This window comes from Ixodes scapularis, unplaced genomic scaffold (genome assembly GCF_016920785.2).
Source record: "Ixodes scapularis isolate PalLabHiFi unplaced genomic scaffold, ASM1692078v2 PGA_scaffold2__306_contigs__length_199485367, whole genome shotgun sequence".
In the NCBI taxonomy this organism is placed as follows: Eukaryota; Metazoa; Arthropoda; class Arachnida; order Ixodida; family Ixodidae; genus Ixodes; species Ixodes scapularis.
In genome coordinates, this window is record NW_024609857.1 from 46,304,613 (window position 1) to 46,376,701 (window position 72,089).

Consider the following 72,089-nt stretch of genomic DNA (forward strand, 5'->3'; position numbering starts at 1 on the left):
TACCATTTACTTTCCTGATTGTTTTCGGTATCGATATTCCTGTAAAGCAATTGCATTTCCTCGCGTTTCGTAGAATCAACAAAGATGCATCAATTTCCAGCATTTGTAGTATGGACCGACACGCCCATCAACAACGTTGCTATCTTAAACCACCTCGCCTGTGCTCTGACTAAAGCTTCAACACATCCTGCATCTCTCATTCATCAAATCACGAAAATATTCAAAAGTCTCTAATGCCTGCTGGGACATTCAACAAATCGTTTCCAGACACATATCTACATTGAAATGTCCGTGCACCAAAATGTCCGTGCACTGACACGTCCCTGTATCGAAACGTTTGTGCACCAAAAAATGAGCACCGAAAAATCCCTAACCGACACGTCCTACACCGAAATGGTCAAATCCCTTATTCGGTAGGAGCCTGGTTGAAATACATTTTTATTGCATGACAACAGAGCCCCAACTGACGTGAGGACGAAATACTTGGAGGAACCCTGCCTGAAACGGCCTCGCGAAGGCACCAAGCAAAAAAGGAAATAGGTAAGAAAAAGTGGGCCAGTTCTGAGGGTTGCAGATAGGTGCCCGAGCCTTCCGCTAAACGGTGCGGTGGAAGACGGGGTCCAGGCTTGTAGTTTGGGTGTTTGTTAGATTAAATGTATATCTTGATACTCCTGATATCGTGTCATAATTCACTTCCAGAACTTCTCTTATCTAAACGGACTGCCGCCCGTTGCGAGCTCTGCCCAACAAGCTGTAGGACATAATAGCTGATGACGACGAATATTTTCGCAAAAATATCACGTGAGCCGTAGTCAAACTATGTGTCACCTAAAGGTGGGTTATGTATATGCCGCATGTTAAGCATGTATTTGCTTTAATTTGGTGACTAATACAGTTGTGCAGCCAATAAGACGTAGGCAATAATTGAGGCAAGCGTCCAATAGATGCATATATGCCGGAGCCCCAAACGCTGAAGCAAATAATAAGTACAGTGTACCTAAAAACTCTCTGGCTAAGCCATGGTCATCAGAAAATAATTCACATCTAAAACTTGCGAACGTATTGCGTCATGTTGTGAACAAACAAAAAAGCAATAGTCGGCTCAATTACACTTGGCATGGCACCGCATTTACCCATATCCTCTAACATTTAGTGTTTGTTGGTGTAACGGTGTTCAGCACATCCCTATCCTCATTTTATATGAAACAAAATTATAAGGAATGATATTGTAATAAACAAAATAATTCTACTACGTCTATACAATTAACACTGCATTTTATTCCCATCACCGTAATACACCTCTGTGAAACACATCTATCGGTGTTCTAAATGAACTATCGGAACTGACGTCTCGACCTCGCTGGCCTCAGTCTGATGCTTTAATCTGTGCAACTTTCGTCATAGGTGTAAAACTTCTGCTTTGTGCCGCAGAGAAGATCGAAGATGAAATCGCAGCACGTCGCGGTCTTTCCCAAGGCGCTCTCAGGGAGGTAGAGTGTGCACGCCTCATCTGCAACGTTCAAAAAACCGTAATTGGTATTTTAGTGCCATTTCAATAAAAAAATTAGCACAAATGTTATCCTAATGTCAAACACTTCTGTAATTTCGAATCAGTAGAATAATTCAACTTATTTGCGTCGATTTGCATTCATCATTCAAAATATCCTTCCACCAGAAGGAATATGACAAGGCAATCACCGAGATCTCCGAGGGACATTAAAGAATACGGTAAAAAAAATAAAAAGCTTAACATGGTTTACGCAAAAGAAGAAAAAAAAACCTTCATATTCAGTGCATCGGTGCATATGGCGTTTTCGAGAAATAATTGGCTTCAGAGTCTCGTAATTTTTTTGTTCTTCGGGGGGTCACGTGACCTCGGGGGGGGGGGGGGGGGGGGTTGACGTGACCTCGGGGAGGGGGGTCGCGTGACTTTGGGGGGGAGGGGGGTCACGTAACCCCCCCTCCCCAAGGTCCTCCCGAGGTCCTTGGGTGGGGGGGGGGGGGGAGGTTTGCGGTTACGTTGACGCCGCTCAAGCCGGAAACGGACGCCTAAAGGCCTGTCCAAACAGGATACTACAAAACTCACGACTCCGGCAAATCGTGCCGCGCTCCGCTTCCGGCCGTCGGAGGGAAATTTCCCTCCGTCAAAGCTCCCGGGGGGAAACTTCCCCCGGTCAAATCTCCCCCTCGCTTCCTCCACGGCGGCCTTGCTCTGCTCATCACGTGGGTCCGGAGAGCCACTCACACGCTCTGTTGGCTGTCGGTCAATCGCTCAAGGCCTCCGCTCACAGTACGGAACCGCGTCGGACGCCATCACGACGAAAGTGAATCTCGACAAAGAAACCAGATCCGAAGCGGGCGAAACGCACCCTTAGACGCAGGAATGTCCCAAATCCACCCGAAGCCGGACCCCCTGGCCTTTGAGCCGAGGCAACGGCGGTACGCGAGGTCGTTGGCGAGGTGAGCATGACGCAGGTGGCGTGTGATGTCAGAGAAAAGTGGAGGAGGCGTGGAGAGCAGTCGTGATCGTGAGAATTTTCACGATTCCTGCAAAAATTTTCACGACTCCGACAAATCGTAAAAATAAAAGCGTCCGCTTAGATTTTCACGATTTGTCGGAGTCGTGCGTTTCCTAGTGTCCTGTTTGGACACCCCTTAAGGGTTGCGCTCTAAAATGACGACGTACGTGTCAAATATCGACGAAACCCGCAATACATGCGTTGCATGAAATAACATTCAGCAGAGCAAATCAACAGCTCAATAAAAGTCTTGTAGTTTCACTTTTCAACTCAGAACCTAAACCTGACTTCAGGTGCCAATAAAAATTCATATGGGCTACGCCAAATTCGCAGCTTAAAGGGTAACTGCAAAAAAAAAAAGGTGTTTTTTATACAGCCTAATTGGGACAAGCATGTAACAAAACAAATGTTCCGCGAAAAAAAAAAATTTTTAGCAATATTTACGTCACAGGACGAAATTTAGTCGGAGTCAGAACATCTCCACATTTGAAAGTCCCGCTCTTTCGACCCCCGCGGAGGAGAACTACGCCCCGCCCCTCACTCTTGGATTTGCTTTTTTGTGTTGACTTGGCTGCTGAGTAGAACGACGCAGCGTATCGACTTCCGGTTAGATCTGGCAACAACGCGCGCTAAACATGGCGCCGTTATTGTTTTGGTACGACGGTACACTAGAAGCTGTGGGGTTTGCGAGCACATAGCGAGGACGTGACCGGAGAAGTGCCCCTGTGATGTTCTCGGAAGACGGAAAGTATCATTCGTAATCGTCGTGTGTGCTTTGAAAGCGAAGGGAGTCACAGGGTCCACGAGTGTCCAACCACAAGCCAACGTTCACGACAGCGCTGCGTTGACTTCGGCGATCTCGTTCTGTTTGGTGAAACACGGCGATGCGACAAAAAACTGAAACGTTCGTGGTGTGTGTGGTGCAGTGCTTGGAAGTAGACAGTGGAAGATTCCCGACGCATACCGTGAGTAAAAAGCTGCGGGTGTTTTCAACAAAATTACGTCGTTTTAATTGAACAATGAGCTCCGAATTGTTGTCCTAAATGTGCCGTTTTTATGCTTCGTGTTGGACTGCGTTTGCACAGTGACGTGTTGCGCTCATCGTGCGGTGTGAATAAATTTGGGCAAGATTCCCTACCTGCCCCCAGATGCATGAACTGAGACCATTTTTTACACAGTGAAAATGGTGCTTTTTTTGTTATTTTGGGAAGAGGCGTTGTGCATTTATTACGGTACAATCACTTGAAAGCAGGGTGTTGGAACGAAATGTTTTTCGTTCCGTTTTCATTTTCGTTCCGTACAAAAAAGTTCCGTTCCGTTTCCGCTCCGGAACGAATAATAAATGCTCCGCAACGGTTCGTAACAGTTTCTTTCTATGAAAAAAAATCGCAACAAAAATTAAAAGGAACGTAACGTTTATTTTTACACCAAAAATAGATAATTCAGGCGCTCTAGAGGAATCCGCGGAAACGACATTGCTTCTGAGATCATGTTCATTGCCTTGAGAATGAGATCATGATCAAGGCACCGAGCATGATCTCAGAAGCAGCACGTCATCAAGTGTGCTCGGTGAAAGGCAAGACCTCTGGTCCGATAAAATAAATTTCAGCGCCGAGAAGGCCCTGAAGGCCTTTAGGGATGAAGTACACTTTTGCAACAGAGTCTAAGACTGCCGTATCCGTAGAAAAACGAAAGATAGACTTCTACAACGCCGGGTCACAAACTTCCCGCGCTTGCCGTGATCTGTTGTCTGTCTGTGTCGTCAGAAGAAAGCATGGAGGAAGAGGGTGCAAGAGCCAAGGAGAGCATTGCGAGCGTGTGGAGGCGTCGCGCCACCGCGCTCTCATTGGTGGGAAGCAATGGCGCCTTGCGTCATGTTTTTTGTTTCTCGTTGTATTTTTGTCTTTGTTTTTGCTATGCTTGTTCGCCCGGAGTTTAGACGCGGGAGCGATGGCTTGCTTGTCTTCTCTTTAATTATTGTACAAACCAACGGCTGTCTCTTCGCTGCGTGAAACGAATTACTGAAATACCTGATATTTCCCCTTGAACCGAAAACCGATAAGAACATTTTTCGGTTTCACTCCGGAACAAAATAATAAATAACGTTTCGATTACGTTTCCGTTCCGCCCAAAAATATCGTTTTTTTCGTTTTTCGTTTTTGGTTTTCGTTTTGTTCCGATACCCTGCTTGAAAGTTCAGAAATTGAGGAAGGCGAGCAAGCTTCTCGAACTCTGTCTCCTTGCTCCCTGGCACTGCCCCTAGTTTCAAGTTTCAGTAGACATACCTACTAGCAGGTACAAACTGCTCTAAAGCAGGTAAAATACTGGGAAGTCGGGACGGTGCGGACTCCGTGTTTCGCGCTTTTCGCAAGGTGACTGGGGAAGTGCTTTTGCAAGGTATGCGGAATATGCAACCGATTTTGCTATGCCCGTCGTTTGCGTCTCTCCAGCAAAACGAATACGATAATCTACAAAGCCGCGATCACAAGCCAAGATTTACGATAACGGTACATATTCATTCAGACAATTTACGTAAGATGGTTCGAAAGCCGAGAAAATCTGTTGGCTAACACAGAATTCGAACGTCCGAGGGCTTCTGCGGACAGCTATTACGTAATCACCTGGCTGTGCCAGGTTTTTTACGTAACAGCTGTGTCTGGTCGTGGACGTTTGATGCACCCCGGGCACCCGGTGCGAATCTCGACGGCCTCCGGAGCGATATGACAAGAATGTAACTGGACACGTTTGTCGCTACGCGAACGCTCGATTGCCTCCAGCCAAATAGCATTCCTTTCGGGGCGATATAGCTGCTGGAAGGCTCGCTGTCGGGATCACTCATCTGACATCTCCGAAAAGTCAGCATTTGAACGCGCAAGGAAAAAAAACAAAAAAAAAACACGCCAAGCAAGTTAAGAGGAAAACGAAAGAACCGCGCTATGAAAGCCAAAACCCCGCATCGCTTCCTATCACTAACACCTCCGACAGGTGCTAAACACACACTACTTCACTTCATGAAGTCTCACTCAAGCACCTGGGTCAGCACGAAACACTGATCACTTCGGCGAAACGATTAGTCGAGGTAGGCAAGAACAGCGCCAAGACAGGCGGGAGCAGAGACTTCGGCGGCCATGAAAAAATGGCGAAGCTTTTGTTTGTTATGGTATGAATCCAAACGAAAGTGCCCGTCTTGTAAACCTTTTGTAAAGAATAATAACTTTCATTACATGGGTTATTCTTCAAACGTAAGAATATGCCGCTCAAAAGGAAATTGCAACATATAACAAATGTTTAACAACCAAGATCTAAGCTGCCAATCAAACTCTTGGCCAATGAGAAGTATAGCTGTCGATTGAGATTCAACGTCACGGAATCCCAACTTCGTGGCGAGCAATTTAAAACGGGCGAAATAGCCGCAAACTAAAATCAGTCTCGCGCAATAAATATTGCTGTAAATAATGTTTTTTCTCACGGAAAAAAATTTTTTTTTTTTTTACATGCTTGTTTCATTAGACTGTTACCTTTTAAATCATCAAACACGCCGACGTTTTGAACAAGCTCAGCCTCTCCTCAAGACGTGAGCTTTTTTAGATGCGGAGCATCTCTTGCTCGGGTCTATGTCCCGCGGCGTCGTAGTCCGCACTCACACTACACATGCGCAACTCTCCTCCTTCCCTCTCTCCAACAGCTGCGCGTTACTCTCTCCGCTCTCTCTCTCTACCAGCTGCGTGCACTTCGCGTGCGTTCGCTTCTACTCACACCGCGCGCGCATGCGCAACTCTCCTCCTCTAGTCTCCTCTCCTTCAAGTGAAAATATAAGCAGCGGTAGCGCGCTGCGCGCGTTCAAGGGCAGAAAGTGGCCGGGTGGGCTAACGCGTCTCAGCTCGGAGCGTTGTGCAAAAACTTGCACTGGGAACCTCATGGGTTCGAGTCCCCGCCGCCCCCGCCCGTTTCGATCTGGATGAGTTTCGTACCGGCACGCGTTCGTGTTTTTTCACATTGTGAGCAGGGCACGCGCAAAGGTAATAACACATTAAAACTTTGGTTTCGGCTATTTGGTCCATGGTAGGTATAAGGTTTAAAGGCGCAAACATACAGGGGCGATAGAAAATAACACAAGCGACAGGGACAAGGCGCTTTTTAAAGGGCCTATAGTAGAATAAATATGCCTCATTAAAACTTGGTTTGGGCTAATTGCTTCATGGCAGGTATAATGTTTAAAAGCACAAAAAGCCAGGCACGATAGAAAATAGCAGAAACGACAGGAAGAAGGCGCGACAGGGACAAGAAAAATAACACGAACGCACACTAATGAAGCTCTGTGTAGGTCCTCGAGCTAGAAACAGATAACAAAGGCTGGGCTCTTGTTTCCACATAAACGCATTGCGTTTTAAGGGGCACTGATTCCTACATTATATAGCTCGATCTTAAATCACATCACATTTCCAGGGGCGTGGATTTATATATATATATATATATATATATATATATATATATATATATCAGGGTGTCGAACCGGAACCGAACCGAACCGAAAACCGGAACCGAACCGGTATTTTTTCCGGAACTGAACCCGAACTCGAACCGTTATATTGTTATCGCGATAAACCCGAACCGGAACTGAACCGGAAAAAATAACGGTTACCGGCTCATGTCAAAACGGTTCGGCCACGCGCTGTTGACAGTGAATGTGCTATCAATGCAATTTGTTTTTTAAGTGCCGTCAACTGACACACACCTCGCTTACATATTTTTCTTCTCCACTCAGTCTTAGGAATATAAACGCTGCATCCATGAATCTTGACAAACGCTGCATTCATGAATCTTGACATAGGAACCAGTATTGCGCTGGTCGCGGCTTGCACGGAAAAAAGAGAATTGGAAGGCTGTGCAAAAAAAAAAAAAATATATCGCGTCACGGGATTGTATTTTCCTACAATCTCGTAAATCCTAAATGCTGCTGTGTGCTCATTTCAGTACATGTTTCTAGAAAGCGCGAGTTCTTGAAGCTTGCTTCCATCGGAATGAGAAAAAAAAAAGGCTGTCGAGTTTGATAATGTTTGAGGGAGAGAAAGAAATTTTATTTACAGTTGAAATGAGCATTCATGAATTATATCTGCTCTTCGCTGACCCAACCCCCGGTCAGAGTATATCGAGCTATGAAGTGTCAAGATTTACATGCCGTATTTTTTCGTACCGGAAACTCGATAAATGCGGGGGAAAAAACAGGGATACAAACCCTAGTCGCTCGCGGAGAAGCGAAGCTGCGCGCACTTTCGAATTTGACAAAGGATCTGCCGAGCTTCTGTTGCTTCCGTCGCCTGCCCAGCGTAGTCATGGGACTCAAGCGGGCGCGTGCGCTCAAACCAACGCTCAGCAGACGCTGGAGTTAGCGCCCGTGACAGACAGCCCTGTCATCAGACAGTCGTTGTTTGCCGCTTGCATTAGCTACAGGCTTTTATAAACGTTATACACTACTAGTTTCGACTACTTTTCATTTGTTTTCATCGGTGCCCGTATTATACATGAATAAACGCGCCAGAGCGAATCGAATTCTACGTACGCTTGCCGTGACCCGTACACCTGTGGGGTGTGCACCCTCCTCTTTTTTTTTCTCTCACAAACACGCCGTTTGTCTGTACTTATTTTGCGCTGGCTTTCCGACGACGCTTTATTTGTAATTTATTTTGATGTAGCAATTTGTCATTTATAATTTCCGAACCGGTTCGCGAACCGGTTCAGCGCCCCGAACCGGTTTGCGAACCGGTTCGCGGATCGAATTAATCGAACCGGAACTGAGCCGGAACAAAATAAATTTACCTGAACCTGAACCGTAACCGAACCCGTATTTTTTTCGGTTCGACACACTGATATATATATATACTTTTTCAGAATGTCCAGGCGGAATCATGAATTTGGGTAAAGAATTTGGGGCATCTTCATTCGCTTAATTTCACTTGTGCATATCCCACCAGAGATCTTTTGTTCAACTCGTAAGAGATCTAGGATGTTCGGCAGTCATTATCTCATATCGATAGGGTGATACTCCGCCTATTATTCCCATGCGTTATCACTAATGCGAAAAGGATGCCCCGTTTAATTTACTACAAGTGTGTGTAAAGCTAAGCAGACGAATATACCGGGATTAACGAGGATATTGATTGATTACAATGCGAAGAGCAAGGAAATAAATTCAACCTGAGTGCACCCCCCCAACACACACACACACACACACACGCACATACACACACACACACACACACACACACATTGTGGTAAATATCTATATCGGAATTACAGCCCAAAGTTCAGAAGCAATTCACTCAGTTACACCCAATCGGATTTATTAAACGTTCTTATTAGAGCCTCGTAGCGGAGGGCGACGTGTCATAGCTGCCTTAACTTTTTCGCTAAGAGATTGAGCTCGCATATTTCGACGTTTTCTTCGAGAAATGTGAGATGCCACTAAAAAAATTCTAGACATATTTTCAAAGTTACCCCTTCCAATTCTAAGACTACTCCTTGATGCAGTCGGGACGCCAATCATTAGTATTATTTGTGGCGGTTCGATTAAAAATGGAACGATTGTATCAGGCCTTCCAATGCATAATGTTTACATACTGTGCGATTAGTATCACTGTTTCAACAAAGAACCATCATTCACTTTTCAAGAGGATCTCCTTCAGTATGTAAACATACTGTAGCAGCATCCAGGACTGCATACTTTGCAAATTTTTTTAATTGTCATTTGATAAGCCAGTAAATAGGATTATTGAGACGATGTTGCTCTTTTTTGGGGGTTAGCAGGGTGTTTAGGCGTTGATGAAACCTGATACGATGTTAAATATCAGTTTTCATATAACTCCTTAACACGAAACTTAAAACCCATCAATGCGAATAAAGTCACTATTGGTTCGCGTGCATTTACAATAATAATTTCGTTTTTTTTTTTTCTACACATGGATTTACGAGTATGCCATTCAGGTTCCAATAAATGCGGTGTTTTCAGATGTAGCATATTGCGAATTTACTTTGTTCACGATAAGGAGCCATAAAGCATATTAACTTATTGCTTTATTAGAGCAATTCAAATGTAGACAGCGATTGGACAGTACCTCTATTGGTCGAGAATATCATTTTCAGTACAGTTTAACACAAGCAAACGCAATGAAGTGCTATGGTGCTATATTGTCCTCGTAGGAATATTAGAGGAAATGTTACGTTTAATTTTTTTTCCTTGGCAGAGTTTTCAGTAGAAAAAAAAAACATTTAAAAGGTTTACAACCTCACAAAAAGACTTACCACTGATGTAGTTGTTTCTGAACACCAGACACTGCTGGTGGTGGCAATCTAAGTACGCGATGTACATAAGCAGTGAACCGTTTTCTGAAAAACAAAACAAAGAAAAATTGGTTGGTTTCCAAAAACATATTTTTTAGAATTTGATTAAAATAAGTATTCCAAAACATTGGGTCTCCAATCCACGCTGTGAAGGAGGTTGGTCAGCGGAGCTGTGGGATCACCTGCAACGATTGCCTACTGCACTATACGAAATGCCGCCGCCGGTCGCTGCACGCCGCCGCTGGTCGTATTGCCGTTTCTTTTCCTTTTGCCGCTCCTAGTATTCACGCTGCTCCTCGGGAATCCTAACAGCGCGTGTCCTATTCATCGCGGTGCTGCAGCAACAATGAAATCAGTAACTCTACTCCTCGTCATCTTACGTTTTACCGCAGTGGATGTTTCGAGCCATCGGAGCCAATCAGAGGCGGTGTGAGTGTCACTTGACCTTAGACGGGGCACAGCGACGCCCGGAAAGCGCATCACGGGCCACAGGACGGGATTGGCTAAGATAGCTCGTAGGCATCCGCTGCGCCCGGAGGTAAGGTGAAACGGGGTATAGGCGGGTTCTTGTTTTATATATGAAAGGCTAATGACGTCACTCCCCACGTCGCAAGCTGCCGTCGCCGCGGCAGCTTGGGCAACAGTAATCTTCACCGGGTACGTATGCGTTGAGCGTTACGTGCTTCGCATTGTTTCCAGGAGCTCCTTATCATTCGTTATACGAAGTGTCTAGCTTCGCTCTAAAACGACTTTTAAATGTATCCTTTTTGGTAAGACATAGTAACCCTGGAGCTAAGGGACAAAAAGGGACGGACTTACACGATTTGGACGTAATCTGGGTTACGTCAGACGTAATGTCCGACCGTCCAAATCTCCGCCTTCCCTAGGTTCACGGGGGAGAGAGAAAAAGGCGGGGGGGGGGGGGGGGGGAGGGTTGGGTATACGGGTTTCAGTGCTCCTTCCGGACGTAACGCTAGCCACAGCGTTCATTATATGGTTAGGATGCTTGTTTTGTGCTCATTCTTTACTGAAACAAATGCTTTGCTGTATGTTGTATGCGTGCTGTCTGTACTTTTCGTTTCATTCTTCTCAAATCTTTTTTTCCGTGAGAACGCCGACACGAAAACACACGCGGGGAGAAGGAACGTGCTTCTTATTGTTCGCAGGTGCCGTTATCATCCATTATGTGGTTTTCACTTCACACGAGGGCTTCGAATGACGTCAACCCCGAAGCAGCTGCAAACCTAATCTTTACCGGAACGCGTGGGAGGGTGTTCCTGTTGTTTACATTCGCCTTATCATCCGACATGTGGTTTTGATGCTTTTTTTGTTAATGCTTCTTTTGTGTTTCGCTATTGAAACGGACACTGAGCTGTAGGCTTATATGCCTAATTTTAAAGGAGATATGCTTTTTTGCCTTTAATGTTTTGCCGGGAGTTTTTTCTTACAACGCCAACGACGCGAAAATTTCCTTGGATGGTAGAGGTATACAGCTTCGCTCTAAAACGACTTTTAAATGTATCCTTTTTCGTCGAACCCTGGAGCCAAGTAACAAAAAGGGACGGACTTACTCGAAACTCTGTCGGTAGTGTCTGTCCGTTTTTTTTTGTCCCCTAGTTCCAGGGTTACTACGTCTATCCTTAACCAGCTCGCCTGCCTACTTGCTTTAACTTCCTTTCTGGTGACGTATTACACCCCAGTATTGCGTGTTGACATTCATACCTCACAAAAGGGGCTGCAAAGACGAGCGATACGTTACGTAACATGTCCATGTAATATTTCAACGCTTAGCTGTCCGGGTTTTATCAGCCTAGGTACTACTTTATGAGGGCATACTTACCACCCTCGACTTGAAAGTATTCCAGATTATTTGTAGCATATCCTTCAGACGCCACTGGGGTTGAGATTACCTTCCTGTGGAGACAACGTAAGTAAACAAATGCATATTTTGAGTGTATATAACTCAGTTTGACAATATATCCGACGAAACGATATACAGATGTAGTTTACGTGCTCTTCTTCTAAACACCTACGTGCGACATTGATCGTAGGCGTGTTGGTCTTCCAGCCGTCATCGGGCGGCTCCTTCGCCTTGAGCACAAAGCGATATTTTAAAAGAAACAGTTTTGTACTTGTATTTACCTCCAGGAGGACAAGACAAACATAGCTGGTTCATTGATGTATTTAATACGTTGAATATCAAACTGCGTTAACTGTAAACCTGAGTCAGCACTTTGTGTGACCGAAATTTCACAAATATTATCCCAAAATCCTACGCCGTCAAAGGCTTGAAAAGACGACAAGCACAAACTTTAGTTGAATACATTTGAGCATGTGCATCCGATTTGGTCATGCACACGGTATTTCACACCTTGGGAGGTCGCTTGTTGTCATCATCGCTTCTTGTTGCCCTCGTTTGTTGTAGTTTCTCATCGTTAAGCGCCGTCGTCGTCGCTATAGTCCATCAGAGCTTAAAAAACGCAGGGTCTGGCCAGTCCCGTCAATCTCATCATTGGTTCGCAGCCAATCAGAATATGGCATTAGCCAATAGGAACACCGAAGAAGAAGTCACGAAGAAGGATTGAGTGAAGTTAATGGGCCACACCCTGCATTTCTTCTTCCAATGATTATAACATTGCTTGTCATTCTCGTCGGTTGTCCACGTCGTGTTTTGTCCTTGTTTTTTTCGTCGTCATCGTTACTTGTCGGCATTCGTCACCGCCTGTCATTGACATCTGTCGTTGTCGCCTTTGGTCGTCTGTCGTGGTCGTCGTCATCCGTCGTCATCATGTTCTGTCGTCGTGGCTCGTCATTGCTGTCGACACTCAGCACTTCCGCCGTAATTTCACAAAATAAAACGTTGGCTAGTGCAGTAAAACTCCAAATACATCCTTTTCATGAACTAGCGCCTACCAAGTCACAGAGGTACATCCGTTGTCGGAGCAGGCAGAGCGACTGGCCCGAAGCTTCCAGCTGCTGCTTCCTTTAAACCACTTACACTCTCAAAAACATTCTCACTTCCAGAAGCTTCTAGAAGCTTCGCGTAATCTCTTACCCCAAGCGTAAAAGTTCAGGAAGCCAGAATCACCTTTTCTAGTCAGTCTCGCCCTAGCTCTTTCCCAAACATTATAGGTCGAATATCCTAGATGCCGAGAATAGTAGATAAAGAGCCGAGCGCCATATTGCCGATTCGTTTACTGATTCTTTCTCACGATAGCCAGTTGTTACGCCGACGCACCGTTGCTCGCTGCTGCCGCTATCGACGCTCGCTGCTTATTTCTCCACGTGTATTCTTTCTTTGTTTGTTTCGGGCAGAAATTCGACAATTAAACCTTAATTTTCAAATTTTTGTTTATTGTCTCGTTGTTTTCATCTGTGACATTTCCTCGTGAAGGTGCAGGCTACCGCAACCCATGAAGCGCAGCTCTCTGATGTCCAGCAGTGCTAGACCGCTCCCCGCCGAAAGGTGACTTCTTGAGTAGGAAATCGTCACACGAGGAAGCCTCCGCGTTCAAGGCAAACCCCCGGAGTTTAGTCTCCTGCCAGCCAAGAGCAAGAGCAACCCGTCGACGAGACCAGCCATCAGCACCCAGTCGCCACGAAACTCGACCGTTCCATCCATCGTCTTCATGGCTGTCGTCCTAAGCAGTCCGATGCCATGCCATGGTGAGGCTCACGAGGATGCGGAGGACTGCCTCCAGCATTATGAACGTATAGCCAGTCATAAGAGATGGGCCACAGAACAATGCCTCCAAAATATATAGCTCTCCCGGGAGAAAACTCCGAGGCACTGGTTCGAGAACCACGAGGCTTCGCTTACGTCGTGGGAAACCTGCGTTACCGAACTGAAGTCCACATTCACAAATCGGCATCGTAGGCAGCGGGCCAAAGACCTTCTACGCGTGAGGACTCAAGCACCCAAAAAAAGATCTTCACCAGCTTTCTCGAAGATGCCCGGCGGCTTAATACCCGTGCAGACCCTCTACCCACCGAAGAGAAAATACTGAGCGCACTTATGAGAGGCGTGAAAAGTGACATCTTCGGCGGCCGCGCCCGCAACGCTACCAGCGAATGTCGAAGGGTTAGATGCCGAAGCAGCAAACATTGAACGGGCGCTAACGGCCCGAGCTCGCCACTACTATCGGCTCAACGACGTCTCAACTTTGGCATTGGTGCGCTCCCAGTTTAGCGCCAGCGCCGACGAGCTTCGCGAGATCATCCGCGACGTTGTTGGCGAAGAACTCAAGAAGATGGTGTGTGGTGCCGACCCCCCGCATCACTCTCCATCGCCGAACTCGTGCGGAAGAGCTTCAGGGAGCCGTCGAACCACGGGCTCCTGTCAACCCTGTGCCGCTCGCTTACGGCACAGGGTTGACCGACTCGCTTACGTCACAACAACGACGTGAACCTCCGGTTCCGCAGTACGACCGCCCAGATCAACCTTCGCCAAGGAAAACGAACGTCTGGAGGATGGCCGACCGACGCTTGCTGGGTTTCCATTACTGGGAAGCCGACCATGTGTACCGACAATGCCCTTACCGGCAGGTCGGACTTCGTGGGCTCAGACCGGTCGCCCCTGCCCAAGGAACGGAGAGCGACCTCGTGAAATCGACGAATACCTCCGCCGGTCGCCATCTTCGGGACCGTCTCCCCGCCGCGGCTTCCGTTCGCCGTTACCCCGCCGCCCAGCATCAACTCCAGGCAGTTCTCGCTGTGAAAGCCTGTCACCCATTTTTCGCCAAAAAAACAAAGAGCGCCAACCCCTGGAGGTGGAGTTGCCGTAGGCCGACGATCTAAAGATCCTCCAAGAACTCCAGAGGGTTCCCACTGTTGCGACCCCACGCGTTGAAACGACACTTCTGCGACAGTGCTCAATAACCTCAACATTGTCATCGACGGCCACGAAGCTTCGGCACTCGTGGACACCAGTGCGGTCTACTTTGTATTGAGGGAGACACTCTCCCGAGACATGCGGAAATTGACGACGCCATGGGACGCACCTCAAACACGAATCGCCAGAGGGCACCTCATTACACCAGTTGGATGGTACACCACTCGCGTCGAGATTCACGGCGAGAACTGCCTGGTGAAATTCGTCGTTCTAAAGGACTGCGCGAGGAACGTTATCCTCGGGATAAACTTTTTATGCGAATAAATTGCTGTCATCGCCTTCGGGAAGAACAATTTGTAGCTCTGAAAACCTGCCCCAAGATCTGAGGACTCCCAAGTAACGGCAGTTGCGGTCCGAGTCCTCGCCGACCATGAAAACCTGCAAGCAGATTTGGGCACTTTTGTACTTCCACTGACCAATGCAGCCACATGAAGGGAGGATTTTTTGGAAGGCAGCGTTGAACTGATCCTGGGAGGAGCAATTCGAGTCGCAAAAAGTATTGCGTATTTTCAAGAAAGACGTCCAGCAGCTCTTATAACGATCTTTAGACAGAAGTCGCAAAACCTAACGAAGGGTACCGCCGTGACCGTGGGCCACGTCGAGAAACTTCAAGCATCATTCGCCACCATTAGCCCTATCTCCGAGGAACCTTTGACGACACTGTCCAACAGCACACCGCCTTCGCAGGTTGACGTGAACCCCGAGCTGCCCGCTTCAGAACGGCGGTGCCATAGTGGAACTTCTCAGCAAGTTCAGCAAATGCTCTTCATAAAGAGCCGAGTGCCGTATTACCGATTTCGTATTGCCAGCAAGTGTCGTACCGCGTTCCACGGGGTGGCGTCCGCTTCCAGAATACCTCTGGTGGGATACATTCGTTTACTGTGCAATAATAGGACAGATAGGGAAGGTCAGAAAGCCAATGTGGAGTGGTGGAGTGGTCAGCTCACCCGACCGGACATTGGGAGGCCCAGAGTTTAAATCTTGGCTCCGCCGTTTAGTTTGGTTTTCGGAGGGTTCGTAAAACTTTGATTCTTTTATTCATTAGAGTAAGTACGGCTCATTCATCTGCATATGTTCGTTTACACACATATATATATATATATATATATATATATATATATATACACATATTGGCACATATTCACACACATATATATATATATATATATACACATATTGGCACGGCTTATTTCCTGGCTTCTCCAAAGTTCTCTTCCTCGATCTCTGTCCCGAGCCCCGCTTCTTCCCTTTTTTATTTCGCCGTTATACTCGCCCCCCCCCCCCCCTCCCCTCTATGAATAGATAAGAATCGATTTCATGGACCGAGTTCAGGTGCATGGTGTGTCTGTGCCGATCAACGCGGGACGTAGTGCTTAAGGTGCCTACGATGTGCCGTGAATGTTGCATTTTTATTATGGGGACTGCCAGTAGAATCACAAACTTCAAATGTCATGGGACTCAGCTGACGAAGAACCTCACAAGGACCTCTGTAGCGTAGGAGGAACTTTTCAGCCCGGCCTTTCTTTCGAAGAGGTCGGCGTACCGAAACCCAGTTTCCACAACGTACAGGAAGGGGGGGGGGGGGGGGGGGATGATGGAGCAGTGCGTTCCTGAGTGCGCACCGGAGCTCGCAACATGGAATCGCGAGCTGTCTTTTTCACGGTTTGGAAATGGCGTCGAGAGCTACTTGCAAAGTCCTCTGCTCTTAGCTTCCAAACGGCATTGTCACCGGATTCGCAGGGCAGAACTGGTGACCGTCCATACACTCCTTGGAAAGGGGTAAACTCGGCTGTTGATTGCTGAGCACTGTTCATTGCAAAGGCTGCTTATGACACGAGTTCGTCCCAGTTGTTCTGTTGTTCGTTCACGTAGCTCGCGAGTATGCCGCTGATGGTGCAGCTGTCCCGTTCAACAAGACCAAGACCATTTGTTTGCGGATGGTATGGCACTGCTTGCGCGTGATGGATACCATGAGCTTCCATTTCTCTCGCCAACCGACAGGAAATGAAAGATGAGGCGCGATCACTCACGATGATACGAGGTACATCATGCCGAAGAATAACTTGTCGTAAGAATTGTTGGATGTGGTCGACCGCGGTGCTTGGAACTGCACGTAACTCTACCCATCTACTTAAGCAATCGATGGCGACGAGAACATACTTGTAACCACTTGGAGTAGGGGGAAACGGGACGAGATGGTCAATGCCGAGAATTTCAAAGGGTGCTTTAGGCAGTGCTACAGGCTGGACGCCACAGTTGACGGTCGGGTTCGCGATTTTTCGTGACTGACATTAATCACACGACGCTATGTATTCGGCAACGTCTGTGCGAACTCGTGGCCACCAGTAGTGCTCCAAGATCTTCTTTGTAGTTTTGTCTCTTCCTAAATTTCCAGTGGTTAGGTGGTCGTGAAGCAGGTGGAGCACGCCGATACGTAACTGCGTGGGTACAAAGGGCAACCAACCTTGCGTTCCGCGGTGGCAGAGGAGCCTATGACAGACACGATAGGGGCGGCGAAGACGTCGTTCCGCTCTATAAGAGAAGGAGATCCCAATCGGGAAAAAATATCTTGAACTTCCGGATCTGAAGTTTGAGATCCAGCTAGGTGCACACAAGGGTGCAAAACTGAACCTCTTCTTTGTTCCGTTCTTCAGCCGGGGGCTATCGGATTGTGTGAGAGAAAATCGGCGTCCGTGTGACATTTTCGACCTCGATGACAGATATTCAACTGATACTTTTGGAGTAGTAAAGCCCAGCGAGCAAGCTTGGGGGTAAGGTCTCGTTTCGACAGTAGCCAAAGTAACGCAGAGTTGTCTGCAACGGCTGTAAAACGATGACCATACAAGCAGGGCCGAAAGTCTTGAACTGCCCAGACGACAGCTAGGCTTTCGAACTCCGATGAATGGTAGCGTTGTTCGGCATCGGTGAGGCGCCGACTGGCGTAAGCGATTACTCGTTGAGATTTGTCGGGGTGTTCTCTGGAGTAATACAGCTCCAAGGCCAGTTCCACTGGCGACGGTGTGAACAAAAGACGGGAATTTTATGTTAAAATGGGCTAATATTGCTGCGCTGAGAAGGCTTTCCTTAATGCCGTTGAAGGCACGTTCCTCGTTTATCGTCCATTGCCAAAGGTTGTTTCTACGAAGTAGGGGTGTGAGGGGTGTTGCACAACTGGCGAATTGTGGTATAAACTCGCAAAAATAGGATGCAAAGCCGAGAAAGCTCTTGACCTCTGAAAGGTGGCTTGGTCTTGGATACTTTGACACCGCTTCCAGCTTTGCAGAGTCGGGTTTGATGCCATTCTTGGTGATAACATGACCAAGATAGAGAACTTCTTCAAAACCGAAACAGCTATTTTGAGGTTTGATTCGTAAGTTCGCTCGTTGTACTGCGTCTAAAACAAGCTCGAGTCTGCGGTTGTGCTCTTCAAACGTCGTCCCGTATGCAATAATGTCGTCAAGATACACCAGTGCCATAGTCCACTTGAGGTGGCCTAGAATTCTATCCATAAGGCGTTTAAAGGTAGCCGGCGCGTTACAGAGGCCGTATGGTAATCTTGTAAATTGGTAAAGCCCGGCAGGACTTATGAACGCCGATTTCTCAGCATCGTCGGGGTTCAGAGGTACTTGCCAATATCCTGACAAGAGATCAAGGGTTGTGAAGTAACTGGTGCCTTGTAGTCTGTCTAGTGAATCATCAAGGCGAGGTAGGAAATATGCGTCCTGTTTCGTGATGCTGTTCACCTTCCTGTAATCAACACAAAACATACAGTCCCATCTTTCTTGCGTACCAAGACGACCGGTGACGACCATGGGCTGTTGGATGGTGTGGCAATTCATCTATTAAGCATATCGTCAACCTGTGTTCGGATCACGGCAGGCTCTACTGGAGCAAGGCAACGTAAGGATTGGTGAATGGGGGCATGATCGCCAGTATTAATGTTGTGTTCTGCAAGATGTGTGCATCCGAGTTCGTTGTGAGTTAGTGCCCCACATGCCCGGTAGGTTGTGATTAGTTCTTTGAGAGATTCAATCTGATGATTGCCGAGGGTTGGACTAAACTGGAAGATATCCCATGTTATTTGTGCGTATTTTTTAGGGTTGTTCTGTCAATCCTGGTTGATCGATCGCCGCTGTAAGAAGTTCTGTTGGAGTGAGAGGAAACGACTTGCCGACATAGTGCCCTTGCTGCAGAATAATTGAGTTATGCCCGAGATTCATCATCAGGATGCTGAAATGACCTGCTATACTTGTAGTTAGCGTTTGCGATACTGCCACTTTGTAGCCAGGTTTTGAAATACAATGTCACCGTTAAGATCGGGTGGGTTTGACCGCACTTTGATCCACATGGCTGTCCCTGGTTGTAGCACTGTTGTAGCTGCAGTATGAATATCTCAGGTTTCATGTTTTTGAACTGATGATGATTGGAGAGCACATGTGTAGTAGATTTCCCAATACACTTGCTCTGTGAGATGCAGACGATGCCCAGAGAAATATGAAGTTACTACAAAAGAGTCGAAGCAGCAAGAAAAACGCATAAGATGCCCAGGAAGTCATAAAATACGACCATAACCGTCGAAGTAGCGCATACTCATGACATGCGCTTTGATCTGATGGCAGAGTTTCTTGACAGGCCGTAGGAGGTTCCCAAGAAAATAAGCCGGTTTTAGCACACCAGGTGTATCCAAGAATTAAAGGACACACACAGTTTGGAATTACAACAAAGTCTTCAACTGATGTGCGACCAAATACTGTAATTTTAGTTTCACTTTTCCTATGGTTGGCATGCTTTCCCCCTGAGCAGTTAGTAGAACTGGGCAGTCTGGGAACACTTTAATAACCAAGGAAAGAAGGGACATATCAATATCATTCACAGCTGCTCCAGTGTCAAAAAGTGCGTCCACAACCCCCCAGTTTTCAACCAGTACAGGATGGCGGGGAACCGACGTTAACTGGTCTGTAACTGATACGAGGGGCCTTTGAGGGGTTATAACCGGTGCGGCCCCCAAGGACCGGGAATAGCGTTTCCCGATTTAGCATGAGCAGCTGAGCATTCGGATGCAAAATGACCATGGCGGCCTCATCGGTAGAACGACCCAGCGGTATTGTTCCGTGAGCGAGCAGACGCAAGCTGAGAGCGCGTGTGCTGTGGAATTCTCGATGGTTGTACTGTAACTCCAGAAAGTGCTGCTGGTTGCATGCGGTTGGTAGCCCATTGAGCAGCGCGTTCATCTCCATGGCATATCCGAGTGCGGCTCGCATTGTTTCTGGATTTGCAGTCTTACAAACTTCTGGACCTCAGGGTTGCCTATGGCATCCACAAACGCGGCTGTCCCCACAAGATTCAGTGTATCGGACGTTGCCCCCGGGGAGGATTTGTAGGTCAAACGCTTTATACTTGCAGCGAGTTCTGGAAAACTCTCGCTTGCCTTTTGGCGCCGCGAACGCAATTCTGCATACAATGTTTGCTGCAGATGTTCATTACCGAAACGATCGCGCAAGCTCGCAATCAATGCTGCGTAAGTGAGCCGGGTTCGTTGGAGTACATGAAGAACGCTGAGAGAAGGGCCATCTAGTTGGGCGATGACAGCTCGTGCCTTCTCGTCTTCAGTCCAGTGGTTTGCATCGGAAATTATGTCAACCTGTTGTAGGTATAAATCCAAGGGTGTTTCGCCATTAAATGGCTGTAACTTGAGACGGGGTTCACCAGAAGATGTAGTCGGGGGGCTTGTGAAAAGAGTCTGCTCAACTGCGAGGACAGTTGGTTGCGCTGTTTGCTGAAGTGTCTCCAGAGCAGCTACTCGACGGTAGATGTCGGCATGACTTACGGTTAGAAGGTCCGAAGATTGCTGCGTAGCAGCAATGATCGTTTGAGCCTGCAGTTCCAACAGTCTTTGCAGCGTCTTTAATGCCACCGCTGTCGTTGGAATGTCGGTTGGTGCGGCCACCGATTGTAAAGAGGCTTCCTCTCTGCTGGGCTTGGGAGGGCAGCTCACCGGAAGGCGTCCCTTGTACCGGCAAAGGACCTCGTCGGGTTTCGGTCGGCATCCCACCGGTGCCAGCAATTCGTCACGGTTTATTTCCTGGCTTCTCCAACGTTTTCGTCCTCAATCTCTGTCCCGAGACCCGCTTCTTCATCTTCCCTTTTTACTTCGCCGTTACAATATGTATAGTCCGGCCTTCCTGACGAAGGCCGGACTCCGACCGAAACGTCAAAGAATTAGCCTTCCGTTGTTGCTGTTTTCACCAAGGGTTCTCTTTTCTTCTCAGTTATATACCCACGCCTTCGGCCCCCCGCCACCATGCCCCGTTACATATATATATATATATATATATATATATATATATATATATATATATATATATATTCCTACGAGGACGAAGACGTCGGGCTGTTTCGGCGCCACGGGCACAAGTCACCGACTTGTGCCGATGGTGGACATTTTCGAATTAAAAGCCGAACCTCAAAATGGACGTCTCCTTGCTTGGTCATCACGTTACTTCGCAGCATCAGCCAACTACCACCGTCCGGAATCGCCCAAGGTGAGCAGCAAGCCGCTCTACTTCGCACGGGATCCCATCCAGCTTCGCCAAAGAAATCCCCCCCCCCCCCCCAACTTCGCCGACTTCGAGACAGACGACGTCGAGGACTGGCTTCGTACATACCAAAGGGCAAGCTTCATGATGCCTGGGACGACACGTTTAAACTCGCTAACGTCGTGTTCTACCTCCGTGACACCACCAAGGTCAGGTTTGACAGCCACGAGGACCATTTCAGCACATGGGATGCCTTCAAGACCAAGCTCTCCGACGTCTTCGGTTGCCTAGTAAGCCGCAAGGAAAACACAAAACACGCGCTTGCTTCTCGTGCACAGACGGTGGGCGAGTCAGTAATCACTTACATCGAGGCCATCCTAGCCCTCCGCAGACGCGTGGATTCTGCAATTCACGAGTCCGAGAAAGCAGCACATATAATGAAAGACATCGCCGAAGACGCGTTTACCATGCAGGTATCGCACAACCCAACTACGGTAACTGAATTAAAGTACGAGTGTCGACGATGGAACGCGCATAGAAACCGACGCATCGCTGGTCAAGCCACCGTTTTCAGGCTTCCAAACTGCGTCCTCTCGGCATCAGCTCCGACTAGTGAACTGAAGACCCTCATCAGATACCTCATCAAAGAGGAACTCGGGCTCCTGTTGCCGTCGGCCCAGCTTCCTTTCGCATCTGAACAGCAAACCACGACCAAAGACAGCCTCAGGCAGCTCATTCTCGAAGAATTATGGGCATCGACTCGAATCCTCACAGAAACTCTGTGCGCTGCCTCACCTGCACGCTACTACCAGAATTATTTCAATCAGCTTGTCGGGCAGCCAAAATATCCTAGTCAGCGTATTAACAACGGGGATCGCGGTTGCCACCAGCAGTATCTACAACCCACATATCGCCCTGTTTGTTTCCATTGTAGCATCCGGGGACATGTTGCACGCGACTGTAACCGTCGCCAGTGGGACACACCTCGACGTGTCTACGCGTTACGACCGCCAGCTACATATGACCTCAACGAAAACCCTTACAACAACCGAGATCTCGGTGATCGGGACACGAGGTACCCCACCAGATTCAGCTGGCCACGACGTTCAGCGTCCCCCACCAACCGTGGTCGCCACAGCCGGACCCCGTTATCTGTCTATCGCTCATCCTTCATCACCCCTCCGGTCCGACCAGACCTTTCTTAAGTCATTCATTCTCGGGGAAAACTAAAATTGGCAGCTCAAGGGGGTACAGCTGCTTCTAGATCAAATCAACATCCCCCGCGATCATTTCCATCTTCAAACCTGCTAGACATTATCATGAAGCAGGTGAGATTCACGGAATTAATCGACGCTGCTGCATCTATTTCAATTATCAACGAAAACGTTCGAAAAAAAAAGTTAAAGCTTGTTGGCCCACCCTTGGAAGGGGGTTGTATCCACACTGCTAACACATCTCTGACTCATTCACACGGCGTAGTGTCCATGTCGATAACAATTGGCACTGACTCACATCGCCATTGTTTTGTCGTTTTATCTCACTGCAACCATGACGTTTTCCTCGGATGGGAGTTTTTAGCTACACGTCACGCCCTCATTGTTTGTAGTAGGAATGAAGTGCATTTAAGTGGCATTGAAATCTCGCCCGACTCCGCTCCTTGCCAAACCGTCGCTTTTCTTACCGCCTCCGACTACCGAATACAACCATTCACCACAAAACTCATATAGCTAGATGCAGATGTCAGTGACTCTGATTACTTAATTGAACCCAACAGGAAAGTTATTTTTCAAAAAAATATTTTTGCCTTACCTACAGCACTTGCAGCCTCCTGCGGCGATTGAACTCCTGTTTGGATTACTTATACAGCAAATCTTGCTCAGGTTTTGTCCGCTGGTACGTGCGTCGGCACGACAGACACTCAGGCAATCCAGCACATGAATAGTGTTACCCTCACACCATCACAACAAGAGTCACCACCTACCAAATCATGCGAACACGAATCCGACGCATTCTTGACAATGATTGATCCTCATTTACTACCTACATAGCGTGACAAGTGATCAAACCTTCTGCACGATTTCACCGATTTATTTGACGTCTATGCAAAAACTTTCGGTGCAATCTCCACTCTACAGCATATTATCGACACAGGAGACCACCGTACAAAGCGGTCCCTATCGCGTTTCCTAAACTAAACGCCGAGTTATTCAGAAGCAGGCAAATGACATGTTACAAGGAATTATCGAAGAATCCTCAAGCCCGTGGTCTTCACCAGTCGTCGTCGTGAAAAAGAAAGCCGTCAGTTGAAGATTTTCTGTCAAATACAGGCGTTTAGACAACATCACAAAAAAAGATGTCAAAACTTTGCCACGTATAGATAATGGCCTTTTTACACTATATGGCTCCCGGTGCTTTTCATTAATCTACGTGCGCTATGGTTATTGGCAGATTAGTGTAGACAAAAAGCGTAGAGAAAAAAACAGCCTTTGTGACACCTGATGGCCTCTAGCAGTTCCGCGTAATGCCCTTTGGGCTTTGCAATGCCCCTCCCACATTCGAAAGAATGATGGATACCTTATTACGTGGCCTAAGATGGACGACGTATTTGTGCTATTTAGACGATGTGGTAGTGTACTCCTCCAACTTCCATGAGCCTCTATCTCGACACCGCGCGGTTATCTTGTGTTTCCGCAATGCTTCCCTGCAGTTGAATTTCAAGAAGTGCGAATTCCGCGCTCAGACGCTCATGATACTCGGTCATGTTGTCGATACTCAGAAGATAAAGCTAGACCCCGACAAGCTCAACACCGTATCTCATTTTCCTCGTCCAACAAACCCCAAAATACTACGGCCTTTTCCAGGTCCGTGCTCGTACTTTCGTCGCTTCATCTGTGGTTTTGCTAACATCTCTGCGCCCCTCAACCACCTTCTTAAAAAGTATACACCATTTATTTGCTGCTAAACTCAAGACGAGAAATTTCTATCCTTAAAAGCAGCTTTAATAACGCAGCCCGTGTTAGCCCATTTTGATCCGCAAGGCGATACCAAAATACACTCAGACTCGAGCGGTTTCGGACTAGGCGCCGTTCTAATTCAAAAGCGTCAAGGCCACGACCATGTCATCGCATATGCCAGCCGATCATTGTCAAAAACCGAAATAAACTATGCCATCTCAGAAAAAGAATGCCTAGTTGTAATCTGGGCTATAACAAAGTTTCGACCGTACATCTTTGGACGTCCATTTAAGGAAATCACCGACCACCATGCCTTGTGTTGGTTGGCTAATTTAAAGGATCTAAGCGCACGCCTAGGCCGATGGGCGTTCAAGATGCAAGTGTACTGCGCCAGTATCTGCTACAAATCTGGAAAGAAGCATGAAACATCCGACTGGCTGTCTTGGAATCCAGTTGATACCTGCCCCGAAAAACATGGAGCACTTGCTGCCGCAGTGTCCCTAACATCCTCCGTTGATTTCGGCAGTGAACAGCAGTAGGACCCCAAACCACAGAAGATTATTGCTGCTCTCGACACCCTCACCTAACTCAGAGGGACAAACGGGGAACCCGCCTTTGTATATTCCAGAATAACATACTCTATCGCCGAAACTATCGTCCACACGGTCCTGATCTCTTGTTCGTCGTCCCCAGACACCTCCAATCGAATATTCAGTTGGCATTGCATGACGACCCTACTGACGGTCATAAGGGTGTTTACGAACCGTACCTGTGTGCCCGCACCATCTTTAACTGGAAAGGTATGTATAGTGATGTCTTCAAATACGACAGACACATCCTGCGTCAAGTGACAGCGGCGGAAAAAGCCTACCCAGCTGCCAGCCGGTCTCCTTCAATCCCTGCCACCACCTCACTATATGTTTGAGCGAGTCGGCATTGACTTGCTCGGTCCCTTTCCTAAATCGTTCTCAGGCAACCGCTGGGTGATTGTCGCAATCGATCATTTCTCGCGGTACGCTGAAACTTGCCATTCGCCTCATGGTACAACCACAAAAGATTGCCACATTTCTTCTTTCTCAGGTCATTTTTCAGCATGGCCCACCTCGCTAGCGGATCAGCAATCTTGGCCGCGCTTTCCTTTCTCAGATTTTTCAAGATCGTTTGCATGTTTCCGGCACTGTGCACACATTTACGGCTGCGTACCACCCTCAAACAAATGGCATGGTCGAACGATTCAATCACACACTTCCAGATATGCTGTCCATGTCTGTCCATGCCGACCAACGCCGCTGGGACGCAGTACTTCCATTTTAAACATAAGCTTTTAACACTGCAGTTCACGACACGCACGGATATTCTCTTTTTTTTTTTTCTTTTTTATAACCGTTTCCAAGTATCCAAGCTAGACACACTTTTTCCTTCCCGCGATTATGTCACCCAGATCTCCCCCAGCGCTGCCGAAATGATTTGTCGAGCGGAGGAACCACGCCAACTTACACGTGAACGTACCCGCGCTTTGCAGTAAAGACAATCCCTGCAGTGCAACGCCACCCATCGGCCTTCAAGGTGTTCTGCCGGCGACTTAGTTTGGATAAGGCTACCACACTAGACAATTAAGCAAAGCAACCAAGCTGCTTCATCGATATGCCGGGCCTTACAAAATCATCGCCCAAATCTCAGACGTGACCTACCGAGTGGAACTCCGGCAACTCCTCCACGCTCGCCGTCGAACATCAACAGACATTGTCCACGTCAGCCGCATGAAACCGTACTATCCCCCATCCAAGCCATATCACCCTTCTCCATCCCCCTCAATGCATGCACCCTTCGGTCGGGACGACCTACGCTTTTTCCCGGGCAATTGCTACGAGGAAGAAGATGGCGGGCGGTCTTTTCCAATTAAAAGCCGAACCGCGAACGGACATCGCTTTCCTTGGTGCCAGAACAACGTAACAATATATATATATATATATATATACATATACGTATACATATATGATTTTTTCTTCTTTGTGGAGTTGCTTTGCGTTCCCTCTATTCTCGAAATAAAAGAACTGGACACTAACGAAGAGTGGTTTCGATTCGCAATTTTAGATAAAATTATGCCTTACTGTTTTGACACTTCAAAACTTCTGACCAAGTTTCTCCTGAAAAAACAATGTTTTCAATGCTGCTAATATTTCACGACCATCGATTACTATACCACACACAACTAGATCATCGTTTCCTGTTTTTAATATGAGTTTATAGGAGAACTACACGCAGAACGCAGTATTCTATTAAGGAGGTTTGCAGCTGTCCCGCACTTTATATTTGCCTTTAAAAGATTTAAATGCGAGTTTTTTTTTTCAATTTCTCTTTATCGCACTTAATAGTTTAATACTACTCGCCATCTGATCCATCATCGCAACTACTGAATTGTATTGGTCATTTTCATGTTTTCACTGTGCTCATGTTCTACTAATATTTAAAAAAAAAAACACAATCGAAAGTAAAAGGATACACAAACGTCTATCTATATTTTCGAAGACGTATTCGAAGTTTCCAAACTTATACTTACAGTGAACTCTGCCCATGTTCGAATAACATTGGGAAGGACCCATTTTCGGCGGGACCAAGGCTGGAAAATCGGCCGCACTTTTCCTTGCCTCCGAATGCTGGGTCACTCTCGTAGTTTCGGTACACCGGATACCACGTCTCTTGAATCGGTAAGCACTGCATTAAAGGATTAAAAAAAAAAAAAAAAAAAGCTGTGGCATACGCTGTTTTTCATTTTTTTTTTCTTTATTTGTTTTGCGGGTATTTTTCCGCATGGAAAAATATCTTATGGTACGTTGCAATTTTAGTAACAGTAATATTACAGTAATATACTATAGAGTATTATAGTGCTACTGTAATATCCTGTAGCATATCCTACATTATGTAGCATGTTACAGTTTTAGAATATCATGACAAGCTCCTTCCACAAAACCAGTGTTGTGCGGAACGGCGTTGCAAAGAACCCCGTTCCTTGAACGCGTTCCTTTCTGGAGGAACGAGGGAGCGACGCCATTCCATCTGCTATCAGTGGAACTGAGCAGGAACTTGTCTCGTTTTTTTTACCAAAAACAACAAAAAAAGAGGGCGTTTTTTTTTTGCATTTGTGTAGTGATGGCATTTTTATTTAATTTCTAAGGGGGAAACTCTAAAGAAGTATAAAAAGAATATATTTACGAAGAGCAGGATCCCTGCAGCTTTTTTGTTTGTTATTTTAGGGTTTATTTTGTGGGGTCCTGGTATGGTACAAGTCGGGAACAGGCGCGCTGGTGGATATAAATTTATTTATCAGTGGCCTACATTGCGGCACAAAACACAATTCGAAGAAAAAAAAACATTAAAAAAGACGTCCCAGACTCGGCTACTTTCTTTGCTTCCTAGAATGCGAATCTTCACACATCCAGAAATGTATGGCCGACTGCAGCCATTACTGAATTTTCACTAAGAGACCTACTGTTGCAGCAAAAGACCAGGTTACCAGACATTGAACGCAACCTTGTAGCTCGAATGATGGGAATACAAAGGATACACAAAAGTTAACCTTTATTTCCTCTCGGCTTCTCCCCCACATTCACACTGAAAAACGAATATGATATTCACGGAGAAGGACCGGTCGCTTTCAAGACTGAGTTTCCAAAACCCTTACCCATTTCTCCACTTACTCTTCTTGCGGACAGCAACATCGAGAAGCAAATGTTGTTAAGTTCAAACAGGAGACTTTGTTAGATGGAAAAGTGTGAGGTTGTTGTAAAACGCGTGTGCAATGTAGGTAACCCTTTAATAAAGAGTAATAAAATTAAATCCGCTCCTTCGCGGCTCACAGTACGTTTGGCTCCTTTGATTAGTCTACCACAAACATAATGATGAAAGGTTGAATTTAAAAGGTAAATAATCAACAAAAGGAACGTTGCTTCCGGTTGTTTTCTTCTCCTGGCGTCCTTCCATCACGGCATCGATATTCGTATGTAGCCGTTTGATGATGGTATATATATATATATATAACCTTTGGGGAAACAGCAGAAACCGACGGGTCTATTGCCACCTTTGGGGAGTCCGGCCTTCGTCAGGAATCAAATATATATATATATATATACATATATATATACGAGGTTCGTTTGAACTAACTAAAGATGGTAATTAGCAAGATACAAAATTAATCTACATGTAAAAATAGTTCCAATTTTTAAACTGTAACGCGAACGCGTTCCAAAAGTCGGAATGAAGAAGGAACGAGCTTTCATTCCTCTTCTTGAGGAACGTGTACAACACTGCTCAAAACCGCCCTGTTCGCCATATTACTAGTTTTCTCTTCTCAACTTTCCTCCCCACCGTCTTTCACGCCGCTACAGCGAAAAAAGTGGCGGGCTTTTCAAGCGGACCCTGATCTACTATTCTTAACCTTCAACAAACTATATTTTACAGATATTCAGAAACAATACGTGAAGCCGTATCACAAAACTAATATACCATTGACCAAACGTCCGATAAAATTGGTCACGAGACGTCAACGCATGTTTTATTGCATGTTATATATACCGACTACATTGTTCAGTTCCGTCAACATTATCGGTAAGAGGCAATAGCCTGCTTGTTTTATGTTCTCACAAATCGAATGATGTTGTGAAACCTAATTGATTTATAGATCGTGCTTATTTAGGGCGACAATGTTTGTATAAGGCAGAGTACTTAATACCATTTGGGAGCAATATTAGAAAATGCGCGTATGGCCTGTTCGCATCAACTGCAAAGCGCTGTACATGCTGGAAAGTGTGGCCCATCCGGTACTATCAGCATCAAAATACAAATATGAGAAAAAGGCACTTCTACGTATATAACACTATTATGACTTTTGATGCTCCATCATCGACCCTTCTCAAAAGTTATCGACCCTAGTGGCGGCGCAACGAACTTCACAATATTCTTCGTTACTACGTCGCCGAATTCCAGAACGATGCGACCGCAGTGCATACTTCCTAACATGCCGACAGACCGATACCCGGCCAAATGAACTCGAAAAATACCAAAAGGTTAAAAAAGTTCTTTATTTCAGCCTACCTATGGTGCCTGGAACGCGTGGCCAAATGGTGTATTTAGCGAGTCCCAAAAATGTGTTTCCTCAATGTCTGCCTGATAAGCTCATGGAAGTACCATCCCGTCGCCGGCCGCGATAGCGCCGGTGTAACCGCAGCGGTGGTGGATATGGCGCAGACGAATGTTTTGCTGCATGTTACTGTCCAGCTTGACACCCCACTGAAGCTTTGGCAGTCAGCAGTTGGAATGCCGTGATGACAACGACAATAACGTTCTCCCGTACTTTTGTCCGGGACTTCTGCCACCAGCCAGCAGGATCGCAGCATCCGACGGCCTAGCACTCCGGCTGTTATGCCGTCATTTGCTTCCACTTCGCGTCCACCTTCGATGCATGGGTGAAATAGGACGCTCAACACACCAGTCGGAGACGCGCTCCAGGCACCGTACTCACAATAAGGTCGATAATGGGCAAAGGCTGAATAAGAGCGCCGTGTCTGCGGTTGGCTAGGACTCTTATTAAATTAGCATCGTCGTTGGGCACGGCAAAATTGACGTGTCCTCGCCGTCGTACTGCGATGGTGCTTCACGGAGTAAGAGGAGGGTGCGAGACGGCTTTGTATTGTCTAGGTTAAGTTGCTCTGTTCCGAAGATTGACTTCATTACTGTTTGCTTTGACACAGTAGATAAGAATAGTTTTCAGACTACCTCGTATTTGTTGACTCCGAAGAGCTCCCCCCCCCCCCCTTTCCTATATCAAATGGCATGAGATAATATTCAGCATGGCCTGATATTTTCAAGGTGGTGTTCTCTCCAATTCGGAGTGCACTAATGAAACAAAACTTAAGAAACCCAAGGCATAGCGAGAACCGAACTCTTATAGGTTCTCGGCAGCCAATGAGATTTTAGAATTAACCGATAGCAACGCCGAAGAACCAATAAAAAAACAAGAAGTATTTGAACATAATAAGCCACGCCCTGCGTTTCTTAAGCTGTCATTAACTACAGTGAGCACAGCCAGAGCGGTGAAGTGTTATGTGCCATTTCTGTTTGCCGAGTATAGTTCCCCATACTTGAACGTTCCGCCGCACTATTGTTCTTATGATAATCTTTTAGCTTCAGGAGGCAAAAAACTAAGCATGGTTGCACGCAATTCGGCGCGATGTTTACCTAAGTTCTAGTCAACTTAAAAGGATTACGCAAGTTTTCATTTCTCCCTATCGGAAAATACAGTTTCATATTTTTTTTTAAAGCATCATTAGAGAACGCACACCCGTGTTCAGCCTCATTGTTGCTCAGCGTTTCAAACACACCCTATAAAAATTCCTAAAGGGAAACAGATAGCGACGTCAAACACCAATAGTTGGATTTTTCATTATAAGTTCTACCAATAAGAGATGGCCGATTGATGCCATATTCCGAACGTCGTGCAGCCACAATGGAAAAAAAAACTACGTCCAATCGCGTTTACAAGGGATACGCATGGCTATCGGAACATGACACCAATCGCTCGCCTGATTGATCGAACGCGTCAAAGGAAGACCTGTTATTTTCGACCCGACCGCATAATCCTATAGCGGACATGCAGGAGTCTACGAGAGATCAGGTATGAGTGAGACGTAATGTTGGACTAGACGTACATCCATAGCGTTCTGGTACTTGCCCAGTGCTGGGTTCAGTTCTGGATAGGGCGGGCGAACGTCACTGCACAAGGAAGTCAGAAGAACGGCGGCAGCAATACTACCGATAAAAAGAGCTTTTGCCATGGTGGAGTCTCTCCAAAGCGGCCGTCCACGATGCTTTCCCTGGGAATGCCACAATCAGGTTAGCGTTGGGTTTTATAACTAAACTTTTATCTCTAATCTATTGTCTATACTATTCGTTCGCATGACCCTCATTCACACATATATATAAAAAAACGTTATTAACTCCAAGGACTTTTTTTAATTTCAAAATTCCGCCTTTGTTGGTTTTTGCTTGTAACTTCAGGGGTTTGCAGAACTGAGTTAAAAGCATTCTGTAATACACTATCACAAAGTAATTTCCTGTGCATGCGATTCAATTTACGACGATACGATCTCTATGCAGTCGGTTTCAAAAAGCTGCGGGTACTTTGCTGGGAATTGGGGTTTAGGATTTTTTTTTTCAAGACCACCGTAGCCAGGCGGTATGGAACGCTCGTTTCCAAACAAGCCGTACCTCCAGCTGGTAACTTATGAAGCTTACCCTACCGAAGAACCCAGTACCTCTTTTCACTATCTAGATTAGGGAAATGTAAATTTCATTTGAACTGTTTCTGGAAACCTTAACTCCAGTTTGCAGACAAACGGAAAATTTATGAACGCGTGAAATCCAGATAGAACTCAAATAGATTTTCAGTTCTATATTCCAGATGGCGAAAGATGTCAACTATTTGTTTTGTTTTTTCGTTCCGGTGGCCGCCTCCCCAATGGTGTGCATGTCCTTCTAAAGGAAGCGGTAACCAGTATAGAGGAGGCAAGCATCGAGCGCTTGCGCGACCCGTAAGCAACACCACGACCAATAAAATAACTTGGCGGACTTGTTTTGATCAAGAACTGTTACTTGGCGTTGCACGAATGTCTGTTCGATTATTTTGCTTTAGAATTTAAAGAATGCATTCGTCCTCCATACAGTAGGACGAATGCATTTGTCTAGTTTAATAAAACATGGTAAAATATAAATGTTAACACACGGGACTACGTTGTAGAATTTCTACTACGCCCCTTCATAATTACCTTTAAATCGCAGCTAAAGGTAGCAGTAATACAACGGCCGGTTGTAATAAAAATTTAAAAAAAACTTTCGCGGGTATCCAAAACACACCAAGGCAAACAATTTTCTAACTGCTGCGAATTCTTTCGAGTGAAGTTTTCGACGCTGCCGTAAATATGGTGAAAAAATCGGAAGCCCGCTCCATCAACACTTGAACTGAAAGCGAACGTCTCTAACAAATTCACCGATGTACTATTGTTTCTTATTTGTATTAAAGAAAAGTTTCGCTTGCTTTAAACAGTATCTGGTAAACCCCCAAGTGTTGCTGGCCATCTATTGCACTGTGATTCCCTTTTTGAGGCATACCAGGTAGGGATAATAGAATATATCTAAAACCAAAAGCACCAACCAACTATCGCGTATCTGGCATGTATTGTAGAAGTAAATCATCTCGGTAACTGAAGTAGTTAAACTTCAGAATATTCAAATCAAGCATATCATCACTCTAGCAAAAATCAAAGGGCGGCCTGATGCCAGATGTCTTCGAGAATAATTGTGATGAGTGCATTAACGTAAAGGCCTTTAGCGAATCACAATCGTCACATGCATTAAATACATGACATGGGGCATGACACCAGTAAGATGCCACCCGTATGGAAATCTTATATCTGGGCCATATCTGGCCATATCAAACATTATATGATTATATACGGCCTATATACAGACTTATCTGGCGTATATACAGACTTATCTGGCGTATATACAGCATGATATGGCGTATATACACACTAATCTGGCGTATATACAAACTTATCTGGCATATATACAGCCTGATATGGCGTATATACAGACTTATCTGGCGCATATACATACTTATGAGGCGGCCGGTTTTCAATATATTAAAAAGTTAAGAAAGTAAAAAAAAATCTTTGTTAGCAAACTGTGAATGACTCATTGTTCGCGAGCTAAAAATTAGCACAAATAATCCTAAACTTCAGCTTTGACAAGCTTAAGTTTGAGATTATTTGTGCTAGTTTTCACGAGGATTTCAATGTAGCTTAATTATTTCAAAGTGTTAACATTACGACCGAATAGACAATTTGCTATATCCCCCAAGCGCCTCGTCCCGTACGCCACGAATCATGGGGACGGTGTTTCCTCAGCTGCCTAGTGATCGAAATTTTCGAGCAATTCTATGGTTACACAGATTTGAGTGTAATTCGGAGTCACCTTGAACACGTGCCGTACAGAACCCAAATACCTGCCATACCACTTTTAAAATGTCCCGCCAATGTCAGTACTGTGCATTCCGTCCAACCTTCAACCTGGATGAGCTGCAGACATATCTCTAACATTATTATCATTCTCGTACAGCTTGAAAGACGCTGATATTAAGTTAGAAACGCTAAAAATGTCATAAACAGCTCCACTGAATCCGAGCTAAATCCTGATTTTGGTTGTTGTGATTTCTGGGCTTTTAAGTAATTCCTGCTGAAACGAAAATCTCGAGAATGATAGTATGGTAAGAGATTTCGGCGGCTCAGCTTGGTTGAAGGTTGGACAGAATGCACAGTATCATAAACGCTGCCACTGACGAGAAAATTTAAAAGTGATATGTCAGGTACTTGAGTCCTTTGGGACGCTTGTTCAGGGTGACTGCGAGTTACACTCGAAACTGTGTAACCATGGAATTGGTCAAAACTAGCGGTCACTAAGCAGCTGAAGGATCACCGTTTCCATAACTCCTCGAGTGTGGGCCGGGGCACTGGGGAGAATTGTAGACAATACAATTATATAAAGTGCTGATTTCACGCTTCTGTTCTGGTCTGGATCTGGAATTTCCTTACTTAGCCAGATCTGGGATTTCCATACCTGGCCATTGGTATCAGGCTATATCTGGCATTATGAGGCTATATCTGGCAGATATACTATATCTGGCAGATATACTATATCAGGTTATATGTGGCCAATTTTTGATATGGCCATATCTGAAATCTTCAGATCTGGCCAGATATAAATTTTTTGTAAGGGCACGCTCACCGTTTCTGCTGTTCTAAGAAATAAACTGTGTGGGTGTTTGTGAAAACTGGAACCTTGCACAAATGATTAATAAGCCCACACGAGGAAATAATATTTTCGGTTTAGTTCTGACAACTATAACGGAATATGTTATCTCCACACCCTTCCTGAGTGGTTTCAGCTATTACCAAAAAATAAGCATCGGAATAAACCTTCAAATAGAAAACGAGCAAGCGACCTCTAAAGTAACTCGCGACTATAACAAGGCCGACTCTTCTTCAATTAAGAAAAAACACTTTGCTTTCGTTTTTCTGGCCGATGCTGATGAATTTCAAGATGGAACAGTCGAGCAAAATTGGAAACTATTCAAGACTAAACTTTCAGAACTTATTTAGAGCTTCGCTCCACTCGTTCTTATCCGATTCGTTAGTAATCAACCATGGTTTACGAAAACAATTAAAACTCTAACAAACAAACAAAAGAAATCAGAGTCTAGTGTTTCTTGCTGAAATAGCCAATGCTTCGGTGCCCTGGACAAGGTATAAAATTTCTGAGAAAGATTTTAATTCCTCCATTGTCGTAGCCAAGGAAACGTACTTTAACTGCGATCAGCTCTCCTTTCTTCTAAATAATAACCATAAGAAATTAAAAAAAAAATATATGACCGCAGGACTCTCGTTTAGCAATTTCTTTCTAAGACGAGGCAGGAAACCCTGTTCCCGACGCCCTTTGTCCAACAAATTTTTTATTCACTTTTTACCTCATTATTCACCAAGGAAGACCACTTCAATATTTCCACAGTAACAGACATCGGCTATGCATTCATGGCAGCTATTTTAATCACAAATTCCGAGATCTATAGATTCATAACTAATCTTGATATCTCAACGTCATCCAGTGCCAATAGCCTTTGTTCTAAAATTTCACATTATACCAGTGAAATATTTTAGATATATTATGCCTGATATTAAAACAGTTCCTGTAATCTTGTTCTATCCCCACAGTCTAGAAACATGTTCCAGTTTCTGGAAACTTGTTCCAGTTTGTAGATCTCGCAATAAATCATTTCAAGCCAACTATCGCCCCATGTCCCTCACCGGTGTTGTATCGAAAGCAGGGATCGGCAGTATTTCAAATACAAGTATTTGAAATACGTATTTCAAATAATTTGTGTATTTTGCATTTGCATTTAATTACAAATTGGGTAATGTATTTGACGTTGGTATTTAAATGCTAAAACGTGGGTATTTCAAATACAATTGCAATTAAATACAATTTTGTGGGTGAAAATACATCCCTCAAATTTATTGTCACTGTCCAGAGCAGGAAGAAAACTACCTTCTGCACCGAATGCAGTGTCTCTCAATCAAGCACAAGCCATTAGTGACTATGTGATTACGGCGTTAGTCCAGGGCAAGAATAGTGACGAAATCGACGTTCACAGGCAGACCGGCTAAATAAGTGCCTGTGACAGCTTGCGATGCTCTCCAACCTCATTTCCATCCATATTTTTGCCTGGAACATTCTAAATGCGCGGGTCGTCCAGATTTTCGTAACTGGTGCGAGTTGCAACAATAAAAAATTCTTTAGCTAGTGCTGCGCGTCTTGGTCGTCTCGGTTCTTTGTTGGTCTATACCAAAATGTAATCGACAAAAAAAAAAAGCTGCTTGAAGCTCTGTACTTTTTTCACCTATTACGTCCAAGCTGATTACATTTTTTTGTGATCATATTTCTATTACGTTACTAGAGCCTCGCACACTAACTCCCGAGTGTGCGATGCAAAATTAAAATGAGATACCCAGAAACCCGTTGCAGGTGCCCTGAAGTCGCTGGCTCAAATTTTGAGGAATGTATTTGGAAAAGTATTTGGAGGAGACCAAATGCATTTCGTTGTATTTGTATATTGTACTTAAATGTTTTTTTTAGAAATGTAGTTAGATTTGTAATTAAATACATTTTTGACGAAGTATTTTGTATTGGTATTCCGATACATATTTGCATGTATTTGCCCAACCCTGGTCGAACGTGTTTGAACCAAACGAATTTTCTCATTCCGTGAGTCATCTTGAAATTAACAACTTGCTTAACATATATGAATACGGTTTAAGCAAGGTGTACTTATGCGAAACACAGCTGATAGACTGTACCTACGATATTCATATTATTATCAAAAACTTCGTATTTTTTCTTTCGACTTTTCCAGAACGTTTTATCGCGTTCCCCGTGCTCGTCTAATGTCCAGACGTTCGGATCTTAGTTTAGATTCCTTAAAACTTTCATGAACCCGTAATTTTGTAACCCTCAGACAGCAATTTAACGCGATTAGCGGCTTTTAGTCTACCATCAAATATATAGGTTCCCGAGTCCCACAGGGTACAGTTCTCCGCCTCCTTCTCCTCCCTATTTACATTGACGATCTCGATACAAATATCATTTAACATGCAACTTCTTGCTGAAAATTGTGTTTTATACAGAAAAATTAAGAGACCGCCGAAAATTAAATTCTTCAGAGTAATAAATGTAAGCTTTTTGACTGGTGTACCAAATCACAAATGCAACTAAGCTACTTTACGTGTAACTTGCTTTCATTCACCAGAAAACACTCCGTTATTCATTTTCATATTTTTTAAAAGCAATATGCCTTTCGCATCTGTTTCCTCATAAAAATACCTTGGCATGCACCTTAGCCCCATCCTCTCCTGCGTTATTCATATTAAGATTATCACCGCTGAATCACCACGTACCTAAACCTAAAACAAAACTTAAATATGAAAGACATCTACAAATCTATGTAATGCGAAATTAGAGCGTAGCTCTTGAGGAGGAGAAGGGGAGGGTACGAATGGAGGGTATGCCCTTCCTCTACCTCCGTGCTCTCTCCTCGTACCCCTCCTCCCCTGCCTCTCCCTTCTTCCTCCAATTCAGTTTCCCCGCTAAATTCATTGGAGAAAATGACGTCACACGTCTTGGTGTTACGGAACCTATGAACAAGTACAGGTCTTCCGCTAGATTTAGCGGGAAAATTGACGTCACGTGACCTCAACACTAATTCAATTCCCCGCTAAATTTAGCGAAGAATTAAATTGATGTTGAAGTCACGTGATGTTAATTTTCTCACTAAATTTAGCGCGGTTACGCCGACGTCGCGAAACACGGAAACGAGCGCCTGAGAGCGCTCTAAGAGCCGCATCTGCACATCTACGCAAACTAGCTTACACTCTTTACGTAAGCCCGAAACTCAAACATGCTTCACCTCTTCTGCACCCCCTCAGAAGTAGCTAATTAATCATTAAGCAAAGTTATACTATTCATTCCCTAGGAACCCGTCGACCAGATCTCAGTTCTGTATTTACTTAATCAGTTAGATACCACCCCAGCTCAATCCGGCACATCACTTTTAGAAGAGCATGGTAAAATATCCCATCGTCAAAATAACAGGAAGGTTCTAAACGCATTTTCGGCTCAACATTTGATTTTAATAACCCAGCCCTTCCTCTTGCAATGAAACACTGCAATGGTCTTCCCGAAACCGTCGTCACCATATTAGATCCTAGAAAGTGCTCAATGTAATCAGTTTTGCCACCATGATAGCGCTCCGCAAACTGACTATTTTATATATGGCAATATGCTGCTATTTTTGTTTTAGCAGCTTGTGACTCAGTGGCTGAGTTCCATGCGGTTGTTGATTAGCCAAGTCTTGAGCATATCTTTTTTTTTTTTGCTTAATCATGCTAACTTCGATTTTTCGGTGCACTGTAAAAGCGTTCTTTGTACTTAATGTTAATAAGGTTAAAATCGGCTTGTCATAATTTGAGGCTTGATAATTTTATATAAAATTCATTGGAATTTGCGTTTTATTCTACTGTGGCGTTTTACTTAAAATATATTTTGTAGTTACCCCTCTCGAGTAATGTCCCTGAACGGGTTTTGAGGAATTGTGAATACATAAATTATTAATTAATGTAAAGGCGTTTAGTGCATTCCTATCTTTATATGTATTGAAAAGAAAAGATTAATCCATCATACTGCACGATAATCTGAAAGGAAATATATCTTTTGAAATTGTCAACTGCCTTCATACCGCTTGCTTTCGGTTGATCTGTTCCACAAACCACCACACCTGCAGCACCAGACATCAAAGGCGGCCTCGCTTTCTAAAAAATATATACCCACGGACGCACGTGTGCGCAGTCAGGGAAAAATAGCGCATGAAAAGGAAACGTTGTGATTTTGCGCACTGGAGTCGAGGCGTGTTTATTTGGCATGGGACTGAGCAGCCATACCTCTACCGGATCAATTCATCTCTAGAACAACAAACAAAATCACTTTGTTTCTCCCGCTGCGTTTTACCGACGCAACTGAAAGCCGCATCATCGTATGGAAACAAACTTGGGTTCATTTTAAACAGGAGTGCCAGCCAAATGCTGATGCACCCCTTGGTGTGCAATCTGTGCCCAACGCGCAATCTAGCTCGATGTTGCTAAAAATCTAATATTCATGCCTATAATCGTGAAGGTAAGAAGCTTCTGGAAATGACATTAACCTGGCTTCACCTCTGGTGGCGTCATGTCGCCTCTAGATGCTCCTTACCCCCGTGTACATAGTGTTGGGTAAACATTCATCTGGGTGAACAACAAGATGCCAAAGGCGCTCCTATAGTTGCAGCTTCTCGCTCATAAACCTTTTTGTCGCATATCATCCAGGCTTAAAAAGGTTATCCACTGGGCCGTGGACGCAAGCACGGCGTCTCATATCTCTCAGAAGAGAGCTATTGAGCACGCTCGTAGCGGTGTTCCACAGCCCAGCAGACAAAGCTGGCAGCGCCCAGAAGGCGATCATTGGAATGTCTGTAGGGCGCGGTTTGTCCAGCCGGTTTGCCACGCGGCTCGGTGTTTTCCCGAAACAAGGCCCGCGACTTGGATTCCCCTATGTCGCACTTCGAGGGACAGAGATATGCCACGATTTCTGCATCAGCTTTCGGGTTGAATTGGTGTTCAATCGATGATCCTCTCATTGAGCACGAGCCACAATGAAAGACGTTTACAAATCTCTGTAACGCGAAACTAAAGCCCAGCCCTCCAGGAGGAAGAGGGGAGGAAACATCCCTTCTCCTCCTCCGTAACCTCTCGCCCCCCTCTCCTTCTCTCCTCCTCCTCACCTTCTCGTCCCTTCCTCCTCTCCTTCTCTCCTCCTCCTCACCTTCTCGTCCCTTCCTCCTCTCCTTCTCCCCTCCTTTTCCTCCTACTCTCCTCCTGCCGCTGAATTTGTTCATGGGTGACGTGACACAAAATCATGACGTCATTTTGCCCGCTAAATTTTGCGTTACAACTGAATTGGTATTGACCTCACCTGTCGTTAATTTTCCCGCTAAATTTAGCATAGAAACTTAACCCGCTAATGTCAGCGAGAAAATTTTCCCGCTAAATTTAGCAGGGATATTTTCGCTAAATTTTGCGGGAAATTCAGCGAAAATATCCCGCTAAATGGGAGCGAAGGAAGAAAGGAGGAGGCGATGATGCGAAGGGGAAGGAAAGGCATACCCTTTCCTCCTCCTTTACAAGAGCTGGGTTCTAATTTCGCATTACAGGACATTATAAACGTCTTTCATTTCTTGAACCCCCTCAGAAGTAGCTAATTAATCACTTAAAATGCGCTTAAAACCTTTTTTCGATTCATAACATCTTCATACTCTAGATATGTCAATGTCTTCCTCATTAAGCAAAGTATTAATCCCCTAGGGACCCGTCGACTAATCTCACTTCTGTGTTTACTTCATCGGTTACATTACAACCCAGCTCAATCCGGCACATCACTTTTAGAAGAACCTAATCAAATATCCCATCGTTAAAATAACAGGAAAAGTTTGCAAATTCATTTTTGGCTCAACATCAGATTTTAATAACCCAGCCCTTCCTCTTGCCACCAAACACTGGATTGATCTTCATGAAACCAATGTCACCATATATGATACTAAAATATTCCGTAGTGCTCTGTGTAATAAATTTTTAATACCATGATAGCGCTCCGCACGCTGACTATTTTATATCTTTCAAGCAGCTGTCATTTGTTGTGTCTTGTTGTGACTCAGTGGCTGAGTTTCATGAGCTTGACGATTAGTCAACTCTTCAACATATCTGATTTTTGTGAGTAATCACACTAATGTCAATTTTTTTCGGCGCATTGTAAAAGCGTGTTTTGTACATAGTGTAAATTACGTTAAAATCGTCATGTCATGATTTGTTAGTTTGTTCATTTTATGTATAAGCCAATTGAAAGTGAAGTTTTAGTCTAGTGATGCATTTTACTTAAAATATGTTTTGTAATTACCCCCCTCATGTAATGCCCTTGAATGTGTTTTCATCATGGTGTAGGAAAACTTGAAAGAAAATATGTACTTGCCAATTCTAAACTCCCTTTACACCGCTTGCTTTCGGTTGATCTGTTCCAGGAACCACCACAGCTGCAGCACCAGACAGCAAAGCAGGTCTTGATTTTTAAAAAACATATACACATGAACGCACGTGTGCATTGTCAGATAACAATAGCGAATAAAAAGGAAATGGTAGGATTTTCCGCACTGGCCTTGAAGAGACGAGTTTATTTGGCATGGGATTGAACAGCCAGGCCTCTACCGGTTCAATTCAGGTCTAGGGAGAACAAATCAAAATGACGTGTTTGTTTCTGCCGCTGCGTTTTACCGACGCAACTAAAAGCAGTATGATCGTACGAAAACAAACTGGGGTTCAATTTAAATAAGAGTCCGAGCCAAACGCAGGGACTCCTCTTTAATAAACACTTGGTGTTCAATTCAAATTTAACACTTGGTGTTTATTCTGTGCCCAATAGTCGATCTAGCTAGGTGGCTCTAAAAACCCAATCTGCAGGTCTATAATCATGAAGCTAAGAGGCGTCTGGAAATGACATGAACCTGGCTTTACCTCAGGTGGCGGCATGTTGCCTCCGGAAGCTCCCTACCCCCATGCGTAGAGTGTTGGGTAAACGTTGATCTGGATGAACAACAAGATGGCGAAAGCTCTTCTCTAGTTCCAGCTTTTCGCTTATAAACCTTTCCGGCGCATATCACCAAGCCGAAAAATGCTGAGTCACTTGGCCGTGGACACATGCACGGCGTCTCGTATCTGGCAGCAGAGAGCAACTGCGCACGCTCAGGACGGGTTCCACTGCCCAGTAGACAAAGATGGCAGCGCCCAGAAGGCAATCACCAAAGAGGTCTGCAGGGCGGTGTGCTTTTTGACCAGCCGGTTTGCCACGCGCATCCGTGTTTTCCCAAAATAAGGCCCGTGAGTTGAATTCCATATGTTGTTCTTCGAGGGACACAGATATGACACGATTGCTGCGTAAGCTTTCGGTTGGAATTGGTGTTTAATCGGTGATCCGTTCATTGAGCACGATCCTCATCCAAACGATGACGCTGAGTTCAGCTATGGCCGCCAGACGGTGCGTCAAAAACGAACAAAGTAATGAATGTTGGTTTTCCACACAGCAGAAGAGAACCGCTAGGAGGATGACTGTTCGATCTCCTACCCATATGACTAGCCATAGCTACCGTGACGCAGTTAGTAGGAACCTTTCGTCTATTTTTAACAAATCAGTTGGTGTCCTTATGCATCGGGCGGCACAAGAATTTTATCGCACTCTAACAATGAGCGACCGTGCATGTTGTGCAGCAAGATGTGTAATGCCTTGTATTAAAATTCACGCAGCTAGTATAATCTCCACGTTATTCCCTGTACAATTTAGGCTGTCTATATCCATTCAATTTTAAGTCTTAGCGGTGCCAGTAGATAGTTTTAACACACAAAAAGACGTGCAACTCTATTTTTGGTCACGATCAGTGTGATTTGCAGGAATGCGCACTTAGCAGCGCGGTTGATACGAACAAAAGTTCAGGCATGCTTCAAGTTACGAACATATCACGCCAACTAATTGTCAGACTTGTAAACTCTGAGATCGGAAAGATAGAAAGACGGACCAAGATAACAAGGGAACCCAGCTCGTCTCCACTCTCTCCCTTACGAAACCATAATTGTGTTGCACTTTAGAATAGCGGAAGCGTTGGTGTTCACGAAGCCACTAAGAAATATGGTGTAAAGACGAGCAGCGTTTGAATTTGTTTTCGTTCTTTATTAATGCAGAAAAATGTAATGTTCGCGTTAACGTGCATAAAATGGAAACACATACCAGCGTTATTTTTGTTGAAACGGAAACATCATTTATCAACGAAATATCCCAGGCTCCATATAATAAATGAGTCAGCTTCCCTGCTTGAAAATATCAAATTTCGGCGTTGTCATTTCCTCTGGCAAGCGTTTCCAGATGACACGTGTTGAACCAGCAACTTCAATTGTTTTCGGAGCAGTGTAAAGGCATGTTTTTTACTTAGTGTTAATAACGATAAGCTTCGCCTGTCATGAATTTTGCTTTGTTAATTTTATGTTTAAACCATTTGAAAGAGCATTTACAGTCTATTGTTGCGTTTTTTTTTAAATTTATTTTGTAACCACCCCACTCGTGAAATGGATCTGAATGGGTTTTTGAGGAATCGTAAATCAGTTAATTAAAAAATATAAAGGCGTTTAGCGCATCCCTATCTTTACAGGCACTAAAGAGAAAAGATAAATTTATCATAGTGCACGATAACTTTAAAGGAAATATACACTCGTCAATTGCAAACTCCCCTCACACCACTTGCTTTTGGTTGATCTGTTCCACGAACCACCACAGCCGCAGCGTACGGTTAAAACCAGCTAGAGAAGAAATTGATGTCAATTATTATTGTGAAGGAGCTTGGTAGCTCTTAAAAACGACGCCAGTTGTATAATCTATATATAAAAAATATTCCTGGTACAAAAATATTAGCGCACATATTTTAGTGAACGACACGTCTCACTATTTCTTGTATTGCTGTTCTGAAGTTCTGGTATACTGTTAAGCTCTTTATGTTCGCGAACCCCCAACTTTTCCCGATTTTGCGACTTGTAAAATTCGCGAGCTTTACTTGGCACGAATATTTTTAACGTTTCTAGAGGCGAATTCCAGCCTCTCTAATTCCCGATATTCAATGGCCGCGAATATGACTCCTCTGCCCAATTCGCAAAATATCGGACCGCGAAAATGAAGGTCATTACAGTAAACAAAATGTTCTTCCTTTGTTTCATCAACGAGCTTGTTCTGACCAGCTTCAGCAAGGGTAGAATGAATTTTACACACTTAAATTTCGAAAATCAGTTTCGCAATCTCCGACACTAATTTTCCAGGCACGTATCGCAAAATAATACATTTGTTATGTCTACGTTGATCAAAACATAGAAATAAACGCACAAATCATCCTACAGCTCCGCACTTTTGTCGGTTTTCGGTTTTCTGAAATAAAACGTCCTTGAGGTATTTTATTTCATAAAACAGGCTGCGAAAGGAAGCCTCGAAATGTCGTTCTTTGCCGCTTTTTGTTTTCGCTAAATTAAGCATAGCAAACACTCGTCAAGGCTTTTCCAAGTTTCCACGAAAGAGGCCATCTTCATGGGAGTTTCTGAAAACAAATTATGGTTTTGAGCTACATTTGAGTGAGACAAAAGTCTCGTCGATTTTGAAAAGAAAATCAACACCGGGTACACATTTATAATAAATTTCAATGTCGGAACGTAAAAAAAATATTTGTTTTTATTTAATTATTGCGGGTTAAATTTAATTTGGCTTCGTTATGACGCCTCGTTACTGAAAGGAAGTTCAGTTTTCATTCTACCATACATTTCAGGAAGCTTATATTTCAGATCTGCCATTTCATCCGAGACATTATATATAACATTTTCGGATAAACCTTTCTTATACATTTGTATAAGACAGCTCTATCTACATTCCTTGCTTGTTCGATTCAGTCCTCTTTACCACATGTACTACACAAAATATATTACACAAAAATATACTATTCGTTTTTCTAGTCAAATAACTAAATGTAGGATTTGAAAGTGGTTGGCCACGTCCACGAATCACTTAACTAAAGAAAAATACCTATGCTGTAAAACTGAGCATGACTTTTATGTCCAGCTTTACAGCGCGGACTGGTTTGTTTTATGTCTAAAAAGCTATGCCTCGCCAATTACAGAGCTTCTTCCCTATGCTCGTATTTTCCTCTCTGCATTTTCTCGACACATGCAGAGAACTAAGACATATATATGTAGCTGAACTTCAAATGATATATATATGTATATATATATATATATAAGAAAGATCCGTGAATTGAACAAAAACAAGCAAAGGTTTATTGACGTTTCGAGAGGAGGCCTCTTTTCTTCAGAATGGCGATGGAGGGAACTTGGCACAATTTTTCTGCAGTCCCACAATGTAAACAATAACACAAAAAAGGCAATAAAGGCGAGGAGGAGGGTTGGCTCCCTTATCCAATTAGCCGAGAGGCAAAACCAGCGTCGCATCCGACGAAGACGGCCTCACCCCTAAACCCCAGGGCGCTCCGCGGTCGGGGCGCCCCGGGGTTTCCCCACACCAAAATCGAGAATCTCGCGACCCTTAAAAAGAAATGGTTTTGAAGGACACATTTTTAACACCAAATACGAAAACGCCGCGACACTTACAATAAAATGGTTTTGAAGGCGATATAAACAGGAATCAAACAAACCAGCAATGGATCAACCAAGGGTAAAAAAAAAGGGGGGGGGGGGGGACGCAACAACAACGCCAAAAAAGTTACTGGGGAATATTTGTTGGAAATGTGGGAATGCGGGAATTGCTCGTCAACTCTTAACTGTAAATGTGACTCAAATTTAATTCTTGTTTTCGCTTTTAGATTTAGATGTCAATGACTTGGCATCTAAATCTGCGCAGTGTGTTCAACTCACGAATTAAGAATGATTCCTTCTGTTCCTGCTCGCGATGCGAATTAAATCCATATTTTGAAAACGTGCCAGTTAACTTCTCAAATGAATGGTATTTTAGTTTTAGGTGTTTTGAGAGTGGCAGAGTGGGCTTTTTTTCGGTATCAGATCTATGATTATTTAACCTCATCCGGAACGGAGATTTTGTTTGGCCCACGTACTGCACGTGACATTTCCCACACTCCAGTAAATATACAACGGTGGCGGTAGAGCAGTGTAGATCACCCCGGATTTGGAAGGTCAAGTTTGATTCCGTGCTTCTAGCTGTCTGGGTGGGGGAGGCGTGTGGACGAACCTCACATCGCGGACTCAAGCATGGTCGGCTTCCAATGTCCTCCACTGAGGTGGTCGTGGCCCTCACAATCATATCTTTTATGTTTCTAGGGCGCCTGAATGCAACGCGTGGTGGGGAAGGAATTATATTTTTCAGCGTTTCGCGTTGTTGGATAATATTAAAATTTTTTTTTATAATGTTGTTAATGTGAGGTGTGTTGTTTGAATACGTTAAGACTAACTTATTTTTACGATTCTCACTTCGGTCCGGCGGCGTGCCAGTTAGCAGGTTATCGCGGTCTAGTGCCTGGCTCTCTCGATTGCGTTGTCAACGACGGGTGGTGGAGAATTTTGTTCGATGAGGGCACCCCGAAGGTGGGCTGCGTTGGCGTTAAAGACATCCTCGTCCAAGAATATCCGTCGGAATCTGTGCGCCTGACCATACGGAATACTAGTTTTACAGTGGCGGGGGTGGCAGTTGTTGTAATGCAAATATTTCAAGCTGTCTGTAGGTTTCCCGTATAGTTTTGTTTTTAAACTCTCTCCCACCGCCACGACCGTGACCTCAAGAAAGTTAACCTCTGCTCGAGAGCACATATGCTTAAATTTAATATATGGGTGTGCCTCATTGAAATCCCTGATAAACTCCAAAAAGCTGGTCCTTTGTGTGTTCCCATATTAAAAAAAATGTCATCAATGTATCATCTGTAAAAGGGGAGCCGCAGAGGTCTGTCCGAAAGAAATGGTTTTTTTTAGCCTATTCATAAAGATATTTGCGTAGTTGGGAGCCATTCTAGTGCCCATTGCGGTTCCCCTTACTTGCAAGAAAAAGTTTTCATTAAATTCAAAGCTATTTAGTTCCAATACAAGGCGGGCAAGTATTGCCAGAGCGCCACAGTTGGGGAAGGCGTGGCGCCTTACGTTCTCGTACAAATCAATCAGCGAGGCAATTCCGTCCTCGTGGGGGATATTTGTGTAAAGTGAAGAGACGTCTAATGGTTACCAGGAAAGAGCCAATTGGAATTACGACCGTTGAGATTTCTGAGAGAAAATGGTTAGTGTCCTTTACGAAAGAATCCAATGTCGGTGGAATTCCGCTAACAAGGCGGTCCATAAAACTTGAGATTGGTTCAGGTAGTGTGCCCGTGCCAGAAATAACGGGGTGTCCAGGGTTCCCCACTTTGCGTATTTTTAAAAGCATATAAAAACGCCCTACCTTAGAATATTTTGGTTCGAAATAATCAAAAATTGTCGTTGATATTTTGCCCCTATGTTTCAGGTGGGTGAGTGCGTTCGGAACAATGGCGGAATGTGCTTTAGTAGGATCATGATCGAGTGCTTGATAAAATGACGTGTTTCGCAATTGGCGATGGCCTTCATCTAAGTAATCATCAGTGTTCATTATTACAATGGCCCCTCCCTTGTCGGCTGGCTTCATAATTATGTCACGTCTACTGCTCAGGGATTCGAGAGAATCCCGCTCGGAAGAGCTTAAGTTATAGGCGTGAGGTCTGCGTTCTCTGTATTTGCCACTACGTCTTTTTGGACTGCTCTTATGTATAGATCCAAATATTTATCGCGATTAGCATTGAGAGTCCAGCTTTTGTCTGTGTTTACTAATAAAGGATCTGGGACATTTTCAGGTCCGCCGTGAAAATATTCTCGCAACCGAAGGTTGCGTGCAAAGTTGTCCAGGTCTTGCATGAGAGGGAACTCGTTAAACTGGCCGGTTGTGGCGCAGAATTGTAGCCCCCTCGAAAGTAGCGTCTACTTCTCTGGTGTAAGAGCGATATCTGATAAATTTACTACATTCTTCAACGTGCGGTCTCTCGGAGTCTTACCATCCCCCACCCGCTCATCGCTCTCGCAGCCCCCTAGGGCGTCTGTGGGATCTCCCGTCGAATTGTTCGGCCCGAGTACCATGCTCCGTTTGAACGCTGCCGGAAGAGGGAGAGGTACGTTATCTCTTGCTCGTTTCCTTAGTTTTACTCTCTCTCGTTCGTCGCGTGTTTTAGCTCCAAACGGCTCTAACTGCTGCTTTTCTTGGACAGTCAGTGGTTCATTGACCTCCAATTGAATTTCGCATGACTTTAAGGTTACTGCTGATTTTTTGCAGTGGCCAACGACAATTTTCGTTAATTCGAGTGAAGCGATTTTTAGAACAGAGTTCTAATCATTGAGATCGGTTTGTCATGGCACATGCATTGATGGCGGGAAATAGAGAGATAAGCCTTTGTGATGTTATAGGTTCAGGTCAAACCGCCGAAGGAGGAATTCAGTCACACCGTGAGGTTTGATCAAGATATATATATATATTTAAAAAATAACAAAAATAAGAAACGTTCTAGCTATACACAAATATACAAGTCAGGAGCTGTCTCACTTTCAGTCCGTCCTCGTGTGGCTGAAGGTCTTGGCGCTGTCTGGTTTTCAGGAGCGCTTGGTTGTTCCTTGATGATGGTCTGGGATGCTCTGCTCCGGGACACCGCCGAAGTCGTTAATCGTTCCCACGAGCGGCTACTTCGGGTCGCTGCCGAATGCCTCGTTCATGCCGGATGTTGACGCTTTGGTTGCACACCACCAAGCTGATGTTTCACCCGACTGTAGCACCCTCGGGACGTTGCCGGGTGTGCTTCCACCTGGTCGGGTTACCGCCGAACAAGAACCCGTTTTCTTCCTCCTTTTTGACCCCCTTCTCCTCCGGCCTGCTTCCTCGACGTCTTCCTCTTCTGCTCCATTTTTCTGTTGTAGCACGACATTTACCCCCTCCTCCAGAATTTAGTCGTACTAAATTGCTACACCACGTTGATGCATCATCCCCATTTTTTTTTGTTTACGTCCCTGTGTTGGTTCACCAGTTTGCGCATCACTTTCACACCCTGAACGTTTTATATCTCGCCCGCATTCAGTTCACAATTTGAGGTACACCAGCACATCAGCTGCATTTCACTGCCGCAACTAAAGCACTCCTATCCGTTACTGTATCACGGTATACTTCCATCATGCGTATAAATATTATCCTATCTAAAAAAACCTTCCACGATACCCCTTTGTGTCGTTCAAACTCTGCTCAAGTAGTCTGCCCCGATATAGTCTTTGCCTTTTATATACTTTATCCTAAATGTAAACTCTTGCAGAGATAAACTCCACCTCATTACCCTCGCGTTGTTGAGTTTCGTCTTATTCAAATATTCTAGCGGTTGATGGTCCGTCTCAACTACGAATTCCTTTCCGTACAGGTAAATAGCATATTTACCAATTGCCCACACGAGTGCGAGGCATTCACGTTCTATAGCCGCGAAGTTCTTTTCGCTCGCGCTAAGTTTTCTACTGCCATATTGGCGACGTGCGCGACCGAAAGGGTCGCTGTGGTCGGCCTTCCACGATTGGCCGAATGCTGACTATGACGTCAGAAAAGGATTTATCATCGACGGAAATAAGAGGAATGAAAGAACGTTAATTTTGACGGTGTTGGCAGTGTTCCTTTGACAGCGCAATGATTTCAAGCTTCCACCATGCTATTTACAAACACCATCGAACTTGTTGTTTGCAAGGTAATGACGTCACAAGGGGGAACCGTAGGAGGGCGCCACCAAAACATCTCGCCGCTAATAACACTGGGTGCAGCATGCCCTCGTGCTCTTGCAACAGCACTGCTCCCAAAGCTCCGTCCGATGCATCCGTACGCAGGACAAACTGCTTAGACACATCGGGCGCTAACAAAATAGGTGGTTCTGCCAGCCTTCTTTTAAGCTCTTTGAAGCTTGTTTCATGTTCAGAGCACCATTCTACCGTGTTACTTTGTCCCTTCCTTGTGAGGTTAGTAATTGAGGCTGCTATCTCTGCCCATAACGGGGTATAAACTCTCTATAATACCCTGTAAGACCTAGAAAGGCTCGCACCCGTTTTTTTGTCGTTGGCGCCGATGCTTGTTGAATCTTTTCTATTATTTCCCTCTTCGGTGCGATTTGGCCCATACCAAGCTTGTGACCTAAAAATGTTATCGCGTCAAACCCAACCTCACATTTGTTTGGCTTAACCGTGAGATGATTCCTCTCGAGACATTCAAAAATGTGCCTTAATGTTTGGCAGTGGTCTTCCCACGAGTCAGTGGCCACCAAAATGTCGTCAATGTAGTGATGTACATTGGACACTCCCTCCAGGACGGGCCTCATCAACTCGGTAAATACTGCAGCAGCCGTCTTCAGTCCGAAAGGCATAAACCGGAATTTGTAAAGGCCCCTTCTTGTAGAGAAGGCAGTTTTTTCTTTGGCTGATTCTTCCATCGGTATCTGCCAATACCCCTTCGCTAGATCCAATTTAGAAAAATATTTTTTTGCCCGACTCTTGCAAACTCTACGTCGGACCTTGGTATAGGTTCAGCGTCAGCCACTAAGACAGCGTTCAATCGCCGAAAGTCAACACAAAGTCTATTAGAGCCATCAGGCTTTTTTACCATTATTATGGGTGCGTTGTAGGCGGACGTGGATCTTTCGATGATGCCTAATCTTAGCATCTCATACACTTCTTCTTCCACCTCATCCTGGATGGCAAAAGGCAAGCGATACTGCCTTACAAACACCGGCGCTTCTGTCATCAATCGAAGTTTGCATTGGAATGCATTTGTTCTGCCCGGTACGTCAGGGAATATGTCTTCAAACTCCCCGATCGCGTCAGCAAGATCTTTCTTTTGCTTTTGACTTAATTTAGGATTGATGACCACATCCTGCGCTCCCTATTGCCTTTTTAGACTGGGCGTCGTGATCTCCCCTAAGTCTTCAACCTCATCCTGGACCACAGAACTTTCATTCTTAGTTTCGCGACCTACGTATTTTTGCAACAAGTTTATGTGAAACGTTTTTCTTTTGTCGCCAACGGCAGCTCGTAGTTTAAATCACCTTTTCGCCTCGCAACTTCGTACAGTCCCTTCCACTGCATGGTTAGTTTGTTGTGGCCACTGGGTAGCAGTATGAGCACTCTGTCGCCTGGCTCGAACCTTCGAGCCTGGCTCTTCCGGTCGTAGAACCTTTTCTGTTTTGTTTGCGCCTCTGCCATGATCTCATGCGCCACTTCACATGTTTTCTTCAGTTTGTCCTTGAGTTCGATCGCGTATCCGTATGGTATTTTAGCTCCTGGTTTAAGATTTTATTGGACCACAGCTCCTTAAAGATGGTCAAAGAACCTCTCACATTTCGCCCGTACAACATCTCAAATGGTGCGAATCCTAGCGACGCTTGTGGTACTCCTCTATAGGCAAAGGGGGGTGCTGGGATATACCTATCCCAGTCCGTGGGTCGTTCTTGGCTCATTCTCTTCATCATTTGCTTGATGGTACCGTTAAATATCTCTACGAGCCCATTACACATTGAATGATATGGCGTAGTTAACAACGGCCGAAAGGATAATAGCCGTCCCATCTCTTTCATAAGATTAGAAGTGAAGTTCGGACCTCGATCACTCAGAATCTCCTTAGGTACTCCGTCCCGGGAGAACATCTTGACTAATGCTTCTGCCACCTGCGGGGTATCAATGGTTTTCAATGCCACAGCGTCCGGGTACCTTGTGGCTACATCAACCATTGTCAAGATATATCGCTTTCCCTTGCTGGACTTCGGCGTTATTGGTCCAATGATATCTATCGCTATCCGGTGGAAGGGTTCTTCAATTATGGGCATACTCATCATTGGGGCTTTTTTCACGGTGCCTTTTGGTATAGTGCGTTGGCACACATCACAAGACCGTATGTAACGTTTCACGTCACCTTGCATACCAGGCCAAAAGAATTCTTCCGCTACCCTAGCGACCGTGCTCTTTACACCCTGATGGCCCGACATTATTCCATCGTGAGCCAATTCCATTACAGTCTTTCTAAATACCGTTGGTACAATGAGTTGGTGTCTCACCTCCCCGTCGCTGAATTCGACTCGACGGAACAACAAATCATCCTTCACGACATATTCCGTTGTTACGTCACATCTCCATTTCCGCACTCGTCTATTCAGACTTCTAAAACACCTCTGCAGACTCTCATCCAACTTTTGCTGACCCGTTAAATGAAGAGCTGTGACTTCTAGCAGCTCTATAACTGGCGCCTTGAGCTGGGGCAATTGTTTCTCTTCACTTTTGCCCGTTCTTTTTGCTCCTGCTGCAAATGACACCTCGTTATGAATGTGCTCTACATTCAACGCCTCCTTTTCTCCGATTTCTTGCAGTAGTCGGTCGTTCTCAGCATGTGATGTAACGCTGTTCAATGAATTAGACGGCGTTTCGCCAAACACTTCATCTCCCTTATGACGTATTTTCTTCGTACTTGTGCCCCACCCTGGATCCGAGGAGTCCACTTTTCTAGCCCCTAAGATGCTACCCAGTATGAGGTCATACAGCGGTTCTTCTACGCCATTTGGCACGTACTTCCCCCATGTAATAAGGTGTATCTATGTTAGCTATCGCTTCAGGCATAACCCTCATGGTGCCGTCAACCAGGATAACCCCAGTGGACGTCCCTGTGAACTCCTCACTTTGTACCAGTCTCTTTCTTACTAGTACTGTGTTGGTTCCAGTATCCCTAAGCACTGATATCTTAACATCATGTAACCTCCCTTCGACCACCGGTATCATTATGTCAATATTGTGTACAAAGTCAGCGTCAGTAACATGTTCAAATCTTGTATCTGTTATCGTTCTCTGCTGTTCTTTGTTGTCCCTCTTTAATGCCTTCTGTCTTTTATCCAAGACACACGCTGCTTTGTTCTGTGAGTGATTGGCGCACTGCCCAGCTTTGTGTCCAATTTCGCCGCACTCCCAGCATCGTACTCCTGCCTGATTTTGTCTATATCCGCTTCTGCAGTCACTTGCCTTATGCCCAACCTTACTGCGCAGAAAGCATTTAGGCGATGGTCTTCGGGCTCCTCCCCTTTGTCCAGTACCTTTACTGTTCTCGCCGTCTGGTCTCACTGTTGTACAACCCCCATCTTTCATAGCACCCAGATTGCATTTTCTCTGGGCTTCCACGTACAGGTCAGCTAGCTCTGCCATTTCTTGCGCTGCGTTCACGTTACGTTCTTTTAGAAAAATGGCCAGCTTAGGGTGACAGCAACTAAGGAACTGTTCGGCAATCACCCTATCCCTCACTGCCTCGAACATCTTCTCTGTCTGCGCCATTTCGAGCCACCTATCAAAATAATTACTCAATCTGGTACAGAATTGTCGTCCAGTTTCTGCCTCCTCCGGCTTGCTTCGTCTGAACTTTTCTCTAAAAACGTCTCCAGTTAGTCTGAATCGTTGGAGCAAGGTGATCTTAACCTTCTCATAGTCTAGGGAGTCAGCTTCTGTCATCCTCCCGAATACGGTTAAAGATTCACCCGCGAGACAAAGACTAAGGGGCGTTGCCCATTCCTCCTTCGCCCATCCTTGTTCTAGCGCAATCCTCCCAAATCTATGCAATTAGGCATCTAAGTCATCGCGTTTCTTGTCAAAAAGCGGCATCAATTTCTTCAAGCACGCTCGACCTCTTGACTGACCTTCGCTCCCTCCGTCTGTTGTCGCTACACTGGCGCATTCTGTTTCCGCGAGCTTGATCTTAAGCTCTATCATAGCGATCTCATGTGCCGCTTGCAGTCTGGCGTCCTCCCTCTCCCTCTCAGCCTTCTGCTGTTCCCTCTAATGTTCGAGTCTGGAATGTTCTCTAGCGTGCACTCTCTCCTCTCTCTCACGCTTTCGTTCCTCCTCCAGAAGATGCAACGCCTCCTCTTTTGTTAGTCCGAGGGAGCTTCCTAAAGCCATTATCTTTTCAAAATCCATTTCAAACTTGTTAGGAACTGTTCACCGGTACAAATGGTTTTCCTCACTCTGCGGTTTGTATCCTGGCAAGCTCGCCAAATTGTGATGTTATAGGTTCAGGTCAAACCGCCGAAGAAGGAATTCAGTCACACCGTGAGGTTTAATCAAGATATATATATATATATATTAAAAAGAAATAACAAAAATAAGAAACGTTCTAGCTATACACAAATATAAAAGTCAGAAGCTGTCTCACTTTCAGTCCGTCTTTGTGTGGCTGAAGGTCTTGGTGCTGTCTGGTTTTCAGCAGCGCTTGGTTGTTGATGAGTGATGTTCCTTGATGATGGTCTGGGATGCTCTGCTCCGGGACACCGCTGAAGTCGTTCCCAGTGATGTTCCTTGGGTGTTCCTTGTTGCTGGTCTGGGATGCTCTGCTCCGGGACACCGCCGAAGTCGTTAATCGTTCCCACGAGCGGCTACTTCGGGTCGCTGCCGAATGCCTCGTTCATGCCGGATGTTGACGCTTTGGTTGCTCAGCGCCAAGCTGATGTTTCACCCGACTGTAGCACCCTCGGGACGTTGCCGGGTGTGCTTCCACCTGGTCGGGTTACCGCCGAACAAGAACCCTTCTTCTTCCTCCTTTTTGACCCCATTCTCCTCCGGCCTGCTTTCTCGACGTTTTCCTCTTCTGCTCCATTTTTCTGTTGTAGCATGACATCCTTATATACATATATATATATATATAGTAATAAAATCGCACTTCCAGGCTTTGTTGGCATCTTAAAGTATTTACTGATATATATATATATATATATAAGAAGTAAGCAAGTGCGACCTCGTTACTTTGTATTCTTCGGCACCCTACGATATATTTTCCTTATCTACATATTTATTTTATCTTATGTAGACGTACACGCTTTAAACGTCGCAAGCATCGCTTCTCTTTAAGATAACCAAATCCTGTAAGAACTACTTCGCGAACCGTATGAACAATGCACAAAACTTCCCTTTTTTCTTGAGGTGAAAACGAGTAGAGATTGCAGCGGTTAGTCTTCCACGTGCTTTGCGGGAGAGTAGATGCTCCACATTTCTTATACTCCGTGCCACTTGTTGTGTTCACTGCAGGCGTAGGCGGACCGGGATAGGAGGGCCATAAAAGGCGAGAAGAGAAAGGGAGCGCACTAGGAACGTTAGAAAGGAATGGACAGGCGTCTCGTCTTCTTCCTAGTGTTCCTAGCGCTTGCGGGTTCTCCCGTGGCCTGGCGTTGCTTTCGCTTGTACCGCACGCATCTCTATGGTAGAAGCGCGGTTTCTGCGAAATAAAGCTGGGGCACGCATGAAGTGTTGATAACACCTCTCAACTTAATCGTGTAAGTCGGCAAAACGGTGTCAATTCGGCATATTTAGTTAAACATCATAATGGCGTGCATTATTATATTTTACGCAGATATAATGTTTTATTTTGTTTTGTTTTGCTACGCCCGTACCAATTTCATATAGGTTCATGCCTAGAAAACTAGAAGCTGTCGAGTATATGGCTGTGTACGTTATGGCGTACTAAGTTATAATTCTATATTTTTACAACGTAGCTAGCTTAAAACAAGCAAGATAACGTTCCCGGTATTCTTTATTACGATTCTTATACTTTTTACGATGATATTTACCGAGTAACCAAAAAAATTCTCTTTTCTTTACCGGCAAACTATACGGTACTGTTATTTTTCCTAATGAAATAGACTGCTGCAAAAACCTGCACTTCATCACCCAAGCCATCGGCATATACACTGTTAGCAAGTCCCGTGTATTTAGCGAATATTTGGGGTGAAAAACACGCTATTTACACAAATTACAATAAATTTACACGTTGAGTAAAGAATAATTCGTTCAAAAGTCATGAGAGGTTGTAAAAAACGTGTTTTGGTTCGGTCATACACGCATAGCCGTCTAGCCGACCTCAAAAACACCCATCACTGCCGGCTATTGAAGCACCGGAATGCTTGTGGACACACCTAGAAAGGACCGTCGAGACAAATGCCGCGGAAAGAAACATGTCTCGGAGACAGATACGCACCAAAAGCAATTACGCCATGTCGCTGGACAGGGCGACCCGCGCGCTTACCGCCCTCGCTGCCATTCCTGCCATTGATTCTGGTCGATGGCAATGCGCCTTCCCTCATGTCGCCATGTTTGTACTTATTTTAGGAGTCTTCATGATTGTTTCTTACGCACCACAAATAAATTTAGGGGTCTAATTACTCGTTCCAAACAGTTACAATGGAATTAAAAAGTGTGCCCCCATCTGAACACGTGACATTGCAGTTAGTTTCGTTTTGGCTTCAACCCAACGAGGTAGTTGCTTCAACCCTCCAACTGCAAGCGAAGGTGCCGTCGCTTCCTCCTCAGAATTTACGGCGCTCCGTGGTGGCCAGTGTTGCTGCATCTGTAGGTCATCTTTAAGTTAGAGCTGACAGAGAAAATCTGGCCACGACACAACGCCGATGTACGCTGGAAGCTAGAGCTGGTTTGCTTTCGTTGTTTTTATTTTGTCGGAGAAAATCTAACAACAACGAACGTTTAACATGGCGCCGGGAAGTATCATTCGTAATCGTTGTGTGTGCTTGGAAATCGAAGGGAGTCACAGGGTCCACGAGTGCGCAATTCTGTTTATTGAACAACTTCAATACATTCGCTTTTTGAGGAAGCTTAACATTAAGTATGCACGGCTCTCCATCATGCCCTCACTGTGTATTTCCCCACAACATAAAAACCATAAAACACACTTCAATTCATCATTATACAATAATTAACAAATACATACATCTTTATATAAAATCTAAAGTCCATATTTCGTGCAATCTTCAAATCCGTCACAAATACATCAAACACTGCGATTAGTCCCACGCATAAAATGATAAAAAACAACGTAGGACCTTCAGTGTCAGGGATAAAACATTCCGCTTTGAAAATCCAAGGGATAACAGAAAATCAGCAGACCTGGGACAAACTAGTCCTCTTTCAGTTGCTGTTACGGCATGGACCGTCACCGAGGACACCGAGAAAGACAATTTAATAGCCCTAATAAAGGCTTCACCAGAATATTTACGAATCTTATCCTCATTTAAAGAGTTTAATGATTTATATTCCCCTACCACTTGAATATCAACTACCGAAGCTTTACCATCTTTTACTGAAACTAAATCTGGATATCTTACTTCATCTCCAACAACCACCCTCGGTTCCTCCGTGACAATCCATCCCTCAACTCTAGCCTTTTCCGCCACCCAATTAGCAACACAGTTATGTCGCTCCAGTCTCGGCGCATAAGTTCTGGGGCATACCTGGACAACATGCGTATGTGTTTCGGGGAAGAGACAACCAGCCCTGCAACGTGTATCCTTTGCCCGGCCCCTCGCACATCTCGTCTTGGTCGGGAGCGCGTGGGCTCTAAGTTTGATTAGATCCACGTACTCCCTCCCAGTCAGAAACAGCGGAGGGTTACGGACAAAGGACGCTACCACGCACGAACGTGCTTCTGCCAACCCCTTAGTGTCCACCATTTTCAACAACTGGCCTCGCCAAAAGTTGCGTTCCCGATTCCTTGTCTCTATAGATATATTTTTGAACTTTACATATTTCTCTGCCCTTTCCACCTCCTCACTCCAAGCGTGCGTGGATACAAGGCTCCTCAACATTGCATCGTCCTTCTCAGCCACAGCCAGCACCCTGGCACGCCGAATCCTAGGGATCATTGTCACAAGACAATTGACCCCGAGGCCGCCGTCTCCAACTGCAGCATAAAAAAATGCCAGCGGTGTGTCCCGAGGTAGATGGAGGAAGAGCCTCACTGCGGCTCGAATTCTACGGTCCAGTTGAGCCAAAAAGGCCTTAGATTTCACTCCCATAACTTAACCGTAAATAAGACGTGGAACCAGGGAACCAGCCAAGGTTCACGACAGCGCTGCGTTGGCTTCGGCGATCTCGTTCTGTTTGGTGCAACACGGCGATGCGACAAAGAGCTGAAACGTTCGTGGTGTGTGGTGCGGTGCACGGAGGTAGAAAGCCACACTAACACGGAGCGCGATTGGCTGTTGTGGGGTTGAAATTCTACGGGTCCAGTCCCGTCGTCGTCAGCTGATCCCCCGCAGGGGGCACCTGTGAAAGCAGTTGTTCGGAGAGTGGCGTCTCCACGGACCCCGAGCCCCGCAGGGGGCGCCTGCATCTTAGGTGCTAGGCGCTTGGTGAGTTGCGTCACCACGGACCTCAGCCACGTGGGCCACCATACCCGCACGCAGGGGGCATCTACTTTTGTTGGTGCTTGGTGAGTGGCGTCACTTCGAACCCCGAGACATGTGGCTTCCCCCACCCACGTCTGGCTGTGCGTGGCGTACCCGTGTCCGGGGAAAAGGGGACCCTGGTGGTTGAGCTGAGCCCGGGGTATGTTTGGACCTCTCGGGGCCCCCCGGGCGAGGCAATACACCACTTCGCCCCCTGCTTCTCGTAGACGGGTGTCCTGGCTTGGCCCGACCAGGATGATTCAGTCAGTCGCCTCTTCTACCCTCTTCTTCCTTTTTTCACTTTTCCTTCCACCTCTTTCTATTTTCTTCTGCACTCTCTCCCTTCCTTTTTCACCTTCTTAGGCGGAAAGGGCTAACCTTGAGAGGAAACAGGTCCTGTCCCTGCATCAACACTCGGTTATAGTGCCCGGGCAGCACTGGTAGAGTAATTGTGTCAGCCAAGCCTTTCTGGTTATGGCACATTACCTACCCCCTCGTTGGGCTCCGTGGTGGGCGGTGCACCCGGGCACTGAAATTCCTTCCCATCTTTATGGGTTCTAAAACTAAACCAACTGATCGGGCCCTGAAAAGGACCCGCACCGAAGTCCTTGACATTTCCACTAAGACCCCTGATCTTTTTCAAATTTCCAAAGTTTCTTGTTCTGCACTCTGAGGACGAAAAGCCACTCGTAAGCTTTCTCCTTTTTTAGTTTCCAAAGTGCTTGAAGGTGTTATCGGGGCGAACTTTAGGGCCAAAAAGATGGCATCAGGCGACCTCCTTGTGGAGGTAAATACAAAAAAACCAAAGTGACTCACTTTTAGCCCTGAACTCTGTCTCAGACTACAAGGTCGGTGTGACCCCTCATCGAAAGTTAAACACCATCCAAGGGGTCATCTCTGAAGATGACTTTGCTTGACTTGACAGATACAGAGCTAGTTGAGGGTCTCTCTGGACAGGGAGTTGTTGCAGCACGACGCATTACCATCCGTCGCGACGGGTAGAACGCAAAACAAGGCATGTTATTCTCACTTTCGACTCCACGACTCTACCCACTAATGTAAAGGCAGGCTACCTTCAGTGCCGTGTCCGGCCTTATGTGCCGAACCTTCAGTGCTGCTTTAAGTGCCAGAGGTTCGGCCATGGGTCGCGGAGCTGTCGGGGTAGCGAGACCTGCGCCAAATGCTCCAGTAAGGAGCACGTCGCTGATGTGTGTGAGAACGAAGCTCAGTGCACTAACTGTAATGGAAAACATTCAGCATACTCCCGATCTTGCCGGTATGGAAGCAAAAAAAAGAAATTCTCACCTTGAAGGTTAAAGAAAACATTTCCTACATTGATGCAAAAAAGCGTTTTGCCTTTGTCTCCAAAGGCTCTTATGCCCAGGCCGTACATAGGAGAGCAGTACAGCCAATGGTTTCGACTGGAACACAGACGTCTACGGACAATCTGCGCCTCCCGTCGAGGTCTCTGGCGTCTTCGGGAGCGGTGCCAGTGACACCACTTTTGAATCGCAAGGTAGATGCTGCCTCCTCAGCATCCACCTCAGGGCAGGTGCTGACGCTCCCTGCTCCACCTGGCCCTTTGGCCCCTAAGGGCCGAGGCCTACCCCCTCGCACCTCTGCTCCACAGAGGAAGCCCGGGGAGCCATCAAAGCAGTCGACCTCCAGGGGTCAACTGCCGGCGGCAACAGAAGAGCCCATGGACGTAAGTGGGCCCAGGTCCGAGGAGGATGCTCCCCTCTCAGGATCGGAGTCTCTTTCTGTCACCAGTGACCCCACTTGGAAACAGAAAGATCCTCCTAAAAAGCCGAGTACCCCACGTGTAACAATAGATTTTAAACCTTAACGTATCTTCCTTTTAGGTCACTTTTATATATTTTTTTTTCGTCTCTAAATGGCAAATAACTATAGTATTATGCAGTGGAATTGCCGTGGTCTTTTCCCTAATATTGATGACAAATTTTTTTCCTGATGAGCTTCGACCTGTCGCTATATGCCTACAGGAGACTCATCTCAAGGACACACAAACAAATGTTCTACGTCGTCATCAGGTTTTTAGAAAGGACCGTGCATCCCATAGCAACTCCTCTGGTGGAGTAGCTGTGGTTGTGCAGAGTGGTATTGCCTGTGCTTCTGTTCCTCTCACAACATCTCTAGAAGCAGTGACAGTTCGTATTCTTCTTGACCGCCTTATTACGCTCGTTTCACTTTACTTGCCACCAAATATTCCACTGCATTTACATGACCTGCATGGACTTGTAGCGCAACTTCCGCAACCTTTTTTAAACTTGGGGGGTTTTACCGCCTTATTACGCTTGTTTCACTTTACTTGCCACCAAATATTCCACTGCATTTACATGACCTGCATGGACTTGTAGCCCAACTTCCGCAACCTTTTTTAAACTTGGGGGATTTTAACGCCCACCACCCCATGTGGGGTAGTGCTCGCCAAGACTCCCGTGGTGGTGTCATTGAAAAATTTGTATTGTCAACCGGCCTTTGACTTTTAAATGGACATGATCCTACATTTTTTAGTGCAGCTCATAATACTTTCACTTCCACCGATTTGTCTCTTTCATCCCCACCTTTACTTCCCTGTTTTTCTTGGAAGGTTTGAGATAACCCTTTTGGGAGCGACCATTTTCCTGTTTTTTTAGTAAGTACTGTCCTTCACTTTCATCACGTATCCCCAGGTGGAAATTAGACAAAGCTGACTGGGCTCTTTTTGCATTGGAAGCAGTGCTTGACCGAACTGAACTTTTAGCTATGACTCCGGAAAATGCCACCTTGTACGTTACTGACCGTATATCATAAATGCTGCTTCTGCCTCCATTCCGCAAACATCTGAAAATCTTCCTAAGCGCTGCAAGCCTTGGTGGACCAAAGAGTGTTCTGTTACGCTTAAACGTCAGAACAGGGCCTGGGGCACTTTCTGCCGCTACCCAACGGTCTGGAACAAGATAGAGTTTAAAAAATGTAAAGCAAAGGCTCGTTGGACAAGGAAACGAGCTAAAAAAAGTTCATGGATGAAATATGTTTCCGAAATAAACAGTTTTGTCACTGCAAAGGAGGTGTGGGGCCCAATGAGGAAAATTCGGGGTAATTAGCCCTCTTTTAGGACGCCTCTTTTTCCCTCGGCTTCGCCAACCTTGAAAGGCCAGGCAAATGTTCTTGCGGAACATTTTTGTGAAGTGTCTAGCTGATGTAATTTTTCGGCAAAATTTAAAAAGTTCAAAGCTGTAGCAGAAAAGCAGCCAATTGCTATGTCAGGATCAGACAATATTGTATACAACCAGCCTGTCACAATGTGCGAACTCGAGGTGGCCCTTGGGTGAAAAAAGCAGTCGGCACCTGGGCCTGACAAAATTCACTATGAAATGTTGCGGCACATGTCTCCTGAATCTCTAGGCCATTTGTTAACCTTTTTTAATAATTTGTGGATGGCTTCTGCCTTTCCTTAGTGCTGGAAGCGGGCACATATAATTCCTTTCCTAAAACCCTGTAAAGATTCTACTCTACCAGCAAGTTATCGTCCCATTGCAATGACCAGTTGCCTTGGGAAAACTTATAGAAAACTAATAAATAGACGAATAGTACACTTTTGAGAGACTGAGGGAATTTTAGATCCCAATTAGTTTGGGTTTAGAATGGGGCGATCAACATTGGATCACCTTGTTCGCCTGGAAACTTTCATACGTGAAGCGTTTGTTCATCGACAGCACTGCGTTTCGGTATTTTTTGACCTAGAGACAGCATATGATACTACTTGGCGTTACGGGATTTTAAAAGACTTATACACACATGGTGTCCGTGGCCGCATGTTGCGCTGCATAAGGAAGTTTTTGACTAACCGAACTTTTCAGGTTAGGTTTGGTTCCACACTTTCGGATGTTTTTCCTCGGGAAAATGGCGTCCCTCAAGGGGCTGTATTGAGCGTCACTTTGTTTGTGGTGAAGATAAACAGCCTTGCTGCAGTGATACCTCCATCAGTTTTATATTGATTATATGTAGATGATGTGCAGATTTCCTTTTCGTCCTGCAATCTCTCAAGTTGCGAGCGCCAGCTTCAACTCTCAATAAACAAAATGAGCAATTGGGCCGATGAAAATGGTTTTAAGTTTTCATCTAAAAAAACTGTGTGTGTGCCCTTTTCACTATGTCGTGGTCTGTTGCTTGATTCTTGTTTGCAGCTCAATAGCGCTGCAATACCTGTAAAATACGAGCACAAATTTTTACGGGTTATTTTCGACAAGAAACTTACCTTTCTGGCTCACGTCAAGGAGCTGAAGCAGAAGTACTTGTGGTCGTCTAACATTCTCAAAGTATTTTCACACGCATCCTAGGGTTTTGACAGGCGATGTCTCATCCGATTGTACAACTCACTGGTCCGTTCTCGTCTGGACTATGGTGCAATTGTGTACGGATCAGCGCGGCAATCTGTCTTAACAATGCTGGATCCGGTGCATCACCTTGGCCTTCGACTTGCCACAGGAGCATTTCGGACATCGCCTCTTTTGAGCCTGTATGTAGATACACATCAAATGTCACTAGAGAAGCGCAGACAATATCTTAGCTTGTGTTATGGGTACAAAGTGAAATCTGATCCTATGCATCCATCAAACAATTCGGTTCACACCTCTATGTTTTTGCGGCTTTTTGAAAACAAACCTAGCATCGTACGCCCAAAGCTTCCGGCTTCAGAGCATTTCTGCCTCCCTGCAGCTGACTCTTCCTGAAAGTAACTTGATTAAGGAAACACAAACTGTTGCCCCTTAGAAGGCACTAAGATTGTCATGTGACTGGTCGCTTACAAAATATAATAAAAGGTCAGTTAACCACCAGGTTCTTCACAAGCCATTTCTCGTATTACAAGAGAAATATCAAGACTATGTGCAATATTTTACTGACAGGGCCAAAAGCTCGTCTTTCGTAAGTTCCGCAGTTTATTCGGAACACTTTAGTAGAGTGAGACGTATTGACAGTTTATAATATTCTAAGATGAAAAGGGGACCAAAACTACATGATAAGAAAAGGTGGTTACCGTCCGGTGACCGAAGCAGACCAGCCAATTCAAGGGTCAGCGAGCATCTGTTCTTTTTCCGCCCCGCGCAAGGATCGTGCCGTTCACTCGTGTTTATTGCGTCATACGCTGTACCGGTCGGCGTGAGACCGGTAGCGCCATCTCTTTTAATTCAAAGAATACAACATTCTCCCTCCCTTAACAGAAAACGAAAACCCGGGAGGGGAGAATTACGTTAGGACACTTAAATATGCAAAAAGAATGCACTAAAAAAAATCTAACAAGTATCATTATCGCATTTTACGGAAACGTCCAGATGTGCTGTGCAAAAAAAAAATATATAGTGATACCTGACACTGCACAAAGTCTTAAAGGAATTGTCCGTTCGAAACCTGAAGTACTTAAGTTCTTGCGCTCGTTACGTTGAGGGAGCCTTCATATAGACAAAGGTCATTTTTATTTTTATATAGGGTCTCCCGTTATTAATCAAACCTTTCATGAGCCTATGTACGAAACTGCACCCCGAATTTCGCCAGTGTCAATGGCTGACATCCGTAGGTGCTGCGTGACGTCACAAAACGCAAAGGTTTGTCGGATGGTCGGGATAACAAGCGTTGGTCGATGGATGTCTTGTATTTTGTTTTGAATTATATAGCCTCCCAGGCTGTACTCTACTTAAGTACGGTTCTTTTTATGCAGTTTCCAAGCACGTGCAAAAAAAGTCACGCCTTTTAGCAGGATATTACTCGCAGACAGCCATAAGCTTCGAACAAACGTATGCCGTTTCGCGCAAACACAACTGCGACGGACGCCGATCGAACTAGGGGCGCTTGCAAAGCAAAGGATGCAGATTTCGCATCTGAAGCGGCACCTAGGTACACGAAGCGGCATCTGGGCACACATTTCGGCGGATCCACTGGATCGGTGATGAGGCTGCGGGTCATTCCCTCAGAGGCGATGTCCGCGGGTCGCAAACGGCGAACCGTTCAAATGCATGTCGTCACTTGACTTGGACGAGCTTGATGAATCGTAGTCACGCTCCAATTTCACACGCGGGTCAAACAGATATCGGGCTGCAGGCGTGCTAAATACAACTTCTGGTATCATTTCGAGATGGCCTAGCTGGTTTCGGTTTCGCTGCATAATCAATGCCCGTTCGATTCGACCAGGAAGTTCTGAACTATAGTTGCGGGGGGGGGGGGGGGGGGGGGGGGGGGGTGTTACAAGTCCAGAAGGTAGCGGAAAATGCCCCTCAAACGGAATCTTTGCATTTCGACGATAGGTTCGCGGCATCAGGATGATTTTGCGTCAAGAGTCACTGACGGCAGCGCGCGGTCGGTATGCCGGTCACCTCGAAGACGAAGGCCTGACGATAGCGTCTTGGCCAAGACAGTTATCGACCGTAACTTTGGAGTCAAGTTGAAGCGAGAATCGGCAAAAATGACGATTCTCGGCGTTTTTCTCAGGCCCGTTAGTGGGCGTCCACAGATACCAGTGGACAAAGCATGCAGTATTATGCTCAGCTGCGGGGACATGCAAGTGCCAACGCACTAAGTCCCAGACCTCTGCAATGTATCAGAGTCATCAATATGCATCCAAGAGCAACTGAAGGCGGGGACTATCAAGAGGGCAATACCCTTCCCGTGTCTGTAAGTAAGAATATCAACACTGTGGATCCCCACATTGCATCAAAAAGAAACAATTTACGTGAGCCAATATTTCAACACTCACCACAGGGAGACAACCCTTAGCGAAAAGTCGGTCAAAATCAGTATACTGAAAGTATACTAATAGTGAACTTGGGGTATGTACTGAAATCGTACTAGTTTCACACTTTTATGAAACAAAATAGTACACCGTTAGTACACCCCAAGTACATATGTAGTATACCATAAGTGCACCCCGAGTGTACTTTTAGCATACTATAAGTGCACGTTTAGTACACTACATGTATACTTTTAGTGTACTAAATGTACACTACCAGTACATATATGCGGAGTGTCCCAGATAACTAGCACCAAACTTTAAAAAAAAAACAAAAAAAACAACGGAGCGTTCTGCGGGAGTGAAACCAACTGTACGTTGTTAGAAAGTCTCATGCGAAAGTGCACGAAATTGTTTTAGTGCGCCTATTTATTTCATTAAGAGTAACAAGCTAACTTTTGAAACCTTCGTTTAAGAGCCGAGGTGTGAAATGGAAACTTGTAGAGCGCATTAAGAAACACCCAATTAAACCATTTTTAACAAGGTGCACTTCGCATGCTCCTTTTTCGTAGCCTTCAAAAAAACGCCCACGAAATACAGAAAAATACGGCGTGACAACTCGCTTCCCCAATCACGGCGTGCGAGCGCGCCTCGAATGTGCGTTCTTTGAAGGCCGAAAAAAAGCACGAAAACATATTATGTTCCAAACACCTTAATTGGGTGTTTCTCAATGCGCCCTGACACTTTACAATTGACATCTTGGCCCTTAAAAGAATATTTGAAAGGTTAGCACATTAATCTTGGTTATTTACATAACCAGGCGCATTAAAAAAATCTGTGCACTTTCTAAAGACTCTTGCTAACGACCGTTGATTTCACTCCTGCAGAGCCCCCCGGTGTTTTCTTAAGTATGGTGCAAGTTATCTGGGACGCCGTGTATGTCGGGCGTTCTGAACAGAAAGAACGGTATCAAATTGACCAGAAAAATCGGCGCCTGCATTTAAAAAGCTGACTTTTCAAAGGTGTTCCTTTGAACGGCTGTATTCCAACCTGTGAAATTTCATGTCATATAGCTCCATTCTTGCGAAATGTTAAGAAACGCCGTTGAAAACTCAATTGATAATGGTAATGCAGAGGCGCCACCATCGGAAGATGCACTCTTAAAAATGAGTAAGGAAATTAACGAGGAAATCTTTGGCAGCTCTATTCCTCGTGAGAACGACGTAACGGCGTCTTCTGAAACTGTGTGGGAAAATCCACAAAGAAGAGGTGCATTGCATTTTTCAACTGAAAGTATGTATGTGTAGCATACAAACATTATGATCAGTGTTCTTCGCGTAATTGATAAGACAGAAATTGAAATCCTACTTATCACTTTATTCAAGTTTCCGAACCTGCCTCACTGTACACTCTCCTTTGTGATGATGGTATGCCATTACATCCTGCGTAAAAAGAGAAGAGAAAATTACCCTATGCCACTCTATGATATAACATCTCATAATTCGCTCAAAGGACCACTATGTGAGGAAGGCAAGGTAGTAACAAATTCATCCTTACAAAAGGGTGAGGAAAATCGGACAATATCGTTTCTGAAAGCCTGATATGTCAGACATTAATGGTGTGCCTTCTTTGCAAGCCCAGGGCTATGCTACAGGTAATAGTGTTAATTGCAGGGCACAACATTTATTACCTCAAATCTTAGGCACCATAAAGAAAAAAAAAGAAAAGATTCAAGGTTGCAGCTTCTACATTTTAAGCACATGGATTGATGAAGGCCACAACGAAAACATCTGAGAATGGCCAATTTCAGGGCTGTGTGTGCTAATAATAAAATTGTATTTTAGAAGTTTAGTATAATACGGTATTCGATATTGGTTTCAAGATTAACTGTACTGCTGTAAACGACCTAATTTTCGCAAAGGCTTAGTTTTTGCGAGTTTATCGAAATTTCTCAAAATTGGTCATGCAAAAAAGTAACTCCATGGATACGATTGCATTGAACATTACTCCTGATTGCAAAATTTTGTACCTGGAAATTATTCTCAACACTAACACTTCATAAAATGAATGAAATATTGAGCTCGCGCAAACAAAGTCGTTTATGCCATTCAAACCTTTCAAAGCGCTCGCAGAGTCACCATTGCGATAGATTTGCCTTGTTCAGTGCGCTTCTCCGCATGTGCCAGTGCGCTGCAGAAATTAGTCCTGGATGAAATCCCAAGAATAGGCGGACATACACACTTTTTGATAAAATAGAATCTAAAAATGTTCACGTCGAATGGCTTCCCAGGAGACTTCTCGGGTCCGGATGCACTGTTACTCTGCAACAAGCAGGCTCTCTTGGGATGACAAGAAAAAACCCAGCGCCCTGAACGCTGTTCGAACCAGCACTCGATCGGGAGAGTTGAAAAGCCTGTCAAGCGCTCGCTATCGAAACAGGCCGCTTACTTACGGTGGCTTCATACCTGTCTGCTCGATGCATCATCCAGCCACCAATAATAGAGATCAGTGGGCAGACGTCACTTTTACTCTTGTGATGCAGGTCCCTGCAGGTTCCCATAGGTTGCAACCTGCTAGCCCAACTGAGTCAGGCCTGCAGCCCTGCGGGGAATGTCAATTACACTTTTTTAGATGTAGACACCCACATTTTGCGTGTACCTGAAAAAAGCTCTAACACAGAGCAACCTAAATGATTGGCCTTTTTTTGATGTCTCCTTTTATTTTGCTGAGAACACACATACAAGTCATACGCTATTACACATTCAGTGATGCGGCTTAATTTATGATAAGCACTTTTTTTATATATAACTTCGAGCTTTTAGAGAAAAGATTCAATATAATGGGTCGGACATAAATGGTTGCTATGAACTATCCTATATAGTTACACATTATCTGATATCATAAAAGCACTAGAGCAGGGTAGGGGTGTACCGGATCAATTATAAATTTCTAACCAATTAAAAGTTGGCATTTAATTAATTTATTAATATTGGCTATTATTCTTTGACAAAGAATAACTGGGCGAGTTGGTACGTTCGTAGTCTTTCAACCCCACCGAATATTCAGGTCCTTTTAACATTTTTTCATGATTTTGCTTTTTCTAACTGCTCTGCCTTTTGTGGCGGCTTTCGCCGCCACTAAAAATCGTGACTTCCAAGCTCACTTTACTCACAACACACAATCGCAAACTTGGAAAGCGTGCTGCTTCGGCATGCGCAAAGAGATCGTCCGTCTCTACGGCACAGGCATCAGCACGGGCAAGAAATCATGCTGCTCGCTCTTGTAACGTTTTTCTCGCTCCCGCTTTATGAAACAAATCGTTGGCGAGAGACTGTTGGGACCACACGTCAGAACTAGCATGACCTGTGACTGCTTGAACTGCCGTCAGACTGTACTTGAACGCTCCGCAAAAGCGTCGTGGGGCGACCGTCGTAGGGACGGCGCCCAGGACAGGCTCTCGGCTGGCCCTCGGTTCCGCCGCACGCGAATCTTTCTCACCCTGCGGAGAGAGCCATAAATTTTGAAAATACGCTCTTCTCAAATAACGAAATAAAACCGGGCATAGTGAGAGTCAAGCATAGCTTAGCAAGCACACGGTACAAGACAAATTTTGAAACAGCGGCGCACTTCGCAGAAACAAAAGAAACTTCCTCACCTTCGCTTGCACCAGTCGGCCATGACCGTCCGCCACTTGCGACGCTGCGTCTCACAGCTCTCAGTAATCGCTTGCTATTATTGAACACGGTATTCGTAAGTAAGCTATCTAAAATATCCGCTAAAAGGGCTAAAACGTAAAAAGGAAGTGACGCTCGAACCCTCCCCAAACTCTAACGGCGGCCGAACGGAAGCTGATTGCAATAGCGATGGTCTTGCGCAGTTTTCAAAAGTCTCTTCTTTTTGTTCTTTTTTTTTAAGACAAAACTAAGCAAATCATTATATTAATAATAATAATGTCACTTTATTATATTCGTAAAAAATTAACAAAACGTTTAGTCTATCTTAGGTTTTATCTAAACTTTCGGTTTTCTTTTTCAGTGTAAAACCGAAACTATCTCAAGCAATTTCTCCCTTGTCGCCAAGGCTATTTTGATTCATCAGCGCATGCTTCCACCGCTGGGATTTCAGCTTTTCTGAAAGGATCGGCTCTCGCGGCACATAAATAATGAGGGCAAACTCGTGTTTTGAAACAACGAGCGTGCCCGTCTATTTTGACGAGGGAAAGACACGTTAAATTTACGTCGATTTTTTACAGTGTGGAACTCTCTATCGACGGTGTTGTTCGTTGTTGCAATTGTAAATCTCTTTTCACGTGAATTGAGATGTCTTGGAGTTTTGCAAGGTAAATCTACACCATGAAACACTTTCGGTGAAAGCTTGAGGTTGTTACATGAAGGCGCCGATTTCTCCAGCCAATTTCAAAGCGAGCTTCCATTCATAACACCACTTCGCTTACGCGGTTCCGAAGTTGATTTGCGCTGCATGCGACCATGCAAGGTGGAGCATCTTATGTCCCCATTATAAGCCGTCGTTTCTTTTGCCTCCTGTCCTTTTGATTGCTGTGGATGGAGATATCAGAAACAGCGTATAGTGCGCCGAGACCGGCATTACAAAAACACCGGATTATCCTGCAAACGTAATTTGTCTACTAGCCTATGAGGCATCATGCAAGTGGCGGTGCACTTTGAAAACAAAAGTCATGTGCATACTTTTTCATCAGCAGCATTAAACACTTGGTGCGATTGCCCTCGATCGCCTAGCTCCCGAATAGTGCTAACAGTTTTTTTACAGTAAACTTTTATTCTTCAATAAAGGTAACAAATACAGCTCAGGGAAAATAAAAGCCATCTTTGCAATAAAAGTAGACTTTTCAATTGCTAAATTTATAAAAATGACTAGCTAAAATAATTATTGACAAGTTAGATAACGCTACTTTCCGTAGCGTACAATGTAGCTAATTTTTTTTTTTTTTTTTTTAGGCGTAAGTCCATGTTGCATTTGCGACGTAAGTATGCTATGACAGTGTCGGTCGTTTCCCCGGGGAACTTTTGGACCACGTGGCCTTCAGTGAAATGAGAAATGAAGTATCCCTTTGTCACATCATGTCAGCTATACCCGGTGATATTTTTTAATCAACTGGTTTCAGGAAAATTAGGGGCTCACTGTCATGTTGATGCACTCTTCATATGTATCGTGCGACTCGGTGGACATTACATGGGTGAATAACCGTGGCAACATTTTTTTTTAAGTAGTTAAAATCCGTAAATTTACTTTTTTTATTATTGCTGTTTTAGAGGCAGTCGTTATTAGAGCCTAACACAATCGAAACTATTCCCGAAACAGCCCCCAAGGGGCTTTCAGATATTTGTTTATCAAATTTCGCACTTTTTTCCCTCAATTCAAGAACTACGCGCGGCAGGGGCGGGCAAAGTGGAGAGTGACTTAGCGGTTTTGACATGGCATATCGGTGATGGCATGTTTGTTTGTGTTAGTGAGAACTTCTCATACTGGAGTTCTATGCATTATCTAATTTTCTAGTGAAGTTACAACCCTCATAAAGTGCTGTCGCATTCAGCATGAACGAACTTGCACACTTTTGACAGCGTGCCTTTGGTGGATGCTCCAGCATCATACTTCCAACGGTTCGACTGAAGGGAATACGTAAGAATAGCATCCTGCGCTCTGTCCAGCGCGCTGTTTTTAATCAGGTGACGAAAGGCAGAGTTTTACTATGAATAACCCAAAATTCGCCACCTTTTCGCAAATTGTTTCCGTTGGGCTAGAGTTTATTCATCGCCCCTTTAAAATTGAAAATTCAACAAGGCCAATTACACTGTCAATTAAAAAACCTAATTAGACAACGAACTGTGTCGTTTATTTACTCGTCTAATGCCCGCCGAGCCCCACAAATATTCTGTGAAAACGGCATCGGCCTATCTATCTCGTTTTAAGTGTGTTGATGTTAAAAATCGCACTACATATATATATATATATATATATATATATATATATATATATATATATATATATATATATATATATATATATATATATGTATGTATGTATATATATATACCCGTTATTATAATTTGAGTACACCGACTGCAAGCACAGAAAGTAGACCTTTAGTATACTTAAGTGCACTTTCTGTATACTGATTTTGAACTACTTTTTACCGCGGGCACTACGATTCTACTACATGTACTAGTTTTGTACGGACGAGTATACTTTCAGTCCACCGCCATTTTTACTGGAAGTATATTTTAAGTACACTTAAAGTATACAATAGGCACAAAGACCGCACTGAAAGTATACTTTTAGTATACTTCAGTACGCTTCGAGTGTACTGATTTTAACCGACTTTTCGCTAAGGGAAGCCTACGCGAGCAGGTGCCTAAAACGCTTTCAGGATATCATAATCAAGCAAATTACTACCCTCGGTTACGATCTCAACTCCGCGTCTACTGCGGGTACGTTATTATCGTAAATGAGAGGAAATGCAACCTCCGTATCGGCGTTATTGTTAAACATCGCAGACATTTCAGCAAGTGCTGCGAGAAATGGCACCGCGAGCAGAGACGGACGAGGAGTGTCGTCTGCTATCGCCGTCTGCTTCTGCACGGACGCTGAACCGAGTCCGGAGCCGGGGCAAGATTTCGAGGAACTGGGCAAACTGGGTCTGAACTCGTTCAGAACTGGGAGGAATCGAACGCGCCAGTGCGGCAGTCGTGCATCTTCCGGTTGAATCGAATGTACCAGTTCCTGCACTGCTGAACTAGTTCAGCCAGTTCAGGCGAATCTAACAGACCTAAATTGACTGATCCGATTTGGGCGAGGAGTGGGTGGCCGTAGTTTAATATCGTTTGCACAGCATCACACCTCAGCTTACAAGCCGTCTGTCCGCTTAGAGCTCAGCTCGTAGCTCTCTGCTGTGAGATGATTGCTGCATAAGCGGGATCTCGATCTTGACGGGAACCCAGTCCCTACGCACGACGACGATCCACTTTGTTCGTCACTGCACGACTCGCGGCAAACTGCGGAACGTCATGTCTTAGCTCGCATGTGCTACCCGGTGGTTGTGGCACCCAGCCGCGCAACAAAAATTTCACCCAACCACGAAACAAGTCGAGCACAACAACAAAAACGAAGCACGCTGAGGCGTTCACTCGCAGGCAAACCGCAAACGACGAGACAAAAATGTTCTCTTTGTGTTTTGTGACGTCAGAGCTTCAATGTTGCCAACGAAAGCAGCGCTTACGCTAGAATGCGATTGGAGCAGTGTAAATTCAATTACTCACGCAGAGGGGCATATAAAATTCAGATATTGCACGTACGATGCGTCTCGAGGCAATGCCAATGATATTCAATTGGTTTCTCGAATACAAAATTTGACCGGACAATCCCTTTAACACTGGCAGAAAGTCTTAATACCTGCAGTACACAAAAGTCACACGCCACAGAAAAAAAAATTGTTCACACGATTGTCTTTAAGAGCACAGCATTCTCAAAATATTTCACATAAATGTAGTAACTCCGACTTCCCCCGTCCATGAAAAATAAATTTGCACTTGTAGGTAAATGACTATATTAGGATATTTCAATATGATGATACATGTTACAACAAATCAAATGTACAGGGCACCTTTGTGAGTGTGGTTAGTAGGTTAGTCGTGTGATAAGCATGCAGTGTAGTTTGTATTCAGTGTTTGCCATGGACATTTGTTGCTGCACCTTGGCCAAGGTTTTCCTATGACAATGAGACTATGTTCAAAACTATGCATGATAATCAAAATAATATTTAAAGCACATCAGTGGACTCGGCCTGCCCACTGTTAACTGACACCGCCATGACGTAGTCCTTGAACTTTGCCGGAACTCTCTTCTTGCGGGGCGTACGGGCTGGTACCGGTGGTGGCGGTGAAAGAGTAGGCGGAGTGTGGTACTTCGGTTCAGTACTTAATGTTGAGCTGGGTCGAGATCCGAGCGGTGTGCTCGCCCTCGGCGGATGGAAGACTGCGTCGGACGGCTGGGAAGGCTGTGCCCCAGCATACTTTGAAGGAATAGAATGACCCTGGGTC

General features: G+C 45.0%; 1 protein-coding gene across 1 annotated transcript; it reads right to left on the reverse strand.

Moving 5' to 3' along the window:
* Positions 1 to 1,379: 1,379 nt before the first annotated feature.
* LOC121836470 lies at positions 1,380 to 31,068 on the reverse strand. The gene is made up of 5 exons (XM_042291372.1): positions 30,943 to 31,068; positions 26,799 to 26,953; positions 11,698 to 11,771; positions 9,819 to 9,902; positions 1,380 to 1,510 (listed from the first exon to the last, which is right to left on the reverse strand). Exons 1-5 carry the CDS (start codon positions 31,066 to 31,068, stop codon positions 1,380 to 1,382), a joined length of 570 nt encoding a protein of 189 aa, XP_042147306.1.
* Between the last annotated feature and the right edge of the window lie 41,021 nt (positions 31,069 to 72,089).

What these genes read in the sequence shown, in the direction of transcription:
- LOC121836470 (XM_042291372.1), bottom strand. Translation starts at nt 31,068, where the DNA reads ATGGCAAAAGCTCTTTTTATCGGTAGTATTGCTGCCGCCGTTCTTCTG. An exon ending in GAACATGGGCAGAGTTCACT is followed by an intron (nt 11,772 to 26,798) that starts GTAAGTATAAGT and finishes TTGTCTCCACAG; the next exon opens with GAAGGTAATCTCAACCCCAG. An exon ending in ATACTTTCAAGTCGAGGGTG is followed by an intron (nt 9,903 to 11,697) that starts GTAAGTATGCCC and finishes TTTGTTTTTCAG; the next exon opens with AAAACGGTTCACTGCTTATG.